General features: G+C 39.8%; 2 protein-coding genes across 7 annotated transcripts; both read right to left on the bottom strand.

Moving 5' to 3' along the window:
- Positions 1-23,489: 23,489 nt before the first annotated feature.
- ARL14EP (ARF like GTPase 14 effector protein) lies at positions 23,490-32,418 on the bottom strand. Of its 5 annotated transcripts, none has more exons than XM_087743639.1 (5): positions 32,198-32,414; positions 31,310-31,567; positions 27,690-28,196; positions 26,536-26,666; positions 23,490-25,056 (listed from the first exon to the last, which is right to left on the bottom strand). In XM_087743639.1, exons 3-5 carry the CDS (start codon positions 28,110-28,112, stop codon positions 24,828-24,830), a joined length of 783 nt encoding a protein of 260 aa, XP_087599765.1. In that variant the 5' UTR covers positions 28,113-28,196; positions 31,310-31,567; positions 32,198-32,414; the 3' UTR covers positions 23,490-24,827. The 5 variants fall into 5 exon arrangements, with proteins under 5 accessions (XP_087599765.1, XP_087599782.1, XP_087599802.1 ...); XM_087743656.1 differs by having other exon boundaries at positions 31,356-31,567; XM_087743676.1 differs by lacking the exon at positions 31,310-31,567 and having other exon boundaries at positions 32,316-32,418.
- Positions 32,419-65,641: 33,223 nt separating this feature from the next.
- On the bottom strand, positions 65,642-67,190 carry FSHB (follicle stimulating hormone subunit beta). Of its 2 annotated transcripts, XM_087746722.1 has the most exons (3): positions 67,079-67,190; positions 66,461-66,620; positions 65,642-65,878 (listed from the first exon to the last, which is right to left on the bottom strand). In XM_087746722.1, the coding sequence occupies exons 2-3, from the start codon at positions 66,617-66,619 to the stop codon at positions 65,642-65,644; spliced, it is 396 nt and encodes a 131-aa protein (XP_087602848.1). In that variant the 5' UTR covers position 66,620; positions 67,079-67,190. The 2 variants fall into 2 exon arrangements, with proteins under 2 accessions (XP_087602848.1, XP_009459686.2); XM_009461411.2 differs by lacking the exon at positions 67,079-67,190 and having other exon boundaries at positions 66,461-66,661.
- Positions 67,191-71,807: the final 4,617 nt, after the last annotated feature.

Below are 71,807 nucleotides of genomic sequence, written 5' to 3'. Positions count from 1 at the left end.
GCACCATGCAGGTTTCAATGCACCTTCTGTTCCCTCTCTGTTTATAGTTCTGCAAGTCAAAATATGCTGCTGGTTTCAATTTGTTTTTTTAAAAACCTCCACTCATCACTTTTTTCAGAGGAGATAGTGAAATACTAGACATTAAAAGGGAAAGATCCTGAATTTGTGGGCAAAACTAAGAATCAAAATCCAACCCACTAGATCGACCTTTAATATTCATAACATTTAGACTTATTTAACTATACTGCCTGGACCTGTATCAACACCCCCTCCCCAAATTAGCCCCTTTTCCTACCCTGTATCTTGCACTGTGAGCTTCTGCTACACTGCCTGTTGCAACTATTACTAGAGGGCACTAGAAAGTTGAAATAATGGGCACAGATTTTTTTTTTATTAGAACTGCTCTTATCTCTCATGACTTAAAAATTACCCTCTGTCCACTTTGTAGTTATTCTTTTAACCAAAGTTCATATTGAAATATTTCTAAACAAAAGAACAGCTTGTGGTAAGCAGATTTTTTTTGCCTCCTATTTTGATCGTAGGACTGTGGAAAAAATTTAACTTTAAAAAAAAAAAAACAGAAAAATTAATAAAGCCAAGGACATTTATAAAGTAAAATGCCTTTTCATTTGAAGCTCTCTCGACCTGCCCACTTACAGGAGTGGGGATCGCATGTGTGCATTGGGCTTTGGGGATCTGAGTTTTCCACCAAAAAGAGAATGAGAGATGATGCTTCTGAATTGTGCCTCAGATAACTAAATTAATTTTGTGTCAGAGATATCGCAAATGACACAGATAAAGATTTTACAAAAAGATTTCATGATATTTCCCTTTCTCATTACTGGTTGAATATTGGGAAACTTGGCCTAATTCAGAGCAGGAATAACAACTCCTACTCTTTCAAGTGGGCTTTAGTGGACAAAAGATGCCTTGCTCCTACTCCTCAGAGGTAAGGAAAGCAAGCAGGCTTTCATATCGCTGTAGCCTTTCCCCTACAGCAGGTTCAGAGCGCACGCTTAAATCTGCAAAAGGGAGGATGCCCAGCTTTCCCTTGCCTTTTCAAAATAAACGGACAAAACTTTTAGCTTGCTCATACCAAGCAGCCACCTTTTTGTGCGGCAGAAGATGGCTTTTGACTGACTGACACGGCAGGTGCCGCGGGAGCCAAGACAATCCTGCATTTCAGCTGATTGTTGTCACTACCAAAGCCTATTATCTAGGGTAATAAAGTTTAAGATTAAGGGGATTCTGCATGTTTGTGTTATTCTCCACAAAGCTTATCTTCTAATAGACCAGCTGCTTTATTACACTTCACCCACCCCTTCTCATTGTATAGAGAAGCCACATGTACAAATGGGAACGCACTGAGGCAGACTTTGGCTACCAGCTGGGAATATCGTATTGCCCTCAGCCTCCATCTGGGAGTATTAAGTTACCAGCAGTTGCCAGCTGGGAACGTCGCATCTTCCACCTTGCCCAGCAAAGCACATCGCGTTATTGTCAGGCTTCTGCCAAGACCGTAACCTGGTTGTGTTCCCACTCTTCTTCTTTATGACTTGGGTGCTCCACGTGCAACTGCTCGGGTTCTGCCGGCCCACGGTGACCGTGCCTGCTTTGTACTAGAGATGCAAGTATTCAGATGAAAAAGTCTCCTCATCTTGTTCTCTGGCATATGCCCTTGGAAAAAAATGTTAAACATCTGTAGCAGAAAGTACTCAAATGAAACTGCCAACCATTCATCACTCGGAGAATTTATGGATGTCTTTCCCTCAAGTCTTAAACCTTGCATTCACTGAAGGCCACAACATGGAGATATTATTGCCACATATCTTATACGAAACAGGGAATCAACTCACCGCAGGTTGGGGCAGGGGGGCATGGAGAGATGTGTCGTTCTCCCCCCCCCCCCCCCCTTTTTTTTTCTTCTCTAGATATATCCTAGATGCATTTCAGGAAATAGGATCTGCCAGTGTAACACCCTGCCTTCCTTACAGCCTATGTGGGAACATTAAGGCAGCATTAGCATTTCACTTTAGATCCAAAGATCCTGGAGTGTTTCAGAGGGACAGAAGCAGACTGGAGGAACAGGCCAACAGGAACCTTACAAAATTCAGCAAGGACAAAGGCAAAGTGCTGCACTTGGAGGGATTGCCCCCGTGATACAGTACTGGGGAGCAGCCACGCTGCAAAAAAGCGGTGGGTTATGGGAGGCAATGAGCTGAAGACGAGCCAGCAGTATGCCGTGGCACCAAAGGCATTGGGGCTGTATTAGAAAGAACACAGCCAGTAGATGAAGTGATTAGACCCCTGTCCTCTGCACTGGTTAGACCACATCTGTAATATTGGGCCCAGTTCTGGGGCATCCGATGTAAGGAAGATGAAGAAACTATGAGAACAATTTTATTTGGCTTCTGTATTACCATCCGATCCTGCAACAGAGTGTCCTTAACAGCCCCCCGACAGTGCAATGGGGGGAGTGCAATAGTATGTCAACCCCAAAGTCCCTGTCCTTCATTCAAGGCACTCAGTATCAGATCTTATGATACCTTATAGCTCCAAAATGAAGACTAGGGCTGACAGTTTTGGTCTTTGGGGATGGCATTACCTTTAATTAGCAGATAAGTCTACCCCTAACTTAGAAACGGAGTTGTCTTTGGGATTGACATAGCAAAGCCAGAATAAACTGTCTTGAGGTTTGAGAACAGCTTCAAATATCACTTATTTCCATCCCTGATTGAGACACGCTGTCTGCATATTGGCTCAAGAAAACAAGCACACTGAAGATCAATATACTTTAGGGAACAGGTGGGAGGAAGAGAAGAAGAGTAATGGTGAGATGATTCTCATATTTCTTTGAGGCATATTAATATTTCCTTGGCCACAAAATATAGTCACAGGTGTCCTAAACTCCAGAATAAGGTAGGTCTTTGTTGCAAGGTGCATAAGACTTGTATGAGCTGGGAGCCCTGCAGGTATCTTTAACAGGTACCAGACGTTTATGGGGAAAAGAGGAAGAAAGAGTGGCAGTTGGGAGCCAAAACAGTCTGCATGGATGGGAGAACTTGGGCTCTTCTGTTCTGGGAGGTCTGCAACAGTAACACACGCTAACAAACGCAGGCAATAACGTGCATCGCTCTGCAAACTCAGAGCCATAGATAAAAAGACCGGGTGAGAATTAACCAAATATCAACAAAAAAGCCAAAAGAATATCAGACAGGAGATTTTCCCTTCGGTAATTCGCTTTTGGGAAAGATCTAGCTGGTCTGACTAGAAACTGAGATCAGAGCACAGAGGGTACATACACTACAGTGACAATACCACAGTTCAGACTCCTGTAAGCTGCTTTATCATAAGGCAACAGCACTTAATTTAGCTCTTAATAAAAAGTGTCAGAAGATTAAGACCAAGCTGAAGATTTCTACTGCCATCCTGGGATTTAGAGGTTATGCTGAAATCATTAATACAACCACTATTTGAACTCTTTTGATCACCAAGTATTAAATTCATCCATAAGTACATAAATCCTAGGAAGCAGGAAAGCAGAGCTACCCAGCATCAACGGTCCTTTTTCACTTGCTTTTCTCATCATTGCCTGTGGTTGTAATGTATTTCAATCACCTCCTGAACTGCATAAAGAACCAACGCTACAGTCCCTCCCTGTAAAATGCCATCCTAAATTCTCTTAGAAGCTCTGTTTTCTTATTTCAGGCTCTCTCGGAGCACGCATTAAAATCCCAGGTGGCTCAGTTCCCTCCCCAGGGCTCCCGGCCACGCTTTGTGCCACCCCTGAGCGCAGAGAAGCAGGCTTGGCTTTGCCCCCTGCTCTTTGCCAGCAGGTATTTCTCGGGCATATTTAAAAGATGCTGATGAGTCTAGATACATTTGCACTATCCCCAGTTGTGATAGCCCAGCTGAGCCAACGCAGTGTGCTGAAAGGGGGTGAGACAAATTTCATGGGACAATACAGCAATGATCCTCCTCGTTCCTCTGGGGAATTCAGGTATGTTATACAAGCCTGCACTGAAAGCCTGCCCGTATGTTAGGGGAGGCTGCGAGATGGGACACTGCCATCCCTCCTGCCGATCATGGGCAGGAGCAGAGGCAGAGGTCTGGTTCAAACACAGAACAGGGCAGCACCGGCTCTACTCAGGTTTTTGGTGAATGTCAGTCCTTCTTTTTCATGCTGTTATCTTGCTAGTGTGTATGGCTTCGGATTTATCCCTGAAGATTTTATTCTGTATTTTATTACGATGTTGACTCCGCAGCTATGAATACTCGTCTGCTGGCAGAGCTGGCTTAAGAGAGGTGTTCTGGCTTGCACGTGCCACTGTAGTAGGTCTGGTTGTAGGGCAACCACCTTAGCCCTGTGCTGTGGTGATAACGAAGAAAGCCTTTTTTTTTTTTTCTTTTTAATAAAAAGAGTGATTGATATAAAAACCACCCTCTAAAGCCAGAAGACCTCAAACCATCTATTAAAACAAAGTCTACATTGGAAGTGGACAAGTAAGCGCAGCAGTCAGAGAACTCTAATAGCAATTTTTTTTGTTGTTGTTTTAGAAGTTCTTAACAAACATTTCTAAATCAGACAAAGGCTTATGCTAACGAGCCTGCTGACTTGACACTGCCTTTCCACAGCCGCAGCTTTTAAGACAATGGCCATGTTTTCTTCTAAAAGCAGCTCACTCATTAAAAGAAAGACCTCCAGAACACACGGATTCTCACAGAGAAACAATTCCTCTAATTGCATTTTCTATTCCACTTCAGGGAGTATTTGGATAAAACTGTCACTCCACAACATTATGCCATTGTTTCATATTCTTTCTTTTCACATCCTTTTCTACCCTTAAAATGAAGACTCGTATGAAACCTCTACTTACTATTGCAGAAAACTGTTGTTCTGGATTTTTTTTTAAGCGCTCCTCACCACAGCGCTGGCGGCTCAGGTTAGATTACAGCATCTCTTAGGAAGTGAAATGGTCTTAGTAACGCTTTTGACTTTCATTACTCAGCCAGATTGTGGAGTCTATCAGTTATACCCACATTGACACGCTGGTGAATTAATTGGCGCGTTTGACAAGGACAGCTATTACCCCGTGTTGTTCTGACAGCTGGGTTTGATATCAGAAATTTGTCAACCTTCCCCTTCACGTGAGCCGCTGGAGGAACAGTTGAGTAGATCAGGCGAGGACATTGCAAGATATTTTTTCTCTCTACAATCTCAACATCTGGCAATAACCTAAACCCTAAATAAAATCACGGACATTCATAACATCAATAAGCAAACAGCATGCCAGACCTGCGCTATAAAACAATGTCCTGTCTGGGCTGACGAAGTGTTCAAGGAGTCAGAAAACTAATTTATTATCAGAAAAGTTAGCACCTTTCAGTAATGACTTTCTATGTGTCCTTCAAGTGCCAGTTATTGGGTGGAAGTATTTTAACTTTATCTGAGTTTGGGGACTGGCGGTTACAAGACAGCTGATAACTTAAACTTCACCTCGCTTAAGCTCAGGGGCAAGATTTGAGTTACAGTTGGATGTAAATAGTTCTGGGCACAGAGCATCTTGCCGGGGAGCCATGCTGCTCGCTGGCTGCCGCTGCCCCATTTTGAGACCGTTTCTGATAGTTTCTCATTTTCTCTCTTTTCCATGGCTGCTCATGAGAGCTTTTGCCTTGCTTTTAAGACTAGATTAGAGAATTACTCACAATTTTAACAAAGAAAAGAACATGCGGGTGTGCTCTCCCCTGGAGCTGGCAGGGACTTGCTGGCCTCGCAGCCTTAGTCTTAGTGCTCCCTCCTCCAGAGGGAAACACCTCCGCTGGTCCCCAGCTCAGCGAGGGATCGTCCCTTTCTGGTGAAGAGCAAAAGCTGAACCTTGGCGTTGCCCCCTCCGCACCCCACCGATGGGCACAGTGAGGAGAAATGCCCTTGCAGCCAGCAGTCCCTCTCCGAGCCTGACAGGAGAGAGATGAAAATAGACCTGTTCTCGCAGCCTAAAGCAGCTTAAGAGCGAACCCTCGGACACGTAACTTCATTAGGTCTAGAATTTAGCATCGGTCATGCTCAAAAGTTAATTTGTAAACGATTAGCATATGTTAAAGCTATTAAAGCGTCAAGACTTACAGCAGCTCTGTAAAATGGAAAAAAAAAAGAGCCCAAAGGTTCCTAATTCCCCAGCTCAGCAAACAAGTACCAGCCACGTGGCAAATTGCAGATGTATCGGGGAGAGAACCAGGTGCTTCAGAGCAGTCCTTCAGTCACATAGGAAGTATTTTTTTTCTTGAAATAGAATGATTTTCTTTTTTTTTTAAGTAATAATCTGGAGAACAGGTTATCAGCATCCGTTACCCTGAGAATGCAGACATGGATGGGCTTTCAGCTGGGCTCTGAAAGGGACTAAATCCACGGGGAGACTGGTCTGTCTAGCTGGTGGCACTGTGAGAGAAGAGTCTAAGCCTGACAGCTGGCCTCTCCAGGCAGTGCTCCAGACTTCACTGGTCCCGCATTTTGGAAGACAACATGCTCAATGGAGAGGTGCCCAGAACTGCCTGAACTGGCCAGCAAAGGACGCTTGAGTCCCCATCTCAGCCCTTTCCTTCAAAGTGAGCAAAGTGTTTGTGTCCATGTAGATAATTGCTATAAATCCTTTCTCCTACAACTGCGGTTCCCTTCCTTGAGAAAACACGATGAAGAGGAGCTGCTCCCCTCCACCCATTAGCCAGTAATCCCTGGGTTAATTGTGGGTCTTGATAGGATTTCAGCACAAGCTAGGTACTGAAGCGCACAGCACTCTGAAGATTTCAGCAAACTCTGGCTATGCCAAGAGCATTTAGAAAGATTTATTGGGAGGCACTTAAACACCTAAGGCGTTAAAGCAGAGTGGCTAGGTGGCAACAGAGCGGGAGGACGGAGGTCTCGTTACTTCCTAGGCAGTTAGATGGTTAGGGGTTTTTTTGTACTTTCCCACCCTCCCCACACTAAGAAGCCTTAAATCTGTGTTTCTTGATATTAGACTTGCTGCTCAGAAGACCAAAAAGGACTTAACTTTTAAATATTGTCAAGACCATGGCATGGTGAAGCTATCTGGGGTAGTGTTTGGCTAAAAGCTTCAAAATATCAAATGACCATATTATCATTAGATCTAGAAATTACTGGTCTTTTAAAAAGATAATAATGCAGCCAGGTTTTTATTTATACCTTACTAGTTTTGATAATAAGTGGCATACAGTAAAGATTCAATCATCCAAAGCTTCGTGAAAAGATACATAGGAATTGCTATTACCGTGTTTATGACTCTGTTGAGGGGAAATAGCTGTAACCAGCTCATTTATTTTCTTTGACCAGGTCACATGTTGGTGGATGGCAAATTCATTTCATCTGATGCACAGACACATGGTTAACACCAAACTTCTTTCGCAGCTAGTCCAAGAAAAGTAAAGTTAAAAAAGTAAAGGTCCTGTTATAACACATTAAAAAAAACCTAGCAGAAGGCAATCTGGCAGGCTCAGTCCCACGGATTCTTGTAGGAAAAATTTGCCTCGTGAAAGTCAGTTGTTCCGCTTACGTGACTGAGGGCTGCTCGCGCGTGCAAGGGTTTCCAAGCTCACCTGCAGGGCTGCTTGCTTTCCCCTGGGACCAGCACTGTGACACACGCCTGCCTTGGCCTCGTACCGTAAATTATGGACCCTGGATGGTTTCCTGTTCTGCGTTTCATCCCAGAAAAACCTAAGATGGGGGAAGAATGCAAGGGAAGCAGCTTGCTTATTCCTTCTACATCTAGCTGCAAAGCTGGTAAGTGATAAATTGTTTGGAAAGAGCTGGAAATGTGCAACAGACAAAACATATCCCAATCTCTGCAAGTTTGGTGATAGCACCTCTGAAATAAATGGATGATTTAAAAAGATGATTCAATCAGTAAGCAGAAAAAGTTGCAAAAATTAAATGGTGTTTAATGGTGAACCATTTCCATTTTTGAGGCACTACATTAAATCATGCAGCTGTACATCAAACTAACTTTCAAGTCAAAGTGACCTTTGGTTAAAGTATATTGAAATAATCTTATTTTATGAAATATTTGTTGGGGGGGGGGGGACCCACGACATACATAGATTTTGCCATTTCAGATACTTGTCTTACTAAATTAAAAAATACAGCCTTGTAAGTGTTCATTAGCAGCAAAAGCAGCACAGGGATACATACAGTTAGTGTGATCACACCGAAGTGTTAACTTACCTGAGCCAGAACTGCAGTAGTAGATTTCTTTTAGAAAAAGGATGGTCAAGTAGACATAGGTGGTAAGATTACCTTTAAAATGTTTTACTGTAGACCTAAAATAGCTACCCAGCTTTAAAAAAAAAAAGAGGGGGGGGGGGGAAGAGAGAGAGAGAACATAATTTCAAAACCCTTAGCTTATTTTTAATTTATAGTCCTTGGAAAAAAAATAAGTGGATAGCCCAATCATTTATATGCCTGGGCAAAAGCAATACATCTATATAAAAGTACAGTGATATATTTCTGTTGCTAGTTTAATGTGCTGCTCTGTGCCCTGCGTGTTCTGATTCATTGGAGAGCAGCAATCATGTCGACAGGAGCTGTTCTTCAGTTCCCATCAGCGACAACTAAAGGCCAATTCAAGGTTGTGGTGGGGTCATGAATCTAACATAGTCACTGATAGAACAATTTCCCTTCCGCATGACACCGTCGGTGGGACACAGAGGGAATATACAGCAAGGACTGCTGCAGGTATGTCTTGTTATTCCCATCCCTCCTCTCCCCCTATCCCCCCTCCTTTTTTATTTTTAATTTTTGGCGATGGTCTGTGCTGCTAACAAGGAGCCTCTGGGGAATACAGAGTCAGTCAGTGGGAAATAAGAAGAGGGGAAACTTCTAAGCCCTTAAGAAACCAGCATACTCCTGGCCCCTGTGCAGGGCAACTCAGCCACATCAGCTCAGTTTGAAAGCTGGATCCACCCCAAGACAATACAAGCTGTACATCCCTGCCAGTCTTATAAACGAGAAAGATGCTGGACCAAACTCCACAGTGGTTTCACCTCTGGTCTGGCACCCTTTGAATTAAATAAAGAGGCATTTTTACCTGGACGTAAGCCCACCAGAGTCATCATCCTTCTGCGGTATGAAAATCGGACCTGAATTTTGCCTGACAATGCTATTCTTTTCACAGACTGAAGCCCGTAGTGATCCTTCCAGGAGACTTGGCACAAGCTTTGCACAAGTCCAAAAAAAAAAAAAAAAGCCAACTCCCGCTATTGTTTCTGCCATACACGTCCCAGGGAGAGCAGATTTTGGACCAGATGAGAAATATTTCATTCTCATGCCGCTATTAGTCATCGCGAGACTGTAGAGTTAATATGGTGTGGCTTAGCCCTGCAAATTCTAACCACTGGGCGTGGGGCTGATGTTGAGGAGCAACTGCATTGCAGCTGATAGAAATACGTAATGCAGTAAGCTTTACATTTTGAAAAATTACTTCCAGTACCTCAAGTCTGCAGACTGTACTGTTTTCTGCCTTCCCTATTAGCAGAAGCAGACCTGTAAAATGTGGGTTTGCAGATTTTGTTAGAAAGAAACCACATAGTACTACAGTTAATTTGCAATTGATGTTTAAATGATGCTAGAAAGAGCTGCAGACCACCAGTTCAAAATCTAAAATAATCAGCTACAGCAAGGTGCACGGTTATACTCGATGCTTTGTTTTTCCCGTGTCTCGAAGGCCAAAAGCCTAGGTCATATCTGCAGTGAATAGGGATAGGTCCAAGCTCTTCTTACGACCAAATTTTCCTCCCTTGTGCATGGTGCTCATTCACACCCAGAGCGAGGCCATGCTGCAGAGGTCTCTGAAAAGGCCATAAGTGAACTTGACCTCGCCGAGGCTCAAGTCCTTCTTCAGTGGGCTGAACGCAGAAGGGCTGGAAGAACGATGACCCTGCCTATTCACATGGATGCTGTTCGACACGGGCATGGGGGGCTCAGCCAGCCTGCAGGGCTAAGCCCGCTGGCTGGTTCAGTCTTCCCCTTCTGATACAAATGCACCAGGCGCAACTCAGCGAAGACGGGGGAGAGGGAGCTGCAGCAGTACCAGAAAGCAGGGGGAGCCCTGAGAGGAGCTCTCTTGAAGGATCTCCCCAGCTTTCTAGTGAATGTCCTTCAAAATAAGTTCTGCCCTCTCTTTAAAATAAGGGAGTTCCCTCCTCGTTTTAAGCAGCTTCAAAGCTAGATGAGCCCCAGTCTGCCGTTTCCCTTTGATACCCAAGACAATTTCAAGGATAGTTTACATGGCAACACCAACAGGGCCCATTTTAGGTATCAAAACAAAATTTAGGTCCTCTCCTCGTCTCCACTGCTATGGCCTTTAAGACTTTCCAGACCATCGGCATTTCACAGCTCAGCGTTAGGAAACTTAAATGCACATTGGCTTGCACGTGGGTATTGAGATCCTTAGCCAAGGAGCACGGGGGTTTCACGTGAGTCATGCGATGGACCCAGCACAGCCTCAAACCCCACTGAGGCCTCACTGCATCAAGTAGTGTTATAGGATGCTATTTTGGTGGCCTCCCAGAGTCAGCACCTGGGCTTGCAACTGTGGCCCTTGCATGATTAGCATCGTGAGTAGGACCTCAGTGGAGGCTGAAGTGAAGGACCTTGCTCTGAGCACTCTTAAATCGGCAGGCAAAGGTGCGGGGGGAGGTCACTTGCTCTTTTGCAATGGTTGGTTTCGTGGGTATCGCTAGTACATCTGCGCACACACACTGATATTAAACCACGAGATGGTAAATGAGATAAATTGTCCCTTTTTTCAGTGCCAATGATTCTTCAACAACATGCAAAGCAGCTTTGCCTCTGCCTGGAATTGGATGGGTCCAGGAAGCTCCAGACAGCCTTCTCAGTCCCAGAGACGGTTCTTCTCAGGCTGAGACGCATTGGCAAAGCAAAGCCTGAAAAGCGAGAGTGGGTCTGTGTGTATGCTGGGATATAAATATAAGGCGGTGGAGTCCAAAGTTGTCCCGCAGTTACCAGCTGCACGTACTAAAATCACAGTGTTTCTGGGAAACACTGAAACCAAATTAACAAAAAGCTCAAATCTAAAAATATAGCTGTAATTTACAATTCCCTTTAACAGAATTTTATTCCTACACTTGTATAATTGAAGCTATTTATAGGTAGTGTAAAAAAAGGGACTGGAAATTTGTATTTATGAATAATAAGGAAGAGCTGTAAATGGAAAGAAGAGAGGTTGTGCAGCACTCCTGCTGAAAGGCAGGCTTCCCCGACAGCGTCCCATCAAGGCTGTTAACTCTTACCCGCTAGCTCTTGACTCTGGCTCAGGCTCTGTCAGCTGTACGCAGCTGTGTTTAAGCATGGGATGGTTTTTTACTCTTGTTTATACTGTTGTAGTTGCTCCTAATCAAACTGGCTGCAGATAAGATCACAGCATGCATTTGAACTCGAAGGTGAAAGCACACGTCTTTATCCCCATGTTGACCAACTTCGATGTGTGTGTGGGCATCTGTCACACCACGGGTGAAGAAAATGGAGGGTCTAAAACCTCTTGTCCTCAGGCATTACAGCTACACTCAGTTTTTAGCCTTTCTTTGGGCAGAACCTTTTGCCATATTGATTTCATGTGCATTAAAAATTCTTCCCTGGAAATGAAAGACTTGGATCTGTCTCATTATTTTAGATCTGAGCTGGCAACTGAGTTAATATTACAATGACATACACACACAAATCACATTTCCTATGTTACAAATAACTGGAGAAAGCGAATATACCAACATTAATAATTTATCTTACGCGCTTAGCTCCTTTTTCTTTTTCTGGAACTTCCACAAGCAGATTGCAACTTCCTCCAATTTATTCATTATTCAAATTCAGTCAACAATTTAAAAGAAAATGTTTAGCTACCAGGTAGCTTGCATTTTGCTTCCATTTTCACTACTCAATATTTGTAACAAAGTGTTAGTCACGATCGCGTAATTAAATCACGTAATATAATTTCTGGTTCTCAACTAAATCAAAATGTAATCCCTCTGGGAAAAAATACTGCCCATGTGTCTATAAAAATCAAGTTTCTAGAAATAGTCTTGTCTGTGTCTGAATTTCATCTACATTCATTCAGACTAACAATTCAACTGCTCAGATGTTTAGCAAATGATCATTAAAACAGGCAAAGCAGCTTTATCTCCTTGCTTGTCTGTAAAGAAAGAAAACACATTTTCCTTTCCTTTAGCAATCTTTAATCTATTCTGCTCCACAGTTCTTCCCCTTCCCCCTGGTTCTGCAGGTGCCATTAACAAATAAAAGGCTACCAACAACAGATGTCTTTTAGCTAGCTTTTATTCTCTTCCTAGAAGCAGCCTTTGGGTTTCTGCAGCTCCATGGGCCACAGGTGGAAAACAAAATACTAAACTAAAGAAACCTTGCGTATCAGAAGCAGAACAATGAATCTTCTTTCACTCTTCCCCCAATTCTTGTTTTCTTTTTATTTTTCTTACCCAGGACAAGTTTTTCATCCCTTTTTAGTTACTTTTATTGTTAATTTCTAATCATATTCCTCATTTATTGGGGGCTAACAAGACATGAAACCTGCACATAGAAGCTTAAAAGGCACCAAAGAGACCTTTGCCACTTCTCTCTACCTGATTTTCAGTGAAGCGTTCAGGTGCTCCTCACACTTTCAGAAATCTCTGCCATCGTGGTAGGATGCAATTTCTTTCCATTACAACTGGAAAGACAGCGTCCCACCAGCCCTAAGTCCTTACGCGTACCGCAAATCCAAGCAGAAGACCAAATTCGATCAGACATCATCCCCTTGTGTGAACAGCGTAAGTTATTTCGTCAAGCCCCGTGGGCTGTGTGGTTCCTGTGAGGTGAGCCACCCAGGTGGCTCTTGATTACTGGCCTGAGTAGCTGTACCTTCAAATGAGACTGGAAATAAATATACAAAGACGAAAAAATCTGTTCTAGGAGACAGCATTACTAAAGCATACTTAGGAGGGGTTTCTCTCTGCTGCTCCTCTATAATGATAGCATAACTTTCAGCTGTCTGCCACAGCGATAACTGAACGTGATCAAATTGCGTATGAAACCTGTAGACTGCTCTGTTAGACACCGTAAGGATTAAACGTGCATGCCACCCAGGCAGCTGTTCCAGCACAAGCACTGCAAGTCCTACAACAGGAGATCTACCAAAAAGGCATTATTACTTATGGAATTAGCATAGCAAATGTGCAATACCAGGTGACAGCTGTATGTGAACTGCAGATCTTCCATTGCTAAAGCATAAACAGTTGCGCTTCATAAGAACAAGATAAGACTCTGCAGCCTTACTTAGCTGCCCTGTCAACAGGGCTTGTCCCCAGCGGACACCGGCTACCCTGGCCACCGCTGGCCGGAGCTGTTAGATACCTCCAAGGTCTGTCCCAAGTTCGACTGGGCACTTACAGCAGCTGCTGGATCCTAAGGCATATATGTGATTCAACCATGCAAGAAGACTTAATTCCGTGAAGGATTTCTGCCAACCCGGTCTGTGATGCCACTAAATGAATGTAAAGATTTGAACACCAGTTTAGATGCGTACAGCTCTTAGAAACGAGCAAAGGCTTTTCCAAAGCAGAGCTGAGTCACGGCAGGCGCCACGCTGCTGTTGAAAGGGCTGTGCGAAGGCCGGGCCTGCAGCAGGCACGCCAGCTCTCGGAGGGCAGGGATCGCTTCTTCGAAATCTATTCTGCCTTCTGAACTGCAGTGCTCTCTCTGCATTTTTGGAGGAGACAGAATAGATTTAGAAAGAGGCTGCTTATCGATTTATAGTCTTTATGCTGGACATAGCTTTTTATTAAAGAAAGCAGATACTCAATAGTGTTAACTAGTAATGGGAATTGACTTTTCACTAATTGCACAGAACCTGGCATTAATACACTTTAATAGAAAATAGGCCTGTGCACTCCCGATCAATCCAAAAGTTTTTCTTGACTATGCTGCAGACAAAGGACTTCAACACCACCACCACAGCTAAATAAGACATTTTATTTATTTATTTATTATTCCTCCAATTATCGAGATAAGGATATATCTCCAGGGAACGAGGGAAACACTTTAACTCGGCTGCTCGGCTGCTGTTTGTTTGCTCCATAGGGATCCTTATTTCCCAGTGTGCTATTCTGCCCCATTCGCCCAGTTTGTGCACGCAGGAGCTTTTTGTCTGCCTCAGGTACAGTGGGATGCAGGCAGAATAAATGTCCTGGAAGTAAGACTGACATTAGAAATAAACCGATTTCTTATCTAATGAATATTATAAATATTCATAAATAAATATTATTTTTTAGTACTATTATAGGCTTGTTTTAAATGCTAATGTTAATTTTATGTTAATGTTATAGAACAAATTCTCTGTGTGTCCAGCTTCACCTTCTGGTTTCTCGTCAGAGGAGCGCAGGGGGCTTAGCAGCAGTGCCCTGCTGAGCACCCTCTGCCTCCCCAGCCCTTTGCCTCCAGCCAGCCCTCCCTTGCGCTCCCCCTTCCCTTGAAAAGCTCCAGCTCCCACGGGAGCAGCCCCTGCCTGGTGATCTTGCTGCGTTTCTCTCTTTTTTGTCCAGAGACCGTGTAGCTGCCAAAGTAATTCTCTGTGACAAAAAGATTGTTGGTTGTTAATAACCCCTCAAGGTTATCATCTCAGGTGTGTAGCTCCCCAGGGCTCAGCGGCTGCTTGTTGAGGAGATACCATGAGTTGGTGGGGTACAGCAGAGGAAAGCTAGCGTGTTCAGTTACAAACATCGCATTTTTTCACCCAAGCGTTGTCACTAATTTTGAACATTTACGAAAATAAGTCTTGCTCCCATTATGCAGTTTACATTTAGTTTGCATTCCCTGTCAGCCACCTCCATAAAAAAGCTGAAGGCAGACAAAATGAGATGAAGCCTTAGTCACTGTCCCACAGAAACTCTCATAGAAAATGAGAATATACCCTCTCACAGCAAACAGCAGTTCAAAGTGGAGCAAATTGGAGTCCCGGCCCCTTTTAGGCACTATTACCAGTCAAATAAAGCAGCTAATAATAAAGGATTGCTGTTTTATTTCATGCACTTAAATAAAACAGATTGGCAAAACCTTACTAATGGTTTGTGACACTCGAGCATTATACCAGCCAGCTCCTGCAGACAGGCCCCTGCAGAACAGCAGATTTTTCACCAGCTTCAGCCTTCTAAAGGGTGCAAGTCCATGACTCTAGCTGAATAAAGTTTGAAGCACCCTCACCTTTATAACTACTCCTCCCATAGTTATCAGCTGCTTTTAGACCTCCCTTTAGCCTCCTCTGAGCCCAGCTGAAAAAAGCCCTGTTCCCTGGGGTGCTGGCAGTGACATGGGGGCTGACAAAGGGCAGTGCTAATTAATGCTTCCTGCTAGTTAATGATGTATGCTTGTCTCATGAGAAAATAGTTTTTAGCTCCCTGTAGTTCGGACAGCTTGACTTCTTCTGTTGCCGGCCTCCCATCAAACAGACCCTGAGATGAGGCGGGATACAGCAACGCTGTATTTCTCCCCATAGAGGTGAAAGCAGCTCTGAAAAACGAATCTTAAACTTTTGAAAACTTCTGAGTCGCCACAAGACTCCTTGTATGACAGAGCCAAACTGCGGCGGGAAACTCCCTCCAGAGAGGAGGGGATGCTCTGAAATCCCTCGCTAGGCTAGTGCCAATGGCTGTGGCTCTGTGACCCTTGGAGAGGACGGCAGGAGCAGCCCCCAGCCCAACTCTCCCTGGCCGTCGGGCCGTGCCGGGCCTCCGCGCTTGGGCAGGGGAGGACGCAGGAAGGCAGGAGGTCCCCTCTGGCAGGGCTTCAGGCTGAGCGTGTAGAGCTGCCATCGGAAAGGACAGTGAACGTGGTCTTGCAGGCAGCTAAAGGGCCCCCCTTGGGATGCAGTACAAACGGACTCGCTTAGCTCAGTTTTGGTCTGGGTCACAGGAATGAAAACCTGGAGCCACGCCACCGGCGCCGGTTTGTTTGGATTGCTGCAGGGCTGCAGCGGAGAGCTGGGCCCGGCCGTAGCAGCAGGAGGCTGCTGCACCTCGCCGGTGGGCTGAGCTTCCACCCAGGGGCTGAGGGCTCTGCCGCGCAGCTTGCCGGCCACACCGGGCCCCTTCTGCTGGGGAGCAGCCTTCCCGGGTCCTCATGGCTACCCTGGGACGCCGTGCTAAACGTGCTCAGTAACCTTCTGCTGGGACGCTGTACTAAACGTGCTCAATAACCACCCAGCAAAGCACTGAGAACTCTGTAATTATTTTTTTTTCTTCTATATTTTGTTGCTGATAGTTCATCAAAGAAATGAGAAAACAAACAACAGCTCAGTATTAAGAAAATAATAGTTTACCATGACTACTATTTAAAAGCACGTTATGATGCTGCCCGGAAAACACTACTAATATATTGTTAATATCCTGTCCTGAAGTGAATTTATGCCATTATTAATTAGGGATAAAGCCACCTATATTTGTCCCCTTTTCCTAATATGGTCGTTTATACACAAAGAACCACTCTACTCGTAGCGCCAGACATTTAGTTGCTTCTGGATACCTGCAGATATGCAGAGTAACTTGCCCCACAGCAATGTTTTATTTAGTAAGACAGGACTTGGAAGTGAAAGGGTAACCGTTTCTGATCATAACCTTGGCTTTGCACTTCTAGTAATTATCCTTTAATTGCATTACCCTATTTGAAATAGAGTTGTAATTGGAAAAAAACAATTTGACATTCCCTGATGCGTACTCTGACATGCATTATTTGCTTTTTATTCAAATATAAATGTTCTCTATAATACTATCAAAGAAAGTGGAAAAATAAAGCAAAATTGAAATGTCAGTAGCAATTTCTGACATGTGAGAAGCATCATCAGCTAGTGCTGGATGGTAGGCGAGGGTTTTCAATTCACTTTAAAAAAACCAGTGAAATTAGCAGAGTCAGAGGAAAGGAGAGATGTAAAGGGGGAAGGAGCTACAGCTCTCTTCCTCCAGGAGCGCTCTCTGTTGCACATGGTAATATCAAAACACCAAGCCAGCCCCCAGCTGTAACTGAGTGATGAATGGGCCTTTCAGATTACATTGAAGCAGAAGATGCAGAAGGATAATTTCCAACCTTCCAGTTAACTATCGAATAATTGTTAAGGCCAATAAAAGTCAATGAAACGCAGGTCCCCTTTCCTCGTACCCTACAGGACAGACATCCACTTCGGTAGAAAAGTGGTTTTACATCTTCCTTCTCAGGCAGATTCAGACAAATCCACTCTGATCAGCGGCGACTTACACCATGTCATTTGCACCTTGTATTTCTGAGAGGTGAGCTCCAACCAGTTTGGCTGGATCAACTGCATATACAGTCCCAGAGGCACTTACACATACAGACACAGCTTTACCGAGAGTTGGACGAAGTAAAAACTACCTGATGCGGTTCAGGATCTGAATTAGCCTTAGACCGTCTGGGGCACTATGCCCCCAAATTTAATTTAATTATTAAAAAAATTAAAAATCAAATAAATTACAGGTACAAAGTTAGTGGGTTAGGTTCTGCCATTCTGGAGGAAAAAGTACTACTTAAAAATAAGGAATCAGTATGCGCTCAGACAGTACATGAGGAACACCGTGGCTCAGCACGTTACCCCAGTTTGGGTCGGAGGTACCCGGTGGGGATGGGGGTGCGTGCATGCAGAGCTGGATGTGGCAGTTCACTCACACCGGAGGAGGAGAAACTGCAGACAGATTCAGCAGCGATTCCTATGGCGGTGCCAGCGGCCCTGCATTCTCGTTTGCTCCAAACCAGATCCAGCCCGATGTTTTACTTCAAAGCGTCGGCAGTTCACAGACAAGAAATTAACACAGGGGAGCCATACGGCAGAGGCAGTTCGCACAGACTAGGCTGGATAAATTGTGCCTTTCTGTTTTTTTGATAAAAGCAAAACCAAACCCAAAACACAATAGTAGGAAGAAAACCTTCTCCTGAGAAAAACAGAATTCGGGGTTTGCCTAGAGATATAACCAACTTTCATTAGTGTAAGTTAATGACTGTGCTTTCTACCCAGCTAGTTTATTATGACCACATCCAACACAAAGCATATAAAAAGTCATCTATTCTACCTCGCCGTGTTTGGCTGTCTTGTCCCCATCGCCAAGCCTGACTCTGAACTCCAATGGGAAGCCCAAATTTAAGTAAGTCCAGATCCAGGCATTTGGCACTTTTAACATTTCGTAAGGACTTCAGGCTTCTCTGGATCTGGTCTTTAGGGAACAATCCTGTAAAGGTTACCCAAACATTTTATTGTGGGACAGAAGGAGATTTTATTTTAGGTGTACACTGGTGGTTGCTCCGTAGCTGCCTTCTACAGTGGTTTCTTAAGATCACGAGATCTCGGGCACAGCCTCTACCCCTGTGTCAGCACAAAGGCATACACAACAGGTGAGGGCGAACGGTGTCTTTGTCTGACCAGTCCTGCCAGCTTCAGCACTTTATCACGACACATTACACTTGGGCAGAACCCATCTATTTGCTTGGCCTGCTTACCCACCTAAGTAATTTCACTGAAGTCAACAGGACTGTTAATACGACCTCACTACTGAGACAGAACAACTTGCTATTGCTAATGAAAAACATAGACAAACTGGCTTGATAGAACAGTGTAGCTGAGATTTGGGGCCCCCTCAGTAATGATCTGAGGAGCCTGTACAATTTAAGGAATCTGGCTTGAGGTTAGGCATACTACACAAGTGTATTTAGCAGAGTAACAACTCTGATTTTTTCTCTTTTCTTAGAGATTGAGCCGAAACTCCCAGGAAGCAGCACAAAGATAATAACTGAAAACTAAGCTGAAATATAATCACTCTAATTAATACGTATTGAGAAGAACTGGTTGTCAGGAGAAAGATTGCAGCAACATTGAAATCAGCTGGCAGGCTCCAGCCCATCTGATTGGAAACGGCCAAGGGAGTCACCTGCCAGAGCACTACTGTGTTATAAAACAGAAGGTAAAAAGGGAAGCTTAGAGGTTTGGTGGTGGGGATTTTTTTTTGTATTACACGTTTGCAATAGAAAATGAAGAGAAAACTCATTCTCTTGAATACGTCTGGATTATCAGGTACTCCTTGGAACCATGAACTACAATGAGAAATACTGAATTTAGGAAAGTTACTTTGCTACTGAAAGTTAGTAAAATCTGATCTTCTACCTTTAAGCAAAGTAGTTGTGTTACTGGAATAGCTCTGTAGTCATTACATATACATTGGAGAAGAAACAAACATTGTAATCTGTCTGGGCTGGGCTCTGGAGAACATACTTTGATGCCTAGTTCCAGTTTCTTAGATGATTTATGTGGCCTTAAGAACTGTGAGTTGAGTAGGCTCACAGTGATTTATCTTTGAGAAGTTTTTAAGTTCTGATGGTTCTGTTAAGTGGCTCACCTGGGATGCTTGGCTGGTGCTTGCTGGGACTGTTTTGGTTTGGTGTTTTTTTTGTAATATGTAAATTAATGTCTGCTTCATGGTATTAATTCAGGAACTAAAGTGAACAATTTAAAATAGGTAGAACTATCAATTAAAATGCAAGAACAAACGGAAGAATGACAAGGAGAAAATCAGAAGATGACAGAAGAGAATTGCTTTTATTTCTGGTTGCTGTCTTAGGCTCTGCATGGACTAAATCACTCTTTACTCTTAGGAGGTCATAGTAGATAGTGCTGTCACCTGTGGGCCAGATGGAGAACTGAGTTTATTGCACTCTAGTTGTTAATACAGCCCTAACTAGAGGCTAGAAGGGCAAGTCGTTTAGTGTGCTATACAGATTTAATTTGCTGGTGAATACATGTGAAGGGCTGCCAAAAGAAGCTGGGGGAAGACGAGAAGAATTAGGGCAATTTTCTCACTACTTAGTAGGAGACCCAGGGAAACTTTCCCATCCCCAGCTGCCCCTCTTGTCTTTCACCACCCTGGCCTACCACAGCTTACGCCAGGCTTCTTCTGCTTGCTACTGTAACTACTCTGGTAAAATGCTGTCAAGAGTATTTTATCTGTTTGTCTGGCAAACAGGACATGTGGGGTTCTTCAGCTGTGTGTTGCATGCTGGCGGTAGCACCAGTGTGGATGTCGGGAAGTCTCCTGCTTTCCTAATGAGTGCAGGACCCTGTTGTGAGTGGGTTTCTTGGCTACCTAATACTGAATTTCTAAGGGGATCCTCAGGTAGAAGCTTTAAACCAAGGTTTCAGAGTGAACACTGTAAATCGTAAATGTGTCTATAAAGAATTGTGTTGATCTCTACTTAAAGAACTAACAATTGGCAAGGTATTTGGGGGAAGGGGGTGGGTGAGAAGCTTTTATAAAGACCATAAAGAGAAAATCCATTTCTCTTAAAATTAAGTGCTAATCTTCTTGTACTTGAGTCCACTGTATTTCACCCTCACAGATGTGAGTAATGCATCTCTTGTCTTGGGCTTGATTCCTGAATCTGTCCCATAATGAAATCCCCTCTGCTCAGCTGACTGGGATGCATTGCTCCGAGGTGCACCAGAAGTTCATGGTCAGGTTTGCAGTAAGCTGATGCCCTCTGCTGGGTATGAGAAACTTTTAAAATGTAAATCTTTTATTTCAGAGCAGGATAATGAGTTTTGAACAAAACGCTGAAGAATGAACCTGGCAGTTTACTTGCAATCATTAATACCTTCCTACAATATTTTTTAACATGTGCTCAGAGAAGAAGTGTTAATTTGAAGTGTAATAATTGCAGTGAATGAATATAAGAATAGTTCTGGTTATGGCTTTCACATTGGTAAATATGAGATGCACCTTTTAATTAAAGATCTTTAAATACAAATATAATCCTTCTAATAAGCTGTTTCTATACTATTAGTAGGATTTAAAAGCATGTGTAACTTAAAGTTGGAGAGAACTGTTTAGCCTGTTTAAATAAAGTTGTCCTTAGTATGATATTGACTGGTTAGAAGTCAGTATAAAGGTGAATAAAACTTTAAGAATGTTTGCTGAAGAATTACTGGGAAAAATTATCTGGATCATGTGGGACAAGTTACTGTATGTCTGTACCTCCTATATTCCACTGAGAAATCAGTTGAAAAATGCTGAAACTCTGCATTTATTAAGACAAAAATATGACCACAAAGGTGACTCTAATTTTAGAGGAAAACAAAGTAATTGAAACTGGAAATTGTATGTTTATGCTTTTTCATGAGACCAGGAGAACTCAAAGGCTTTAATGCTCATTCCAGCAAGTTGTAGCTGTTTCTGTCACGTAACAAGTGACAGATGTCCCCCTGAACACTTAACCTCTGTGTAGCTATGTCACTGTGGGATTTCAGCGTGAGCTCTTGTGCAGTTGTCTATTGGTCTATTCTGGCTAATACAGGAACCACCTACACAAAAAGGCTAAAAAGAACATTAAACCAGGTCTAAAATCAGGAGAAAAAAAAAGTTTAGTCACCTTACCTCAGTTTTCTTTTTTTTTTTTCCCTCTAATTCTGAATTCTGGATTTATGCTTTTTGTGTAGGTCTGCCCACTTCTTGCTGTTTCTATTGTCTTGAACGGTCAGCCAAGAGATTCCAAAGTTAGAGTCTCCTTATGTTAGTTTCTAAGAGTTATGAACTTGGCTGATGAACAGAAAACCAAATTCATGCTGTGTCTAAGGTTATAATCTATCTCCCAAAGCCTTTTAGTAGCATACATGCTGAAAATGTTAATATAACACCTTCTCTGAGTTAATTACCTGACCGTACTATATTGTTATTTGAATACTTACAATTGTTATTTGAGTATTTAACAGAAAGCATCCCAGGGCACGTTTCATCAGTTTGAAACTTTCAAGTCTGCTAAGAGGGGGGAGGAAAAAAAAGGACATATCCTGTCTCAGATATGACCCCAAAGTTCTGTGGTAACTTTCACAAGGTCTACAGAAGAACTCTCACTGACTTTAGAAGATATTAAACTCGACCATGTTTTAAACTTGATGTGAATTTTGCTCTGGGTGAGAAAGAAACCAAAACAGTACTTAACACTGTACTTAAGAGATCACAAATCTGGAGCTTCTGTTCAATAAACTCAAATTGATCCATGGGATATGTATTATTCATAAACCAGATTCTTTGTCATTGATTTCTGTCTTTTGAATATGTAAACTTTGTCTTGGAATTGATTTTTGCAGTTAATATCAAAAGGCAAGTTTTAACGTGGTAACTGGGGTATATCTGCAGTTGGCTTTTCTGTTTAATGCATGCAGAGTTTAAAGTGGTTATTATACCTGGTTTATGCACTTTGGCTTTTATGGAAAGTAGTTGTTTCCTCTGGCTATATTAAAAGAACGTACTGCTTAACAGGCTTAGTTGTAGTGTAATTCTGAAAGACGGGGAACTACATATGCTATTGGGAACAATATGCAATCACTTTTAGATGGTGATAAAATAGTTTGTGTATTGTGATGATGGGATAAGTTCATGCGGAGTTTATAAAAACATACAGGAAAAAAAAATGGAGGAATTCATAGCTGTAAGCATTTTAAATCCAGCAAGATGGTGAAGTGTGACTTGCAACAATGTCTTTTAACAGAAAAACAGGTGAGGAGGGGCATGGAGGTGTATAAAAACATACTATTGAACTTCATAACATGCTACAACATAGGCATGTTGGGGAAATGCAGCTAAATGGAAATGCCCTAAATATATAAGCAGGACATGTGAACAACCAACACCAAAAAGCTCTGTTCTACTGCAAAAAAACTCAGTCTCCTGTAGTTTCTATAGCAATCAACAGTAGCCAGTACTTAGAATAGGTTTTTAGTCAAACAGCAGTCCTATGCACTTTGTTAGGAAACAACTTGAGTGCTCTGGGAAAGTACTCATTGCTAGTGAGTCTGTAAAATGAGAGACTATTTATGCTTTTCAGAGACTTGATGGAGATGGAGAAATACAGTTCTAATAATGGGATGCTCTAGGCAATTTATGCTACGGGTAGACTTGCATTTCACTTCAGTTACTGAATCCAAAGTCTAACTGTGGACTTACGTGATAAGTTATATTTATCAAACAGTTAGAAGCCTGTTAAGTTTATTAACAATGGGTACTGCTGTCTCTGGTCTAATTTAAAAAATAATAAATACATAAAAATTACAAGATTGGACCAGCTTTTTCTGCTCTTGCTTTTATGGAGCTATCTATTTATATTTTCATCTAATTCAAAAGGTTGCCTAAGAGATGAAACAGTTCCGAACATGGATCAAGCACACAAGATTAATTGCTGTGTCAGGATAAGCATGCTCTGTAGTCGTCAAAGTAAAACGTATTAAATGCCACCTGCATGTAAGGGAAAGCCATGGCTATCACTCATTTGTGGTACTGTGTGTAAAGAGCACGGTGCTCTCCCTAAATAAACTCACTGGATGATTCTTGTGACAAATGTGGCTGGAATCCAAGGCCAATGACAGAAGAACAGCAAATGCTCTGACTAAAAAAAGAAAGTCTGTTTAATTTTGTAGCAGATTAACAAAAATGTAGTATAAGTTGATGCTTATACTTTACTAGGACCAGCAGATGTCAGTACAACTCAAAGCATAACTTTGGATTTTAGCACTGCAACCTTCATGACACTTATCAGAAAAGAAAATACTCTGAACAAATTGCAAGATGATACAACTTTATCAAATAAGTCTTCAGAAATCAATAATTAACAGTATTCTTGAATAAATGTGACCCAATAAACATGCACATCTTCCAAGTCTATCACAGAAGTAGGAAATTTATCCAAAACACAACAAAAATACCATGGAATAACACTTGATGTTACTAAGATTTCAATTAGAAAATCTTATTTCCATAAATCTTGTTATATTGTAAATTTTTTATGTTCTGAGGATAGATATTGCATCAACCAAACATAATTTCAATTCAGCTGGGGTTTTTCTTGTAGCAGTCTGGATATTCTTAGTTTGGGAACAGACACTCAAATTCATTTCAGCTGCATGTAAACATTTACATTAAAAACAAGCATAAATAAAAAAAAAAGGGGAGAGGGTTGCTGAAGTACCAGTCCAATTACAGACTGATAACAAATACAGCAAAATTATTTCAACTGTGTTATACAGAAACCAACAAAACAGTATCATAAATAAATACTTTAACATATTTTTCAATGCCTTGACAGTTTAATAACACTTTAATAGTGAGGCCTGAATCCATAAGAATAACTTGATCTCAAATCCTGGTAACTTGGATGGGATCTGAACTCCTAAATGCCTTTGACTCTATTTAAGCAAACAGGATTGAATTTATCAGATGTAGATGGGATAATCTATAGAAGATAGAGCATTCACTATACATCCTGGAGAGAGCTTTATTAATACTGCATGTAAATTCACCCAGAACTTTTAGAGTGTTTCACAGAAAACAGATTCAAAACCATGAGATCCTGAACCAGAAAAGGAAAAATGAGGGATACATGGAGATGGTACACTATACAAAACAGTATATGAAATGGTGAGTGGTTCAGGATGTCACGTGAAAATTTAGCATCTTGTACTTAAATACAGTGAAAAACTGTTCAATGAGAACTTACTTGGATGACTAACAAGACTGAGTACCAGGTAGAATGAAGTATGAAAAGACAGTAGTATGATTAAGAATATTTCCATAATCATACTGAAAAAGAATGTAAAAGCACATTAATCATGTGGATCATGATAAATTCCAATGGCTTTCATTAAACCACTAAATGATGACTGTGCTGTGTTTAATCAAAGCATGGAGTACATACTCAGGATAAACAATGCGCATATGCACTAACCAACATGCTTATTTCTAATTATTTCTCCTCCTTCTATCTCAATTTGCTCATATAGCCACTTGCGGTCACAGCGACATTCAGCTCCACACTTGTTGGAGCCACATTTGGGGCAAGCATAGAAACATCCCAGGCAATCTTCATCAAGACAATCGCAGAGGTCCATCCCACTGTAAAGCAGAAGTCCCTGGCTATCGTAGACTTTACTCTTGGCTGGTATAACTTGCCTGTATAACGAAAAACAACAGTTATTTCCATGTTAAAAAATCCACCTATTCTGATGCCAAGCTGTTAATAGCTGTGGACAGATGTTTGCTTTCTTCAGGTGTTCATTTTAACACTATGTTAATTTAAAAGATATATGTTACTGTATTTGACAACACTTCTCAGTCCTAATTGTATTTCCACTATAGTGCTTTTGAAATAATTTCAAGAATGGGAAGTTTTTATTTCTTCAGTAGTACACTTATTCAACAACTTATGAATATTCTTAATTATATGAAGTAAACTTCAGATTACCTTTCAGATAATGTGAAATGCTCCCTTAATTTACTTTTTCCTTTGTAAGGTGTAGCTGTAATTCAAAGGAGGTCATGTAGAATCATTTAGGGTGCGCGCATCCTAATTTAAAAGTATTTTTTATGCTTTTATCATTACCCATCTCTGTAACAGTTCTGTTAAACTGCAGAATCACAGAAAATCCGTGTTTGGAAGGAACCTCTTGAAGTCACCTTGTCTGACCCCCTGTTCAAAGCCAGGTCAACTCCAATTAGGTTGCTTAGGGCTGCATCTAGTTGAGTTTTGAATAGCTCTGATGTCAGAGATGCCACAACACTTTTGATCCAGTGTTTTATTACATACATAGAAAAAGTTTTCCTAACATCTCGCCAAAATTTCCCTGTTTGCAACTTGTGCCAAACTGAGTAGAAGAAACAAATGGAGGGGAAAAGGATGTGTAGTTTGTGAACAGCACATCTAGTGTCTGTTTCTGTCTTGTAAAGTTAAACTTAGGTGGAGAGCAGGGGAAAGGTCTTAATGTGATCTTTCTTGCATGTTTTAATACGTATTGTATGACTAGTTAAAGCTGGGACTTCTATCACTCTCCTACTACGACAAGACTGAATTGGTCCAAACTTGTAGTGGAAAATGACAGACAAAATTCAGCTGCATATATCTTTCCTCTGTAGACAGTGTGATTTTATAATCAGTCATGTTACAAGGTTGTAATTTGTTATCTAGTATTGTCCAACCTGGACACGAACTTCCTTTTTTAAAAGGAAGGTAAGGTCCTAACTTGCAAACTTTTGTTTACAAAGTATAATTACTGAGTTTACTGAAAGATGACAACTCCAATATTTTAAGTGTAGTCTACTTGATCTTACTGTATTCAAATTTAGCCTATTATCAGATTTTTAGTTTATGCACAAATTAATAGCTTTATCTATGATAGCGTGGTATTGTCATGCCGTACCAAATACTTGTTTGTATTCTAATTACTTGAAATATGGACTGTATGCTAACACCTTATCTTCTGTTTATCTCGGTAATGAGAGTGAGCTTTAACATCCTCAAAACTAAAAAAGCAATCCATAAACATGCAAATATCCATATAGAAAATGTTATAGTGTTACAGGGACACTGACCATCAAGGCTATTTTATTTTGAAGTGAAAGTTAAAGATAATGTAAATACAGGAAACAGCTCACCTGTCTGAATTAAATGATACAATTTTTGTTTGCAGCCTTCTTTTTTCCCTTTTACTGGTCTCAGGAGTGAACTCAGTCTGTCGTCCTGGATTAGCAAACTGTAGAGACTTTAAAGCCTTAGCTGTACGTCCCTGAACAAAGACAGAAAATCTCATTTAATTACAAATACAAACCTAAATTCATAAGAAAATGTCCAGTCAAGCCAGGATATTGTAATAACTTAGGTAAATTGTTGAGCTGAACTCTAAGCACTGGATTTCCCAGGAGAAACAACTGAAGTCTTAAATTTTTTATACTGGAGAACTGTACCAGTCTCAAAATTCAACAATACAAGCTTTCTAGTAGCAGTTTTAATCAATGCTTTCAAATTTCACTCCCTATCAGTCTTCTAATCATACTGACATGTAATTGAAAAATACAGTTGGGCAACAGCCCATGGGCTGAAAGGGACAACAGCTCCTAGAAGGCAGTTCTGCTTTGCTACAGGGCATATATGGATGAGCTCTTGCTGATTTGGTTGCCCACGCTTCAACTGATTACCTGCATACATCTTGAACAATGCATCCAGCAATGTATAAGCTGTATTCCAAACTCAGCACTTAAAGCATTACCCTCCCACACCGGTTCATTACTGCCCCTGCACAAACGCCATGGCCTGCACAGCTCAGACACCACCACAAGAGTACACTTAATTCATTTCAATGCTTGTTCACTTGATAATGAACTGCTAGAGAAAGTGGATTTTTTTTTTTTTAAACTGAAGAGACTAAACTAGCAGTTTATCTCAACATCCTTAGAAGCAACCTTTGCAGTGTTCAGTTTTAAGCACACAAGCTTGTTTTTTGTAAGGCTTTAGTAACAGCTTAAAATACCAGCAGCAGCCTGGTATTTACATAAACTTACAAGTTTTAAGTCACCCTAGTACACACAATCATTTGAATTTAAAAGGCCATAATATTTAATTAGGGAAGAGGATTTCTTTAGGTCCTGCAAATAAAAGTTTAAATATAGCAACCTCCCACCCATTTAAAAGACTACACCCTTTCATATTTCTATTAAAAAAAAAAAAATTCTTTATGCAGGACTTGTATGAAGCCTAATCCCAATAGCTTGCAGAACTTAGGGGAGGTGGGAAAACTGATCCATATACATACGTCCGAATCAAGTTTTCTTCGTTGGCGATCTTCAGATTCAACATCCACGCTTCCGTTTATTATCTGCATACATTTGGGACAAAGCTTCCAACCAGGTACAAACTGTCTTCCAAACTTGGCACTTAGAAAAGTTGCATCATCTAAGTCAATTGCACGTAAGTTTTTCTTTGATAGTTTTCTGTGTATATTAAAGGGATCACAACATGATTTTTGTAAGTCTTCAAATCTTTCAATGTAAATTTTTGCATGGTGGAAGCAGATTGTATTGTTCTCTGAAAGAGTTATTCCAGTTCTAAGCTGAAGTAACAGTAGGTCAGATGAAGATATATCTTGCTTAGTCTTGAAGCCAGTGTGACGGGTATAATAGGTCTTATGGCATTCATTGGTAGCTTGAAGCTGAACTCCAACTGAACAAGGATCCATTTTACTTTACCAGAAGAACTTATTTCACTTATTTTGCCTAAAATGAGTTCTTTGAAGTCTTTAGTAGATTCTATGAAGATCACCCTAGAGAAAGCATTAAAATCAATCAGATTTGTGCTGCAAACCTTTAGCTGTAGGCTTGATAGACTAGGTTTAAGTTATTTAAAAAACATGTAAAGAAATTATAGCCTTCTAGTCTAGATAAGACTAAAAATACACTGAATTTAATTCTGGAATTAAACCATGCATCTTGTTCCTTTCAGAGGCATTTTTTTCCCCAGCTACAATAAGTATCAATTAAAAATGTTTAGTAGCATTACTTTCTCAAAAGCAACCTGGGTGCAAGGTACGAGGTGGATGAATTGTTCAGACAGCAGCCTGCTCTGGTCATCAGTTTCCTTGGGGCCACCCTCTCTTGGCACAGTCCCTGCTAGTCAACATCAGTTGTGAAGATGGCCCACAGGAAGAGACTGCTGTTGGCTAAACAATTCACCCATCCTGTTTCCAAGTAGTTTCTAGGAAAAAATGCTGCTGAAGGTAGGCTGCACAGGCTGTCTGATGTCAGTTAGCAACTTGCATCCAACAGCGCTTTCCTGCGTGTTCTTCCCATGTACACCAGGTGCAAGTCAACACACGGAGAATCACCCTGAGCCTTTTCAAGAAACAGCCTGTGGTATACACAAAGATCAGTGGTTCTAGATGTATGCAGTTGTGGTCATGCGGCCTTTGTGGGCAGCTCTGTCCAACTGAGTGCCAGGTCTCTTTGATGTAAATATTGGGCAGCTATTTAAAGTTAAACACAATTACCAAATACAAAGCTAGCTACTGCAGAGTGGTCTTGTTTGTTGCCAAAGTTTGTTGCAAATCCAATGCTGGCCCTAAAATATCAGAGTCGAGCCATCTTGCACTATTTTCTACTGCAACATAAAGGACAAATTTCTACCAAAAGAAAGGAATGAATTTGCTTTCAAAACCTCTGAGAACCTTAATTACAATGAATATAACCTGACTGGGATCTTAATGTTCACCTACCCACTACTCTGCAAAGACAAAATCAGACAAATTAAAAAGCACAGTGTACTGGTTTTGGCTGGAATAGAGTTAAATTTCTTCATGGTAACTTGTATGGGGCTACGTTTCGGATTTGTACTGAAAATAGTGTTGATACCATGCTGACGGTTTAGTTACTGCTGAACAGTGCTTACAGTGTCAAGTCCTTTTCTGCTCCTCAGACTGCCCCATTAGTGAGTAGGCTGGAGGTGCACAAAAAGTTGGGAGGGGACACAGCTGGGACAGCTGACCCCAACTTACCAAAGGGATATTCCATACCATATGACATCATGCTGAGCAATAAAACCAGGGGGGAGGTTGGCAGAGGGGGCTGCTGCTCAGGGACTGGCTGGGCATTGGTCAGTTGGTGGTGGGCAATTGTTTTCACTTGCATTGCTTGTTTTTCTTGGGTTTTATTTTCCTCGCTTTGTGTTTTTTTTTTTTCTCTTTACTATTTAAAAAAAAAAATATTAAACTGTTTTTATCTCAATCCACAAGTTTGTTTCTCACTTTTAGCCTTCCTATCCTCCCTCCCATCCCACTGCGGGGGAGTGAGCGAGCAGCTGTGTGGTGCTTAGCTGCTGGCTGGGGTTAAACCACGACACAGTTATTTGTGCTAACCACTGAACAGCGTAATATGGCTTTTTAATCAATAAAAGTAACAGCCAATTGTATAATGGAAAAAGTCTGGGATGCTACTCTCAATAAAATAGAAGCAAACAGTATCACACACAACCTAATGACATGAAATGTGTATGTTTATCCAATATATGGAAATATGAATGCCGCAGTGCAGAAGTTTAACAGAGAACAATGAGAAGTTAATAGACTTTTAAAAATTACTCTGAAAAGCCACTGCCTGGAGTAGTGCAGAAATCCTCGATTGTAATACTTCAGTTTTTCTGAAACAGATGTGTATATCTGAAGCAATTATGCAACACATTTCCATATATTAAACTGTATGCACAGTAATTTAAAGGTCTTGCATCAGACATGCTATTGTCTAGTCATTTAACTGATCCAAATATAAATGATATGTGGGCTATACTCAGGCCAGTAAACTTGTTTTAAAGTATAATTTTATATCTGATTCAAGATACAACTGAGTATAACTGAACAATTATTGTTAAACAAGTTTTCTCAGCCGATTATTAAGAATGCTTCAGCTTTCACATTTAAATTAAAGCAAGAATAAGAGAGTCCCAAATGTAGAGGCACAATGTTATAAACACCAGAGTCTGCAAAAAAGCGTGTATATGTCATTCTGAAATTAAAGCAAACTTGGTTCTGTTTTTTGCAAGTTATCTGAAAATAGAAAGACTTAAGTATTCTAATACTTAATACCGATTTCTCAGGTCAAAACCTAAATCCTGTATTTTAAGAACCAGTCCAGTCCTAAATTGCTAGGCTATCTGAACTCTTCTTCACTGACATTTCTGTATTCTAAGTTAACTAAGACCTCTCCTGAAGTTTTGACCCTGCGCAGCTCTTCAGATCTGCACTGACTAATACAAATAAGGAGTAAAGTTTAGATATCAATGAAGTTTTAAAGATTCTTATTCTCCATTCCTGCTGAGCACTGAGTGCTCTGTTAAGTTTTACTACATAAAAGTTCCAGTGCCTTTACCTGTTTATGTACTTTTACTGTGGTACTGACTCTTGAGGAGTTTTTTTTTTTCTCTTTTAAAGACCATCTGTCAAACTTTACCATCTTAGTAAACCAGCTATACTCAGAATTAATCTTTTTTTCGTTACCTGCACAAAGTTTGTCTTTCAAACTAAGGTAACTGGAATTGCTATGATCAAAGCTCACTGCAGCTGAGTTAACATTTTAACAGCAATTTAGCAAATACCGAATAACTCGATTCAAAGAAGTCTGTTGTAGGCTATGCACCAAGCTTGCTTCAAATGCTAAAATGTGTACTTTTGATTCCTGCTGAGAGAGGTGGGATGTGTGTGTAAATGAGGAAGCACATTAGGTCAATATAAGACTGATGACCTGAATTTTCAAAATTTGCAGATGCATTGGAAGTCAGAACTCTTGGAAGATGTTCTAATTAAAAAATAATTATTTTCTGTTTTATAGGAAATAAGTTATTACGCTCCTATCTTTGGCAGGCATCTGTTCTGACAGATGACTACGCTACCTGAAATGCCAATATATTAAACGGAGGGAAAGCACATCAAGTGTACCGCCACAGTTTGTTCAAACGATAGTGTGCTGGTGACATAAGTTACGTATCTCGTCCACTTGATTTGTAAGAATTCTTGGTAGAAGCTTCAGAGGCATTTCTTTCCTCCTCCCCTTGAAAGGAGCACGCAACTTTTTGCCTTTGATTTCTCTTTGGCAGAAACAGGAGAGAGCTTCAAAAACCATGTACTTAAATGGAAGCTTCTGTTCACACCTGTGAAATCATGAATTAAGGGTTTACTGCACCAAACACAACAACCTAAAGCAGAAGACAGCGATGAGGATCAGCACAGCGAAGCACTGGTGCGCAGTAAGCCTGCTGCACTACCAGAGACTCAGCAAGGGTTTTCTAGGTTCCTGCTGCAGGTGGAAACAAAGGATGGAGGAAACTACAGCTTAGGCTGGCAGCACTGGGTTTTAAGAAGTGGAAGGGAAAGAACAGCGCTGAAATCGCAGATGCGAGCCCATGTCCGAACACGTTACGCTGGTGTTCAGCAGCTGCACAGCACTGCGCGGCAGACCCTCACCCGAAGGGTGACAGCCCCCGCCAGGGCCGCCTGATGAGAACCGTGCCCGAGTCCCCAGGAAAGCCCGCCTGCTCTTGCGGAGGGCCCTAACCCTCCGGGGCCAGCCTGCCCGGCCGGCCGGGCGGCGATCAGCGGGCCCGCCGCAACCGAGAGCGGCTGGGAGCCACCGGGAAGGGCCCTCTGCAGCCCGGGCGCGGCCCTAGGCCGCGGACCGCTCCTCCCTAGCCGCTCGGCGCGGCCCGTCGCCTCGCACCGCCCCTCCCGCTGCCGGCTGCCCAGCCGCGACCCCCGCGGGCGGCAGGAGGCTACCCCGGTACCTTGCCGTGGACTTTCTTCCGCCGTTGCGGCGGGACGCCGGTGCCCGATTGCCGCGTTCCCCCAGCGACGGCGGCGCTGCCTGTAGCGGCCATTAACCGCCCCTCACCTCCGGCTCACCATAGAGCAGCGGAACCGCCGGGCGGCCCGGAGCGGCGCTTCCGGTTGGAGATGGGGAACGGCGACACCGGTCGCTACGGAGGAAGCGGCGGGGAGGGAGGCGGGTGTCACGTGGCCAAGGGCGCGCGACGTGAGGCGCCGCCGGGTCGGGCGCGCGGTGCGCGTGCGCCGCCCGCTGCCTGAGGCGAGGGGCGGGAGCGGGGGCTGCGGCGGCGTCGGGGTGTCGGGGTACCGGTACCCCGGTCCTCCGTGCGCCGGCGGGGCGGTTCATGGTGGCCCTGGGGTGGGTTAGGCGCAGCCTGGCGGCGGGGGGGGCTCATCTGCAGCGATGTCAGGGGCTGTTCCCCTTGTCGCGAAGGGCCGGGTGCGGTGCCCGGCGAGTGCAGCGCCGTACCGAGCGCAGCGCTTGCTGTGAGGGCGGGCCGCGGCCTGCCTGTGTGTGTGGGTTAGCGAAGGCGCTGGAAGCGGGTCGGGCTTCAAGCTGTGCAAACCCCTCTTCTTCCCCGACAAAAGGCGGTGAAACAAAAATTAAAGCAGCGACAGCTTTCAGTGCTACCAGGGTAGGGCAATCTCAGGGAGTCAATAATTATATTGTTTTTCCCAGGTTCCTGGAGACGATGTTACCTCCCCCCCCCCCCCCCGAAATCAGTGCTACTGAAACTGTTTTATTTTAAATAAAAATCTTGAAAGTCTGTTGCTTCATTTAGGAAAAAAAAAACACAATTACTTGGTCACTAGAATGTCTTTCATAAGTCTGTTACTTTTTTTTTTTTTAAAATTCGGTAGTGTTTTCAGGGCAATGGATCTTGCCAGGGAGGAGGTACGAAATTTTTACTATTATTTGTTTGTTCTACAGCTAGGTAGTGACACCACACCCTACTTATTCTTGGAGTTTTTTTGAAGGATAATGATAATAAATAGAACACAGGTGCCTAATAAGTATCTTAAGTTTATAATACTGATTTCACATTGTAATGAAGTTAGTGATACCTAAAAGAAAGCCTTAAATTACCACTTATGCCTATAGAATGTTTTTTTTGGTTTATCTATTTCTGTTCAGAATTTTAGAGTTTCCAAGAAAAAAGCGCTAGATGAGAGTATTTTTCTTCTATTTCTGTCGGGTTGCTCTCTTTCCAGACTGAATTCAACGCAGAATTTTTTAGAGGATGTGACTGTTCTTTCCAAACCTCTTCAAAGGCAGGATAGCCTTTTGAAACGTTGCCTTTCTCATAAATGAGATGTGACGTGGAGACTTCCTAGGCACTGAGCTGCCCTGCCTGTGTTGCTCCTGTCCTGTACAGTAATTGCGTATTGCTGAGTTATGACACAATGAGACAGAAAAGATCTGTGAGATCATCTGCTATATGTTTCTGCCCACTCAGAGCTATTGCCCAGAGTACATCGGTGTGTCACAGCCCAGTAACATTAGCAACAAATTAAGGCCACCCAGCTAGCCACACTAGAGGCTTAAGTCTCCCTCCCCAGTCATTTATAACTAAATAATTAGTAACTGGCTTTCCAGCAGATTTTCAGGGGATAGAAATAGTGAGAAAGCTGAATTATAGTCAGAGAAAACACAGAAGGGCATGGCATGAACCTAAAAATAATTTTAATGAGCCATAGAAACTAACATTAGTAACAGGATAATGAGCATCACCATACTCGTTACTTGGGGCTTGACACAGCTGATGGATGGTATGGTAACAGCTGACACTTCTTTCTAAACAAATAAATTTTGGGACTGAGCTAGGGTACTGATTAGTGCAATAGAAGACAGTCTAGATTCACCATAAATATTTGGGTGTAGATCTAGGTGGTTAAAGTTGCGATTCAAACAGTTTTTGGATCTGGTTTCATTGGAGGCATTCTTAAACTGAAGCTACGTCAGAATCTTGGATTTGGCAAATAGTAGCCAAGCCTAAAAGAAACTAAATTTGCCTTAAAGGGCAAAACAACTGGCTTGAAATAAGTAGCCAACTTAAGCTAAAAAAGTTAAAAATACACAACTTTCTTGAGGCCTAGCAGTAGTTTTTTATGGCTGTGCTATATTTTGTCATTAGAAAAAAAATCTTAGCATAATGAAGTACTGAAGCCAGCTGGGCACAAATGTTAGAAACAGCACGAAAAATCCAAAGCAGCAAAGTGGGGGGTTTTCTCTTGTAGTCTGTTATTCACAGTCGCCTTTGTCAGTACCGGTAAAGAGATCAGCGAAAGGGTATTTTCAGGTAGAAATAGGATTTTGAAATGTCTGTATCCCTTTAAAATGCAAGACTGTAAATCAGGATGTCTTTTAATCTAACTTTTTGCAAGAATGTTGAAGAATTCGTGGAGTAGTTGTCTGAAAATAATTAAAAGCCTGTGGAGGTAAGAAATAATTTTATGCTTGCTTTAGGAGATACTCGGGATTCTGAAGCACAGGAATATAAAGCTTTAATCCTAATGTGGCAGTAACAGCGTGTAGGCTGTGCCATTTTCTGTTTCTCCATCTGACCATTAAAGAAAGCCGTTATAAGTTCCATATATATTGCTTAAGTCATACATTGGCTCAATGATGACAGAGAGACTGCAAAGTGCTATCATTCAAGGAGGCTTCAATAAGGCTTCCTCTGCTGGCTTGTACTGCTTAGGATGAAAGGTGTGGAATTAATGAAGGGGAATAATTCATGAGAGGAGATATTTGAGATACAGGTTGTGACATCAATTGGTATTAAATAAATATAGGAAGAGCAGTGAGGCGTGTGTATTCACTTTTTCAGCGTTAGTGTCAATCTGTAAGGCTGATTGTGTAGGGCTAGATAAAGACTTCGGGTTATCCGGGTGTTAACTTGTTACAAGTCTGCCATCCTTGGATTTAGACTGGTTTTGGTTGATCACATTAGCCTTTATCTATGTAAATGGAATTGTGCCTTAAGGAGAGAGAAGTTTGGGGTTTAGAGTAAAAGGATTCTAGATATGGAAGATGAAAGGTAACAGGATCATGAGATAGACTAGATGTGGTAAAAATGTTCTCGTATATTCTGATAATACTGGGCTGGAATTTAAATTTGTTTCTTTGCCAGTGCAGGTTGACTCCATATGCCATTTTCATACATAAGTGCATCTGAAAACTGTCAAAGCTTGTGATGCAAAGGAATATGTACGTCAAGGTAATTTTTAGTGGATTTCATGTTGAAGAGTAGTAGAAGTCACACTCTTTGAATCCAGTTTTGGTCTGCTTGCTAAGATTCAGTGATTAGTGTGTGCCTCAGTTCACTTACATGTAAAATTGAATAAAGTAGTATTGACATATAACATAAAAATTGCTATGTCTTTCTATTGCCGACATTTTCCAGAATTTGAAGCAGTGATGGATTTGTTACTGACCTGCAAAACACTGGGATAGATTCAGAAGAAAGGCAATATTAACACTGTATTCAATACAGTACAAATTCCAGGTAGCTCAGCTCAATTTCAAAGATAATAAAGCAAAAATTTTTACATGAGAGGACTACCTGAGAAGGCACAAAAAGTAAGTATTTTGGTAATTTTTCTTCTAGGAGCCCTACCTGGATTTTAAGTTTTTTGTAACTTTACCTATCACATGAAGAGCATTGTTTTAAGATCTTACAGCTTATTGGTAGAAAACTTCCAGAAATTCAGTTTATCTATGTAATATCCAGGTAGACTGGCCTAGAAACCAGCAAAATGCTGGTAAGGGTCAGGGATTTGATTTAATTTCTTCTTCAATCTCAGCAAGTTTGAGGATGCTGTTAAATTGTTTTTTATTAAAGTGAAACAGATTAAGATATTCCACTAGTATCGCATGAAGTGTCTCAAATTCAAGTGTTACATGAAAATAAAATTTGCATATTATTATTTTGGCATATTTGATAAGAAAAAAAGCATCTAATTTAAGTTATATGTTTTTGTTACAACCAGAGATCCTATTTCTTTTCTTCAAAGTTTTTAGGCAGACATCTCTCTGTGTCTAGCTCCTAGCAAATGTGCTGGAACACTAAGTAGGCATAGATGTTATCTGCTTTGAGTTTTTCTATGATGTTCTTACGAAGTATTGTCACGTGCTCTTTGAGAAACATAAAGTCAGAGATAAAGAGAGTGATTGTAGCAGGGAAAGAGAAAGAAAAAAGCTGAAAGTTTTGGTAGGGAGCATTTAGGCATAAATGGAAAAAAGGAAACCTTTACTATCAAGGAGCACCCCAGTAAATTCAGCGTGAAGGGGCAAAATTCTGTGTGAGGTACAGTTCAGAACCTTTGAAGCTGCATAAGAACTAGGAAGACTCAAGGCAGAAAGGGGGCTGTATCAGTTGAAAGGGTTATTGTGAATTACTAGGCTCTTGATAATAAAAAATAAAGATTTGATGGGAGAAAACAGGTGACAAATTTAGGTTAAATCCTAAGATGTGTTTGGAAGCTGCCAGTTGTCTTACAGCTCATATATTCCCTTATGCTATGGGGATCCCCAGCTCGGGGTACTTCTTTCTTTTGTGACTGAACATTACAGTTTGGGAGTAAGTATTAGCCTGTTTAAATATTGCTTGTGGAATAAAACCATTAGTTTGTGGAAGGCTGAAAGCAAAGGACCTTAGAGAATTTAGTATGTTGCCATTAAATTTATGTTGTCCAACTGTTGTTTTTTTTTCTTTTGTGTTGCCATTTGTTAAGTTGTCTTGTCTTTACCTTTTACAAGGACCTACAGTTTCATTTGAATGACACCTAAATAAATACATTTTCTTACAAATAAGGGTAAGTGTAGATTTCATGCTTCTGCCCACACAAACTCAAATACAAGCATAAAGACATTCACTAAACCATAAACAGAGTTGTAAATCAGTAGCCCACATGAGTTTTTCCATGTAAAAAATGTGATGCCAAGTGCTGCATTTTATCTAAGAGTCATAAACTAATGACTTGTCACCAACAGAACTGTTTCTTTCACGCCAAATCTTAAAGTTGCCAAAAGTCTGGATATCACCGTAAAGCTAATGGTTTAAAAAAAAAAAATCTTAAAAAGTACCTTGGGATATTTTGTAACATGATAATAATTTTTATTTTGTATGATATAGGTATAAAAGCATGCATATACAGGCTTAAATCACTTTCTGGCCTGGTTGTGGTTTGTTTTTATTTTAATTTGACAGTGTTATAAAGATTATGGATTATTTTCAAAATTTACATTTAAATTTTGACTCACAAATGTTGAATATCTGGATTGACATCAGGCTGCATTTTTTGAGTCATACATTTTTATTCTGTCAGGCTGACAAAAGCCTAAAATCCCCTTAACGCTTTGATTCGCGCTGTGTCACAGTGAGAATCATCTGCTCTACTGGCATCTGACTTTGGGATGCCCCTTTGGGAATCTTTTGCCCTTTCCAGGCTGACTTCTTGATAGTCTTTATAAATTTATTGCCTGGAACATTCTGTCTGTCTGCTCAGTGAGATCTTTCTTTATTTTGTGTTGAGCAGGATTTTGGCTGCTACGTCAATCTGTTCCTCTTGTTTGAGCAACTTCACAGATGATGTAGCATCACCCTGTTGCTATTCTGTGTTCTTTGCTTCGGGGCTGAAGGGAACGTGCTTAGAAACATGGATGTGTGCTGTCCTTTGGAATTGGTGCAGCATCTCTCTGCCAGGTTTGTATCTCATTAGAAGGCCCCAGTAGATAGCATTTTGTTCTATCATTTGTGTCTCTGATGATGCTGATTTTCAGCAGGAGTTTTCTTTACCCATCTGTAAGGGCATTGAATTTATTTCTGATTCAGAAAGCAGGGATGTTAGTTTTTGCTGTTATTAAAAGCAATCTCATTCAGCCTTTTTCTAGTCTTCTAGAGAGCAACTAATATTTGCACAGACCCAAGATCAGTTAGTGCTTACTCACTGGTAACAGGTTAGGGTGTTCAAGGAATTTAGGATTTGACCTTTGCTAAGAAAAATGTCCCCTCTGTGCTTGGTTTGATGGAAAATGAAGGTTGTTAATCCGACAGTAGGCAAATCAAATACAAATGGGGAAACTACTGGTTTTGCATTGGTGTATGCTCAAGCATTTTTCTGTTTATCTGTTACTTCTTCCTAATGCGCTCTTGTGCCGAAGGAAACAAACAGCACAGATAATGAATACGTGCCTGTGAGTGGGCATTGTGTCTGAATATAAGTGTGGGTTTATGGGTATATGTCATTCCAGGAAGCCTCGTATGATCATTTCCTGTTCAATAGTAGGGCTTGATTCATGGTTATTCTGCATTTCTTTTATGCTGTCTGCCACAGAAAGCAGGCTCTAAGGCTGTCTTAATTGAACATTAAAGTTGAGGAGAAGAAACGGACAGATCAGCGTTCAGGTCTAGGAGTGTTGGTTGTATAGCTGCCACCAGCTATTGACAAGGGCTGTAGTTAAGTCCTCATTTTGGAAAACCTATCCAGCGCAGATTGCTAGCAGTGATTATTAGCCATATCCTGGAAACTCTTGTGTATGATACTGTCTGTAAATGGAGACATTTTCCTGTGATATTTTTATTGAAGGAAAAGTTTTACTCTGTTGACATGGCTATACTGGCATAAAAGTGTTTCTGCTACTATGGGCAGCTGATACATACTGTATTTTTAAAGGGTGTTTTCCAGGGCAAATCACACTTAACACTCATCAGTTTGTTACCTTATTGAGGAGGTCCTAAACAATATCACTTAGAGAAGTTGAATTAACTTGCTGAAATCCTGAGGCAGTTCAGTAGCAAAGTAAGAATAGCTCCTAGCAAGTCTCAGTGTAGACTTAGGTCCCTGAGGGCACCTCTGCAAGGTTTTATTGGTGCAGTTGTACTGGTATAATTCATACGGGAAATGTTTTTGTATAGCCTGCTGCTTTAGTGAGGCTCTGCTGCAAGAGTACCTTTGCTTGCTAAGCTTACTGTTCCTAACACATCAATTCTACCACAATTCTTCAGTTACGCTCATGGACCAGCGAGTCCTGAAATGCTTGTGACAAGGAACGTCAGAAACTGACTCTTACGTTTGACTATCCAGTGTGTTGCACAACTTCTTATCGAACATGAAGTCTTGGTATTAAAATAGTCAGTGCAGCTGGGTGTATGCATAAACCAAGCTTAGATTTTTTTTCAGTCCTCTTCTGTTACAGGCGTTGGGCTCTACACAAAATTCTGTAACTGTATTCTTCAGTTCTACAGCATTCTGCAACATGACTCACTGTATATCAAACTTTTCTATCAACTGTAGCTATGGGAATCGTCACGGTTCCTTGAAATCCTTATAGAAATGAGACAGTTATCCCATGAAACCTTTACTGAAATCAAGTTTATTTATATCCTTGCTGTTTTTACATGAGAGTGATTTTTTTTTTCTTAAAGCATAGGAGACAGTTATATTGTCCAGCAGTTTTATATCCTTGTGACAAATCGGTGACCTAAAAACACACTGTTTGCCCCCTGGATTTCATGCATCATTATGTATTTGGAGAGAAAATGCTGTCTGCAACTGATAGGTCTGTTAGCAGGTACCAGCAAATACTGCAAATAGAGTCTAAACATAGTGGTTTTTAACTTCCAAAACCTAATGTAAAACCATTACGTATTGTATTAGGCAGTGTTATTTAAAAATGTTCAAGCAATCAAATTTTGGATTTTTTTACCATCCGTCATTTTGAAAGGTAAAACAAGAAAGCTTCTGATAAATGATGGGAGAAAATTCATGTGTTTCCCATCCCCCAAAGACCCCACAATAAAACGCGTTCAACCTAAGACCACTTTGTTGATGTACTTTAGAGTGTCAAAGTCAAACCTATACTACTACTTATTATGCTGGAGCAAACCAATTTATGAGTCGATCAATCTACGGTGAATCAAGAGTGTTGTACAGTAGTTTATAAGTTACAGCAACAGTTTTCTTTATAGCTTTTACTGAATCCAAGTAACATACTTAAAAGAGGACACCTCAGCTTCCTGAGGCAATGAATATGAGTTAATACCAGCAGCTGTATTGACAAAACAAAGCTATTACCTAACTGAAAAGGGGTAACTATTCTAAAGACAATCTAAAGTTTCTTAGTTTTGACAGTGATTATAAGCTTCTATTTTTCAAATTAGAAATTTTCATCTTACGCCTTTATTGATAGCTAGAGAACAAGAAAGATGGTGATACCACACAACTTGCAGTTAAAATTTCTTTATGGACGGAGGAAGGAATGGCATTGTATACTTCATTGAGACTTCTTGTTTCTCTAGGTTTTTTAGTATCATTCCAATGCCAACATCGTAGCTGAGGGGAAGAGGAAGGTCCTGGTCATTAGGGCCTCTAAGGGAGTCACTACATGCCCACAAAGCACTGAGGGAAGGCTCTATGTGTGTATCTAACCCCCAGTTCCCCAGACCAGCTGGAGTCTGCTTTAGGTCCGCAGTGCAGGCTCAGTAGTGAGCTGCTTTGAGATTCCAGGATTCCAGAGTCTGTTTTTTCCACTGTATCTGAACACCTTCTCCTAGAATATCCTCAAATGGCTTGTAAAGGCAGCTCATACCACGAGCTGGGTTTACTTATTCATGTCTTAATATTCTTCTCTTTTCATTGCCAACTTCAAATGCTCTTTTTAAGTTTTTCCCGGGGTAAGTTGCATACTAGCTTCACAATAATGATCTGCTACCGTTCTATCTGTAACGGTTTTCTCCTGTCTGTCTTGGAGGTAGTCGCAGCATGTAGTGTTGCTGTTTGATTTCTGACAAAATTCTACTTTTCCCCAAGAATATTTCTGATATAAGCATTCCTTGTCGTCTTCTAAGAAATCTTCGTCACTATCATATCTCAAAGGTTTTGTTTCTTGTGTCAGTAACGTGAATTTACTATGATCTATAAACATACTTACTGTGAAAAAATAAATTATTCACCATTTAAATCAATTTATGTTTGGAGAGCCTACAGTTTTCCTGAACTTTAATAGTTAGTAAATTCTTTAGGGCTTTTTCTTCTATTTCTTACTTTGGAACAGCTTCGTGTCATTCTCAGACAATTGAATTGCTTTGTACCTTCTTCTTTATTCATGCTTTGATTGTTAGTACCAATTTTTTATTAAGTCAGTGTACTGTGTTAATGCTCTATTTATGTAGGATAGTCAGTGTTTCTGTGCGAATGAGGATAGACTATGCTCTTATCTCTTCTTCTCATCAGCAGCAAGATATTTAATCTCTTCTTTTTGATGGAAGAGACTTCTTTTAAATTCACTGAGATGTTGTGTAGTTATTGAGCCATCCAGCCTCCTCCCAATCTGGTTATGTTAGGAAGTATCACATGCTTTTGCATAATCAATAAAAACATGCTCAGTGGTGACAAAAATCCTAGGGAAATGATGATTTCATGATGTCATCGGGTTAATTCTGCTTCTGAAGTTTGCTTTCTGCAGTCCTGAAGTACAAAGAACTGTTCTGATACCATTGCATCAAGACTCCAGATTCTCATTCTTTAGCATGAACAAAAAGATTCCTTTTATCTGCTTGTCCAGCTGGTATCTAGTCAGCTATACATCATTGCAGGTTTCCCATAATAACACAATTGCTAATTGCTTTGAACAAATCCCCTGGTACTTTCCCAGTTTTTATTTTCAAAGGAGCAGGTGCTTTTTTCTTTTATGCAGTTAAGGTCTGGCTCTTATTTTCATCTCTCATGTATGGCATTTTAAATAGTTCTGATAAGGCAAAATCACATCTTTACTGTTTGGGCAGAGCTGCCATGCTGTCCTCTCCACAGAGCCACCCAACAGGTCTTTGTTGAACATTTGCTCCCAAATTATACTTCAGAAATTTTTGTTGTGTGCTGTTGGTTCAGGGTGTTAATTTTTCCAAGACCTCTGAAGAGCAGAGCTAAGAAAGGACAATAGCTGATAAATAATCTTAAAAGTTTGGTGATCAGGATACTCTCCCCATTCCCAACACTTATGGCCTCCTTTATATGTACGTGATAAACTGACTACCTGAATACAGAAGTTCACATGTTGTATACAGATAATAGAGGGTCTTGTCTACACTGCAGACCGAGAACGTTCTCCAGTGTGTGTGGTGTGGTCTCTGGTTGTCCAGACTGAGGAACCTGCTGGAATGTGTGACACTTCTTACCATGTCTGGGTTTGTCTGAAAGAGAAGAATGGGATGGTGGCCACCTATGCAGTCTGGATCTGGAAGCTGGGAAGTGCTTGCAGAGCCCACGGTTGTGCTTAAAGAAATGTGGTTAGGACTAAGTTACGTACATTAATTTTAGTTGCAAAGTATTCATAAATGTGTAGTGACACTAACGGTGAAGTATGCTAATGAAAAGACTTCTCAGGCCTGTGGAGGAGGGAGTTACAAGGCTGATATTTCAGTCATTTGCAATGAATATTCTCCTTTCTGTACATGCTTTGTTTTGTTTTGTTTTCCTGTCTTTATTATCCTCCAGCTATAGAGGACAAACATTTGGGCCATTTGTCATCTTGAATTCATGTCATTTTAAGTATATAAACATATCACTGGAACATTTCCTTATTTATTCACTTTAATGGACTGTGACTAAAATGTTATTTTCCTTTTGTGTAATTTCCTTTTCTTTTCTGTAATCTCTATGTTTATCGTGTTTTATATTGTTTTCTTTTTATTTTGAAGCTTATGCATATTATGTTCTATACATCCTCTTTATGTTACAGTACTATAACGAGTGGAAGAATTTTTAAGGTCTCTATGGCTCTTATTCTAAATGATAAGGATGCATTTACTTACTTTCTAATGCTTTCCATGGATTTTGAAATATTAGGAAGTCCTTGGAAAAGTCCTTAGCATATCAAAAGTCCTTAGCTTTGTATAAGTGTCCTATTGAAAATGTAAGTCATATGTAAAAGTGCAATTTTTAATTTTGGCAGCCAGGAGCTACGCTTATGGGCTACGATTTCTGTGTGTCATTTGCTGCATAAAAAAAAGAGCAAACCCAAGGGGAAAGCTGTTCTTTTATTGTTGCAAGCAAATGGATATTAGGAAACCTGTCCAGAAAATGGTTCAGCAAATAGGTTATGAGTGACATAGTTAGGCTGAGGAAATTTCTCCCTCAAAGGGCTACTTTGTTTTGTTAATATTTTATAGCATCTTGGAAATTCTCCACTGGAATTGTTATAATATTATTATGTATTGATCTGACTGGAGAGATGCTTTTAATCTGGATTTTAATCTGAATCTTCAAAATGCAGAGAGGCTTGAAAGACCTTAGTGTGCAGGTTTATCCTATCTCAGATTAGCGGCTTCTCAAGTAAGGGACATGCAATGGAACCATAGTTTTCTGTCTCAGGAGAATATCTTCTCGTAAATTAATGTTTTGTATATTTATCAGATGTCTGTGAATGTAAGTGCTTTTTCTTTTAGTAACCACAAGCTCTTTGCAGTGGTATAACGCAGTGAAGTACAGAGAAGCCTCTACTTTGTTCAGTGTTTGTTCCCATGAGGTAACTTGTACTCTACACAGTGTTTCATTCTTTTGGTGGCTCTTTGCTGAAGGAGGGGGAAGCTAATTTTGTGAAGTGAAATATGGTCACTGTGTACTGCGCTTGGATCAGGGTGAGTATTCTGGAGTTAGGTCAGACTTGTATTTAACAGTTTGTTTTCAGTGTGGTTTTGTGTCTTAGCACTGATTTTTTTTTTTTTTTTAAATAGTGGAAAGCATCAAAAAGTAATGGTGAGCACATAAAAAAGTAGAAGAAAGATTTTGTGTTCGTGGGTAGTGGATTATTTATGCCACCAAGTAGGATGGGTATTAATTATTTTTACTTGTCTTTACTTTCCAGATAGCACCATGACTAAGAAAAAGAGGTAATGTGCTATGTTATAGTCATTTGCATAGAAACACTGTGGGTACTATCCAATCCTTTTCAGGCTCTTGTCTCCCCAAGCACCAAATGATGTCTGAACTATCTTTTTTTAAACAGAAACATAAGCAGGCTGATGCCTGTACAGTGCAACCCTGTGGGAAAACTTTTTGAGCTTTGCAAAATGTTTAGCTCTGAGAAACGAAAGCAGATGTTAGAGCAGAAAGAATTTATGCCGAAACTTAGTAAGATGAACAGAAGGGGAAAAGGTAATGGAGGAAAACACAAAATGAGAGGAGGCTAGGCTGGACTGGGACAGAATAAATGGAGGAACATTGAAGACGGACTGAGAACTGAAGTTTGATATGAACTGAGAATGCAAGATAGTAAGACTCAAGGACTGGGGAAGAAAGACTGGAAGGAGAAAGATGTAAACAGCAAAAAAGGCAGAAACAAAATAAATGGTGGTAATGGAAGAGACCAGAGCTCTGAAGTTAGTGCAATTTTTTTCCCCTCCAGTTAATTTCACTTGATAAAGTTATAATGTATGAAAAATCTGGCTTTGATCCTTCTGCAGTCAAGGTACGCTGGTTTCTCGCAATAGCGGAAATAGCAGGAAAGTAATATGTTTTAACTTTAGGAAGCAAGTATGAGAAAATCCAGTGCAATGATTGCTTTCCCTTTAGTTTACAAAGTAGAAGTCATTTGTGGAGTAGCTGGTGCAAAATACTCTCCTGATCACCAACTGTGCGCTTTTTTCTGTGGTTTTGCACAATTTTATGAACACTGAGAGCCCAGAATATAGGTGTGTAAGAATTAAAACATTAGATAAGACCAGTGGTTGTATCAAACTCTAGAAATACTTATTTTGTCAAAAAACTGCTTCAAGAAAACACAAGGCAGCAAGTGGAAAACAGTTTGGAGATAACTAGCTTATAGAGACTGGGTTAAGAATAAGCTTACCAACTCTAGTTTGGCTCACATACTGAAGCAAACAAGTTTAAATTGGCATGTAATAATAATGCATGCCCAGAACTGGGGACGGGGAATCACACTACTGTTGTATTAGAGAAAACAGAGGATGAAGCTGTGGCCTTTATTGAGCTTTTCACAGTATTTTATGAAATTTGCAAATAAAATTATACAATACCTTATTCATACTGAAATGTTACAGAATCATAAGCTAAGAAATTAAATTTCACGAGTCTTGATCCACTCAGTTTTTACCTAAAAGTCAACATTTTGGCTATGAACAAATTAGGATGAGAAGACTCAAGAAGAAGGTACGTCCTACTAAAATATGGTAATTCAAACAGAAGGGAAAATTTTCTTGCTGTTCTCTCACTGTTCATTGTACTAACAGCCTACACCTCAAATGGTTTCAAAATGTTATGCAAATCATGCTTTTAGATAGGTCTCCCTACAAGTGTCTGTTTGCCCTTGAGTAGAACGCAGTAGCTCTTTGTAGGAGTGAAAAGCAATTGTTGGCAGCAGTTGGTATAAAAGAATAATTTCTCTGTGCAGGAATCTTTGATAGCAACTGTATTTGTTGACACTGGATTATGATGCAGTATGCCAAGCTTTTCTTTATCCCCTCCCTTCTGGTCTTCAGAAATGTCACTAAAATTCACAAAAGGAGAGGGCCAAAAATACAAGAGAAGCCAGCTCACATGCTCTTGAGGTGTGTTATACAAGACTCATTGCAGGGATGAAAGTGATGGAAACACTGACAACTTTTTGCTTCTAGGCTAACTTTGTCCGTAAAGAACAAATTAGAGGTGTGTCAGCAGTGGCACGTTGATGATCCATCAGTGTAAAATGTTATTTTGTGGTCTTCCAGAGCAACATGCTTAGTCTTGGCTATAAGCTGCTAAATCACCGCAATTACCTCTTTGCTGTGCGTGTTTGGCAAATCTTTTGCCATTCAGTTCTTGTCAGTGATGCTCTAAAATTCCATGCAATGTCACATGGCAAAACCAAAGTGCGAGCAGTTACTTATGTAGAAGATTTCTGATTTGAAGTTGACTGTTTAATTTTATACTAGGTGATGCTAGATTTTAAACTATGTTGAAAATTTGAGAAACAGTTTTCAGCATCATCAGACAATTCTGACTATCATTGCACTTTAGATATAGAGAGAAATTAATTGGGACTGCTACAGTCTTTATGAAATAAGTATATTTCAATGTTCTGCAGTAAAAAAAGAAAAACAGAAATCATGGAGTTGAATGGGGGTGGAAAAAAGAAGGATCAGGTTAAAAGTTTAATTTAAAAGTCCATTACATATATGCAGGAATCAAAGCAGCTAGGAGTGGATATTTATTCAATAGACAAATTAGTTTATTTCTAAATTCTGAGGAAACCAAGAAAAGCCTAAAGAGGGTTATTAGAGTGAATCTGCAATCAAATATTCAGTTCAAATTACTAAGCTGGGTGGGTGGGGTTTTCAAATACCAGGATCCACTCAGTTTGGATTGGCCTGCAATACTTAGACAAGATTTACCAGTTTTACCCCACTAATTGCATGTTGCCATACCCATGTAGTTACACTTTCCATTATGTTCCCAGTCAGTCATTTGCATGTCAAGTGCAGGAGAGAGATAATATCCTCTAATTTATGTTGTTAAAGGGAAAGAAACATCAGCACATCATCTTGTTTTGCTAGAATGTAATAATGTCGGCCCAATTCTCTTATCTTTCTTCTGTTGCAGTTATTTGCAATTATTGAAAAAAGGTTTCAAGGAGGGTGTAAGCAGCTGCCTACTGTCTGAAGGGTTAACCTTGGTTGCCACTGAAAAAAGGACTCCCACAAGTGTTAAGAGGGTACTTTTAATGAACAGACAGTTTGAATTCGATAATGATTTCTTTTATTGCCTTTCACAGATCTGAATAGGCTCATAGAGTCAAAGATTATAAATTCAGAAGGGGTCTTTGGAGTCATTCAATTCTATTTCCTATATTTGTTAAAAAAATAAAAAAATAATTCCTGGGTCAAACACAAAATTTCTTGTTGAGCTGGAATGTGTCTGTTATAAACAGGGAATGAGATTATAATGTATCTGGCTATATTTCTGCTAGCTGTAGTCCTTCCTTGCTCATACACAGAACATGTTTTATTTTGTGTCACTTTGTTACTTTTGAAGAAATGGCATATTCTTTAGAGCCAATGAAGTTTTAGCATAGATTTTAGCTGTATCCGTAAAGCCTCTGTAAAGTAAGTGGATTTGTTCATTTTACAAATACATGCGTTGATCATATGTATTAAACTAGAGTGAGCAACCATTGCTGCTCTTTGTTCCCAATCCCGTTCTTAGTGCAAATTCATGTTGCATTCCACAAGTGTTGTCAGTTACGTGAAATCTGTTAGCTCTGGTGGCAGGGACTTGTGCTTTGTGGAGAAGAAGATGTGAGTTCTTTCCGAGTTGCTAACTGCATGATCCATGGCTCCAGGCCAAAACAGCACAGACAACAGTTTTTCTTTGCAAGAAGGGTTCTCCTATGCATGTTAGTTAAAATAAGGGATGTTATTGTCCCATCTTTCCTGGGGCAACAGACTGTTGACTCATCGATGCATAATTTATGGAACAATATCTGTTTCTTTCACTATTGGTGCAACATCAACTGTACAATGAAGCAGAAAGGAAAAAACATGGTTTGGGAAGGAAAAGTTCTCTGTGTGACAAGCAGCATGGATAATTTCAAAGGGAATAAGTAATATCAGTCCATTTACGTTTCATCTTTAGAGGTACTTTCAATCACAATGTTGTGCCATTATTAAAATCACCCTTTCTATACTTTTATATATAACAGTATTCTGAGCAGTAATATTTGTATTAGTAATGTAATGCAGACAAAACAAAAATCCTAGTCAATAGTCTACATCTGAAATATCAATTTTTTTCTGATTGCCATTGCCCAATTTTAAAAGTTAAGAATCAAGCTGTAGTGTCACAAGTAGAAATTTACAGTGTGTAAAACACTGAAGAGTCAAGCTCAGCCTTCTGTTGGATATTGCGCTGTGGCACAGACAGTAAAAGTGTGTTTTTTGTCAGACATAAAAAAATATGCAGTAAATACCAGACCAGGGCCAGATCTTATAAGTAGAAATATATCATTTGTACCTTTTTCCACATGAACTGCACTTTAATAATGTGTTGATGCTAGCCCTAAATCCTAATCTACAGTTAATTTTTTTGATCATTGGCACTTTTCATTGGTTCTTTACAATGCAAATAAAATTAAACTTAGATTAAATCTAAAGAGACATTTATGGCTCTCTGTGCTATCAAACAGAAAAAAAAATCCAGACTTTTACAGATACATTGTAGTGTAAGCATCTTGTGATTCATCAATTTTTAATGTTAATTTCAGTTTATGTATCAATTTTATGAAGGACTGGCTAAGCCACGGCGGCCCAGGCCAGAATTCCAGTAGTCAGATGTAATTTGAAATATTTTTCAAACTTAGTTATTCTAAATTTGTAGCAACATAAATGTGATATGAATATGGCCATGAGAATTTAAGCTTGCTCCTTTGCAAAATAATGAAATTCTTCTTGTGAGACACCTAATGCATAAAATCTAGTAATTCATTATGAACCTACAGAAAATACACCATATCAATATGAAGTGTGATAAGCGACCCTTATAGTCACAAAGAAGAAATATTCTGAGCAGTTTTTTACTTCAGTCCAACATCAGTATTTTTTTGATACTCAGAAAGGCACACTCTAAAAGATCAGCTATTCTGTTAGAATCAGCATTTCAATTGCTACGATGATAGCTTGATCCTGAAATGAGGATCTGCCCCTAATGAAGTTACTGGGATCTTCTGTAACAGCTAAGCAGTGTAAATACACTAGGGGATGCTGCAGTTACATAGCTTTTCTTTAAAGTTTTCTTGCTGATGATTGTACAAGCATATCTGCTGCCCTGAGAAGCATAAAAATAAAAGCACTCCCATTAGAGTAGCAGGCGGGAGGGCTGGTAATCAACTGAGTGCCTTGTTAAAGAGAGAACTGAAAAGTCTTCCTCAGCTAAGGCTTGATCCAGAGCCCATTGAAGTCAGCAGGTGGCTTTGAATTAGGTCTGGCCTGCAGTGTTTCCGATTAAACTAACAATAAAGCAGAAGCTGCCGCGGGTATTTGTTTTAATAGATTCTCCCATCACTTGATCTGTGGGAAAGAGATAGATTACATTAGTTAGGGTTTTTAGCGCTTTTTTTATTGGGAGGTATGAGACTTTCCTGGCACTGGGAGTTTAGTGCATGCTGTACTGCTGATTCCCTGACTCTGTGTACCATTGAACAGGAAAATGACTGAACAAGTGACAGCTTTGATACAAATCTATTTTATCTGAAAATAGTGCAGATAGAATTAGATAAATGGGCAAGAGACTTGGAATAATTCTAGCTGCCTAGATTATCTTGCTCAGCCTCTGAGATGTTACAGTTCATAGGATCTTTCTTCTGCTGTAGAATTCTCTCAGCCTCTGCATGCATCCTTCAAGACTGCTGTCCTGCCAAAGCCTCCGAGAAGACACTGTCTTAATCTTGGTGTGATGCTGGCTTGTCTGCAATAGGCCCCTGAAATCTCATAATGCCATGTTTTTACTGCAGAGGTAGTATGCATCATCTGCACTGGCAGTAATTTAAGAGGAATTTCTTTGACTCTCAGGAGAACACCAAATTACACTGCAGGTTTTTTCTTTAGCTAACTGGATACTTTTATTAATTGCACAGAGAGGCTGAGTCTCCATTTCGGTGCTATGCTAATTTTCACTACGCTTAAATGTCAACCTGCACCCCTTATGGGCCAGTCAGTTTGAGTGAAAAACATTGCTTCAGCTAGAGAATTGTGTTGTGTAGGAACTGAGTGAGCATCAGCGCTCAGGATGTAATTGAACTGGTTCTGCAGTGACAGTGAGCTTATAATATCCCATAGACTGCTCACATGCCGTTTGTTTCTATGTAAAATCATCTATGAAGTGAGTACTCTGTGTTTTCTAAAAGGAAAAATTGTAGTTTTTACTGTTCTGCGTTTTTGTTCCCTTTATATGTTTTCTCATGTTACTTTCAAGAGCAGAGATTGGGATGTCAGTTTTCTGCATGCTGGCTGTTTACAAATGACTTGGCGAGTACTGAATCTTCCCTGAAAATATGCAGTCGAGAGAGTGAGTGTGTGCCAGTGTGTAGTGTAATGCCATCTTGTGGAACTGTTGTTATATTACTGTAGATTAAAATGAGTAACAAATTCTGTGGGTTTGGTGAGTGCTTTCCCTTTACCTCTGAGGGAGACTTGCACATTTGTCTTGTCATAAGAGACAATAAACCACCAAGCTCTAAAGCATTATCAAGCGTAAATAATTCATGGCTTTAAAATATCGCAAAGGTACTTATAGACAGGTTGTCAGGGAGACAATTTAATATTCTTGATCAACATGTTAAGTATCTGCTTTCATACACCACAATATTTTTCTTATTGGCGTCATAGCAAAGGAGAATTTTAAGGGAAGATAGGAAGAAGAACCAGAAAGTGCCTTTTTGGATGTGCCAACTCTTTAACTTGACGGAAAGTATAGAGGTGCTTGTCTGAAAAATTAACGACTAGATGATGGAAGCTGTCACTATAGCTTGATTGGAGGCCTCTAAATACTTGATGAGAGATGATGGGTAGGAAGGATCAATCATAAAGAGCCTTGAAAGTGATGGCAAATAGCTTATGGTTAATGCAATAGAGAAGGGGCAGTCAGTAGAAGGCTGCAAAGAGCAATTATATAGTTAGATGGGCAAGCAAGGCTGATTTGTGCAGCAGCATTCTTCATAAATCTATTATCTATAAAAAGTCCAAAAGTTTATTACTTTTCCCTGCATTTTACTATTTTAGATTAACACAATCACTGACAAATAAATATTCTTTATCTTCACTCTTTCCTTCTGTCAAATGTGTCACTGTGGCACACGTGGGGTAAGGCATATTCTTGGGAAGTTCTGCAGCTAAAACACGAGACACCTATATGACATAGATGTTTGCAGAAGCTATTTATAGTATAGATCAAACAGCAATGCTTTATTCTCCATTGACTTTCTGTTGCATTCTTAGTACACAATAACTATCACTCGAGTGAAAGTAGGTAAACAGGTAAATATTGTTTCTATGAATATGAAATGCCCTCTCAGCCGAGGTGGTACGGTATGCCTGGTATCTCTGTTGTTCCGTGTATGCTACTCTGCCATTATTTAATGCTATCTAAGAGAACAGTTTTTAAGAATCAAGTCTGTGTGTATATTTGATTTGGTTTGTTTGGGGTGTTTTGGGGGTTTTTTGGTGTGTTCCCTCCCTCCCCCCCCAATGTGCTTCAGCTATGCTCAGCTAGTTTTAGCATCTTTTTAAATAAGTTTAAGTAATTGAATATTACTTCTGGCAATTCAAGGAGTCTGAATTTCTAGTTTTTATGTGGGAATGATCATACGTGGGAAACTTTATATCCATGCTTAGTGGTACCCGAAAAATTCTTTGTAAGAGTTGACATTCTTCAGTTGAAAAAGAATTATGCTACTTAATTTATGTGACCCATCACAACTGCTAAGACTGAATAGGATTTCAAATACTGAGTTTTTACCACTTTTCTTGGAAATATTCTGAAACAGCCTGTGGGGTAAAATCACCAGATAAATCAGTCTAGTTTGCTCATTAGCATTCTATGAGCTGAGAAAGAGGTTACATCAGTTTATTAATAGCCGAATTATTTGTACTGTTCCAGACACTTCTATAGGGTTATTTTCTGAATACTGTATCTGTAAGGGTTGATTCAGAGAGTAGTAAGACTCCTAGAAAAGACGTATGGGAGTTGAAACGAAAATTCCCTTCACTCCAGACTCATGCGAACTTTCAGTATTTCTCAGTCTTTGACAGGATGAGAAAGATCAGTGGAAGATTCTAGGGTAAGGTCCTTATCAGCTGAAATGAAAGGAAACTAAATCCTTATGACTAGTGCTGGGGTGCATTTTAAAGTCAGAGAATACTATTGTAGTATCATATTAAAGGAGAATCTTGCCATCTCCACTTAAAGAGTATTTCCCTGGAAACGGAAGGGTCATTTGCTTATAGGCAGGATTTGGGTTTTTTTTGGAAATCAGAATATCTAGTACTACAGCTATTTCAGAATGTTATAGTTATTGTAGTTATTGAAGCTTTTTTTTCTGGTGGGAGTGAAAAAAGGATTATGGCCAAATTTTCAGAAACAACTTTAGGCTTTGCTCCAGTCCTTGTTTTACTGACTTTCCATTCAGGAAAACGGACTGCTTCTGCTTTCAAAGGGGCTTTCATAGATATTATATTTCACTTTAAAATAATTACTAATAAATAATCAAGCTATGAAAAATTTAGAATTAGATCAAAATGTAGATTTCAACACTACTAAAATGTGATGAGATTGCTCTCTGATGCCTCATGTTAGGCCTGTGCCTGGACTTATGTTTTCATTTTTGAAGCTTGAGATACACTTGATTAAAAAAAAAAATGGCCTCAAGATACAATTTGGATTTAATCCAATATAAGAGCTATGTAGAAAAGCACTGTTTAAAAGGTTTTTCTTCTATGTTCTTTCTTTACCCCCACTTTTGAGTATGCCCTTTCTTGATTTTAAATAAGTGAAGAGTATGCAGTGGATTGTCAAAACTGGTGTCCATGCATTGTGTTTAGGCATCTGCTGCTGAATATATGCTTTACTTTGCTCTGTTGAATGCAAAGTCAATCTTTATTAAGTTTTTAATTATGTAGCTTTAGTTTCTGAGAAACCTTGTAATTGAAGCGTGAAACCCTCAGACGGTGCATGCTATTCAAACTGAAACCTTACCAGTGCTGACGGAATGAGAAAAAAAACTCTTCCTCTGTTCTATAGTTTGTGTCAGCCCCCTATTAATAGATCTTAGGATGCGATTTTACATGTCTGCAAGAATATATGGTTGGGTCATAATTTCTTTGTTAATCACTAGAACTCAGAGATTCCCTTTCTGCTGTACTGTGGCTTTGCCAGTTTTTCTCCTTTTAAAATTTATCTGCTTTATCTTTCTTAAGGGTTACACTTAACAATTGTATGTTTTGTGTATCTATGTTTTGTGTTTTCTGGAAAGGACATACAATATCGCTTATGTGGAAAGCTAGATATCCTTTTCAGGTTCCAGGGCAACTAAACCATCTAAACAGATGTCTGTGATAGAAATTTGACAGCACTTGTATGACCTGGAAAAACTATATGTAGAGTCCTGCAGATGATGCTTCAGGAATAAATCCTCACTTGGTTGCTCCTAAGTCTTGTGCTTCGTTTTCAAACCTTTGAAGATATTTGGTATCAAGGCATTCCCCCATGATAAGTAACTGGCTCCATTTCATCTCTTCTCAACTTCCTGGGAGGGACATAGCCCAGGGATGTTATTAAATTACACCAGAGTTGCACAGACCTCAGGATACTTATATCATAAAGATAATGGGAAGCCACCCATAAGTGAGTTTTGAACCTCAGCACAAGACCTTTGATTTGCATGAATTCATTGCTGCTGTTAATGCTATACAGGCAAATGAGAAGGGTGTTTATGTTGAAAAGCCTGTTTGTGATTTAGAGTTTGTCTCATTTCCATAAAAGAATTATGCATTTAGAAAGGGCTGTTCAAATGCAGGAAGTCTTACAAGTTAGGTGGAATTTCAGAGCCTAACTTCAGGCAGCTGTTACACAGACTCATAGCTTATTCTGGTGAGCTACCTGAGGACACGTTAGTGTACTAAAGAGTAAATTAGATTTAGGAAACCTGACTTGTGGAGATTTTAATTTAGATAACTAAAGCTAGGTTCCTGAAAGTATTGCTTGCAATGAATTCCAATGTGATTTGTTTTGGAAACTCAAGTGTTCACCAAGAAAATTTGTCTGGCCTTGGTTTCCCAATGAATTTTACTTTAGTGCAGGTGCCACATAAAGGTCATTCTCATTCAGGCAAAGCAAAACATTACTTGAAATCAAAACATTGAGCTCAATAAATGCCAAAGGGTCTCTGAGCTGAAGAGGTGAAAGGGGAAATTATCTTTTGTTCTACATTGAAAGCAGACTTTGAGAGTTTCATGACTCATATGTGCATTTCTTCTTGTCACAATATCAATTTCATGCTCTTATTTTATGTGATTCTTGTCAAACAGCAGTAAAATAGACTAAGCGTTGTGCTCAGCAGCAGAGGTGGAAAGCCAGCTAAATAAACATTTAAGAATACCACTGATAGCTTATTTATAGACTTTATCGTACCTTTGTCTGATCTGGAGGGAGTTACCCATATAACATAGTTTTTTTCCAAAAAGAACCAGAGTTATAAGTCCTTCAGAAGGTTTTTATGCTATCTTCTTCAGTGCAGAATATGAGCATTGCATAGTTATGCAGTGCTCTAACTAGCTTTTGCCATATATCCTTCAGCTGAGGGCTTTTTAAAGACACACACACTGTGCGTTTAAGTAAAAGGCAGTATCGAAAACATCCACTTAGCATCTTAAGCAGAAGATGACTGATGATGGTTTTCAGTATCTAATGTCACTGCCATTTATCAATTATTGAAAATTTGACTTTCAACCTTATGTGTGGCATTGTGTATGCCTAAAAGTAAGAATGCGTCCAGTTAGTATTAGAGCGAAACTACTGAATAACTAGATATATGCATACTGAAACATTTAATCTGCAAACTTGAATAAGGTGAGCATAACGCTATACAGACAATTTGGAAAAGTAGGCATGATTTTAGGTGCTTATTATGAGAAAAGAATGAGAACAGAGTTACTGACATGATAAAGTTACTAGAATTGCTCTTCAAAAGACTTTCTATAGAGTAGATGTGAATTGTTAGCAATGTCATGATCGAAAATATGCAAGAATGCCTCTGTCTCTCTGCTACTGTCAGTAGCCAGAAAATGTGGTAAAGAAAGGAAGAGGAAAGCAGCTTTTTTATTAAAACTTCTGAATACAAATGTAAAATACCCAAATAAGTAGTTTTTTCCTTTTTACCTAAGAGCCTTTAAAAGAGTTACACAAACTGAAATCCTGAGCATCAATTAAGAGAGTGAATGGGCAGTAAGATTTGTCTGGCTGGCAAGCCTTGATGCATTAGGTGAATGCCAAAGAAAGACTGTTCTTCTCTCGGAGTTTTGCTAAACAGTAGGGAAAATTTCTGAAGCATTGTGGGGTTCAAGCCTAATGAGACCTAGATGGGATCGACAGTTGACTTCATGAGAGTGACTGTACACATCCCTGTGTTTAACAAACAGATGATGTTTAGCATTTTTAATTTGACTTCTGAGTAAGTGTGAACAGCAGAATCTGATGCTTCATAAATATTCAGCTGTATTATTGGCTCATGTCTGTTAGGTTACGTGATAAAAGCCTGTCTGCACGCCCAGAAAGGAGCATTGAGAGAAAATGGTGGGTGGGGGTGCTAAAGCAGTGCTCTGCTCAGCTACTGGCAGGCCTATGCAGGAGAGCTGTCAGCCCATCACAGGGTCGTCTCTGTAAGGCCTGAGGAGCAGAGAGGCACAAAGGCATGGCGGGAACCCCAGTTAAGGGCTCGGGGGGAAGGAACCCCCCTGTCTGGGCCCTCCCCAGGGCTGCCTCCTCAGCCTGAGTTTCCAGGTGTGAAACCCCATCAAGATTAGTCAGCACTGGAGCACCTTTCAGACTGGGAGAGGTTGCTGCCTGGGGATATGTGATGCATTATGGGATGCAGGGGAAGAGCATTTTGGGATTGCACAGGACTTACTATGGAATGTTTAGCGGCGGAATCAAAGGTAGGGAAAGGGATGGATTTAGGTGATTTGGGGAGCAACAAGTGCGGGAAAAGGTAAGGGAATGAAAAGGGCTAGTCTGGTGTAAATAGCTTGCTGGTTAGCATGCCTGTCTGGCCATGCCTTGCACCTGATTGGCACGGTCTGTCCTATCTTCCTATAAATTCCTTTCTAATTCTTTTCCTGGGTGAGAGACTCTCTGTTCTGCGTGCATGTGTGTACGTGGGTCTGAGTGCCAGCAGCTGGAGTCAGACCGTGGGTCGGAGGGCCTGCATGTCTGTGTGCCAGCAGCTGGGGAGATCAGAGGGAGTGGACTTGAGTGCCAACAACTGGAGTGGGATCTTGGGTCATAGGGGCCTGCGTGTCCATGCTGCCAGCACCTGTCGTGAGTGAGGGTCCGCGTTCCAGCAGCTGGGCTGGCACCACAGGCCAGAGGGCCTGGGTGCCAGGGACTAGAGAGATTGGAGTGAGCGAAATCAAGTGCCAGCCACTGTGGTGGCTGATCTGTGCGGCCAGCATTATATATATGTAGCGTATATATGTGCTCTATGTGCATACGCCTACTTGGGAATATGTATTCACCTCGCTGCCACAGGTTAGATCTCGTGGTACAGAGCTGCAGAAGCCTCATCTCTCTTGGGCTATTGGATCCAACACAATATATTTTCTCCCGTAACAATGTCCATACCTGTTGAGTCAGAGATGCAGTAGTTGTCATCAGAACCAGTCATTAAACTGCGTAACAGTTGATAAATAATGAAAAGTCTCTTTGTGAGGGCATGGTCCGTTTCTATTTAATTCAGCAAATTTACAGTTTCCTTTATCTCTTGTTTTCTTTTGGGAAGAAGCTTGTGCTGTACATGGCTATCCATCTGTATAACTCTACTGACGTGAAATTTAAGATGAGTTTGAAATATCTGTTCCTTGAATACCCTTCTTTCAGACATCTTAGGCTTTCCCTGTAGAAGGAAAAATGGCAAACCAGGTTGCAAGGGAGGGAACGCTGGACTAGAGAGTATTATGCAATTAATTCCTTCTGGTAACGTTTTTGATTCTGTAATTGATTTCTTGCTACATTGTTTTGCAGTGATTGAGGGTCTTTTGTTTTGTGACACAGTGATACTACTCGATTTGTTTTAACTGTGAGATCTCCAGTGCTTTTAGTTTCTTTGTTTTCACTGATGTCCAGGTTCACAGTAAGAAGTCCTAGTCACAGACAGAGCAGCAATATTTATTGCCATGTCGTTACTCACACAATAGTTGGAATGTATTGGGAAAATACGTCCCTTACTGTGTCCCCTCATTGATACGAGGAAGAAATGTGACTAAGGCATCTTGCTTTGTAGTGGTATTGGGTTGCATTATCCATTGCAAACAAAACAGTTACCAACATCTACGTGTAAATAATTCACAAATTGAAAGAGGAACTAAATTGCATGGATTTCTCACTAGGAATCAGCCGACTTAAGCAGGAAATCCTTTGCCTGGCACAGACATGTTCACTGGGAGAACGCGACATATTTCAAGCAGCAGAATCTGTTTATGACACAAAGTTCCTGATGTGTGAAAGATCTTGTTTCAGTGCTTTCTGAACAGATATTTGCATAATGCTTTTGGAGCCATATAACATAATAAGGATTTATTTAGTGATGTCATACCAAGACTGAAGGGATTTCCCAGTTCAGTTATCTGTTTTCAAAACCTGGCAGGTCTACATTAGGCTCTTTTCATCTAGTAGTAGAGTTACAATTTGACACTTATCCCTTGTTCTTCCTTTTGTCATGGGCAATAAGCTTTTATTTTATTTTCAGATCAAGTGCGAGGATACATTTTTAATAAACTGGTGTAGTATAGTAATATTATTAATTGTATAATGCTTCAAACTGTGTTTTTTTTATGCAGCTTTGCTAGAGTAAGAAGTTGGGAGGTTCTGAAATCTCCCTTATCAATTGCCATGTGCTTGGGCACGTCACTTTTCCCATTTTGATGTCAATGGGGCTGTGTACGTCAAAAGCAAATCTGCTTGTTTCCTTCATATGGCATACTGAGTTATCAAGAAAGAGAAGATCCTTTTTTGTGCTATTAATATTACCTAGTTTGAGATGTGGCAAATAACCTGAAATAATATGACAGAAATTAACACAAGAGTGACATTAAAAGGAAATTTTCTAATTTGAGATCTGACACTATTCCAGTCTTCAAAGTGTTAGTGAATATTTAATGGATCAGACATCTACTGAAAGGACGTAGACTGAATTATTTAAGGGCATCACAAACCCTTGAGTATTTAACCCCTGAAGCATTGTAATTCATAACGGAGGCTTAGTTATTCTGATGTAATGTTGTTCATTCCCAGGCTTGCTCTCATGCTATTTTATTTTTGATTATTAAAGCAATATTGGTCTACACAGTAGAAGCAAAACTAAACAGATATTCCTATATTGGAATACTCTGTAATACCACTAGCTATGCTAATATTCTTAAAATATTCTAAAATGTTACAGTGTTGAATAGATGAAAATAAGTATTCTTAGAGTGGTTATCATGAGTCTGTAAGACCATTCCAGACAACACACTTTCCATTAACTACAGTGCTTGTTCTTAGAGGGGATGTTTGGGGCTTGTGTTGGGGTGAACTGAATCTTTGTCAAACTGCTGCACCTTCATTATCTCTAATGAATTTATTAGCCGGATATGGGAATTTGACAAGATAGTTTCTACACTGCTTAGAGAAATGCTTAATAAAATGTACATGCTGAATAACAAATACTAAGTAACTAGATTGCGCATAGACAGGAATGGATTTAGTTATGCTTTTACATTGTCCCTGAACTAAGCATCACGGTGTAAAGTGGTTTCAAGTTCCAGACATAATAATCCAAGTATATGAACACATCCAGATACTCATAGATCAGGATCTACTTGACTTACGGCTAGATTGTGTAAACAAAGCCGATATGGTAAAGTTTATATCTGTTCACACTGATGGTGTAAATTAGTCTCCCATCTAAAGCATTAGCTCACATGTGATTTAGAATTCTCTTGAAGATTCAGATATTTATTCTAAAAGGAGAAGTCATATAGGAAAGAAATTTAACTGATTGGGCCAGATCCATTGCTTGGCAGAGCTGTCCTTGGTACTGTTTGGAAGTGGGGGCAGAATTAATTTTAAGCTGTCTTTATTATTTCTCAGTCATTGGGCTAGCTGAAGTGCGTACCCTACTTTTGTATTATATAAAATCATGCCGTTGGTGATTCTAAACACCTGTTCGAAAAGGCAAGTATTACCAGGGCATAGACCTGATCCACAATCCTTTGCCTCACTGTGACATAAATTTTGACAGTGTCTGAACCAAAAGTTTTCCTTCGAACTTCTTAACATTTTTCTTCATTATCATATTATTTTGACTGGGAATTTCCACAGCATTCACAAAAGCATCAAAACTTGCCAATACTGTATAATGAGAGGAGATAATGAAAGCTAAGATAATTTTGTGATGAAACTTTAAATGTAAACACATGAAGCAAGAGGGAAATTGGATTCCTTAAGTCGTTAAAAGGTTTTTCTAAAAGCCATTGGGTAATGTTTCATTACGTTCTATGTCTTGAGTGTTGGTATCTTAAGAACGACATATTGTATAGGGGTGAGATTAATATTCTGACTGAATAATATCTCTGTCTATAGCATTATTCAATGTATGTAAGTATAGGCAAATGTAATCCAGAGATATTAGATCTAGAATTTACCTTCCTTCCTCATATAGGATAACATCATACTATACAAGTAATACATCTGAACTCCCCCCCAGTAGTTGAATAAAGAGATCGTCAGTGTGAGGTGAGACTTTACCTCTTGACTCTTAGAGTTGCTATGTGAAAGAAAACTAATGGTTAATGACTGTAAAGCATAGCTAGTTAATTCGTTCGCTTCCCCACCTACACACAATGAAACACTGACATTTGATTTCTTGCAAGTATGTCCTTTCTCTAACCCTGCTCCTGTCTTGTTTTCTGTATTTCCCAGAGACTGCAGCCTTGTGGACTGCTGTAATGTCTATCAGTATAAGTCACGTTGAAAGACCAAGGCTTTGATAGCTAATGTTAATAACATAAATTGAAGAGAAACATGAGATGCACAGAAAAATTTTATAGATCCCATTCCTCAAGTAGAGGGGAGCCATTAATCTCAAGGCTGCCATCTCCAAATGAAATTTTCAGATTAGCTAGTTAACTCTTTTTTTGTAGTTTTTTTGTAGTTTCAACCAAGATGTTAGTTGTATTTTTTTAATGAAAATGAAGTGTGCAGCTGAATATTGCATACTGACAAAGCAAAATGTACTTGCTGAGGTGGGAAGGTGAAGGAGAGTAGAATGTAGTAACACCATGCTCAACTGTCTTTCCCCTTCCCATTCAAATAGCCCAAGTTAAGTGCAGCCTCAACTTGACATGTACAAGCCAGAGTCCTGATGTTCCTGTTTTTTCCACCTATTATTTGTAATTACCTCTGTCTCAGGCTAGATTTGTCTGAGGATTTGTGGATGGCTAATAAATTCTTATTATTTTCTGTATATCAATATGGTAAAAAATATTGTGAGCGCAGTTATATGCCAAAATTATAAGGCAAGTATCAACCTGTTTTAAGCTAGAGGGAATGATTTACAGAACTTAGGGAGTAATAGCTGAGCATTGACAACAGTGGGTTGATGCTAATATGTTGATGCTTTATTAATGGCTTCAAGGTGAGTAACATGTATTTCTTTGCCTCTCTGTAAAATCAGGGTGTGCTTTCTACCTAAAAAGGCAGTTGGGATTAAATGGTCATTTCAATTAGTAGGACTATGAATACTGCTGCTGCACTTCATGTTCCCATCTTGATGTCTGGAAAGCTTCAAGTACAGCTGGCACAGACACTCATAAGATCAAGGTCAAACTGTCTGCATAATAAATGATAGACAGTATTAATTCACCCACAGATGTGGCGGCAGGATGAATAATCTTCATGCAGTTTATCTATACACTGGGTATTTGAAAGACTTAATTAATTACAACACAATGAATCCTGCATTAAGTGTCCCTCTTGAAGGTCTTTAAGGGACAGTTCAACACTATGTATTGCCGCTATGCTGTATGCATTCACCGGGGGGTTATAAATTATAGTTTTCCAGGTTTCCTGCTTTCAGGGTGATGCAAAAAAAGAGATAATTTTACTTAACTGGGAGTAAATGAATAGATAGTTCAGTCCGTTTTAGCTTTTACTACCTCTAAAGTTAGTTTCTGTAGGCTGGTGGCTAAAGTCTGACATATAAGGTCTTTTTGCACAGCCTGCCTTTAAAAATGGAATTAATATGCAGCTTTTGAAAAGTTTGCTGTTGGCAGAATAGTTCTGTTAAAGTTAAAAAGCATTTTACCTATTGATCTCAATGGAAAGGGTTAGGCCCATGGTAGGAATTTTTGAAAATCTACATCTGAATCTGTTAGCAATGTTTCTAAAAGTTTATGCACCAATTTAGTATTTTGAGTAGCACGTCATACTAAGACTTTCACCTTTTGACAGAGTTGCCATTTATTCTTTATGATAGAGCTAGGTAAACAGCATATAAATTACTTCTTAAATATTTTTCTAAAATAATAATTCGAAGCAGATTTGGAACTCAAACTACACTAATATTCATGACTTGCAAGTACCTTCACTAAAATGTTGGAAAAATATTGATGTAAAAGTACGTTTAATGAAGTGGTTATGGGGCATTGAATGGAAAGTGAACTTTGAGAAGATGAAGTCTGTCTTACAAACTGTCAAAGATAGTCTAAGATACCTTGAAGTCAAGCCAGTCTTTTGTAAGAATTTCTGAATTTCTGTCAGTGAAACTACTGGCAGTGAAATATTTGCAGTCTGTAGAACAACAAATAATTGTTGACATGGTTTGGAATGGATTTAAGTTGGAGGCATACATTCAAAGCTCGCTGATGTTAACAGCAAGACTTCATGTAGGACTTGCATGTTTCCTGAGCCTTTTGTGCGATTGCTTATGATTAGACAAAGAAGATAAATTCAGTAAATTATTTGTTTGCTGTTCCCCTATTGATATTTTGAAAAACACAAAGCTTTTGATGCATGACATACCCATCTTTTCAAAAAGCCAGCTTTATGGAAGAGTTTTGGGTAGAACTCATATCTAGGTACTGAACAGGTTGTGAGAAAGTGTTTGAAAGAGGTATTCCCAAAGGCTGTAATTTGCTTGGCAGGGGTTAGTGCTTATATGGAGGGCACCTTTTTCACTGAACCTTTGAGTCTCTAGGAGTTGCTATTTACCTCAGCATTGGTACCTAAGATTTGTGAGAGATGCGAAGTGAGAGTCTGGAAGCTTGCAGTGCTGCGTGATTAGGATTTTTTTTGCCAGCATTCTGAGATTAACCTCAATACTCTTTTGACTGCATTAGTTACAGTTTTAATTCCAAGGTTCTGAATAGATTCATTTGCAAAATGAAAATGAGTGGTTGCATTTGTCTGATGGATGAAATGAGAGCTATATAATTTTTGGTTTTACATGCAAGCTAATTTGTGACAGAGATGTGGACACAGCTCTGGAGAGGTTCTAATCCCTATAGTTTAAATACAATATTACTGATAATCTTTATTCTCATCCACAGTTCTGTTGTGTTACAACTACATAATATTTCAACATCTTATTACTGGGTCAGGCTAAAATATACCAGGCTTTTATTTGATGTGATTTGGCCATATAAAATCATAGAATGCTTTGGGATGGAAGGGACCTTTAAAGGTCATCTAGTCCATCCCCCCTGCAATTGGCAGGGACATCAACAACTAGATCAGGTTGCTCAGAGCCCCATCCAGCCTGTCCTTGAATGTTTCCAAGTATGGGGCATCTACCACCTCTCTGGACAACCCGTTCCAGTGTTTCGCTACCCTCATTGTAAAAAGTTTCTTCCTTATATCTAGTCTGAATCTACCCTCTTTTAGTTTAAAACCATTACCCCTCGTCCTATCGCTATTGGGCCTGCTAAAAAGTCTGTCCCCATCTTTCTTATAAGCCCCCTTTAAGTATTGAAAGGGCGCAATAAGGTCTCCCCGCAGCCTTCTTGTCTCCAGGCTAAAGAGCCCCAGCTCTTTCAGCCTTTCCTCATAGCAGAGGTGTTCCAGCCCTCTGATCATTTTTGTGGCCCTCCTCTGGACCCGCTCCAACAGGTCCATGTCTTTATAGTGCTGAGGACCCCAGAGCTGGACACAGTACTGCAGGTCTATAATGCAAATATGGCTCAGATGAGTGTATTAGTTATATGAAAAAAAATTATGTGTGTGGGGGGAAGTGTGATTTAAAGCATAGTGAAGTAGGCAGGTGGACTTATAAGGTTTTTAATTGGCTTATTAAGACACATAACAGAAGTGCAACAAAATTATTTTTATTGTTCCAAAATGCACAGCAGACAATACAGGTGTTTACAGATCTATTTTGAAGACGTATCTTTTTCCATACTTTTTTACTACAAGCTACTCTGTTTTGCAATTTTAATTCAAAATTCCCTCATCCAGAATGGAATAATTCCTGAAATTAATAATATGCTTAGTTTTAACCAACGTCAACTCATGTTTAAAACTGAAATGAGTGAGAGGCAATTTGATTTACCTATTACTTTACCACTTTTAAAACTTCAGTAGACCAAAGAAAATGTCCATGCAGATAAATCTTATAAATAAAGTTAAGAGATCTAATATCTTTCAGTAAAAAAAGCTAAAAATGAAATAAGTTAAAATATCTATTGTAAGAGACATCCAGAGTAACCGACAAATTCCCTTTAAATAAACATGTCTGTAAGGGTCTCAAAAGCAGACATGTCAGGCACCCTCAAGAGGTCGTCTACTTCATTCCCTTGCCTCATGGCAAATTAACTTTATCTCTGTCATTCCCAACAGGTTCAATGTGTTCTTGAAGACCTGTAGTGGTCACTACTCCACAGACCCCACTCTCTCTCCCTTCCTTCCTGAACCCCCTAACAATTTATTTCAGCGTCTGGCTGTCTGAACCTTTCCAAAGATTTGCTAGTGGCTACTCTGAATCTTTCATTAGTTGTTCTGTTCACTATGAACATGGAGAACTGACTGTTCCTTTTCTCTTTGTAACAGTCTTCAAGCATGTAAAAGGTTCCACTAATTTCCCCCCCTCTAAGTGTTACCTCCCGTAAGCAAAACAACCACATTTATTTAAATCTTTTTCTCCTAAGATATTTTTTAGGCCTCTCTCCATTTTTATTACTCTTCTGTGGATTTTCTCCGTTTTTTCGATGCCTTGAAGTTCTGTGTCCAAAGCTGGAAATAACAACTCCGCTGAGACTCTTGTCATGTTGAGCAGAATGGTGGAAGTAGGTTGTGTCTTGTAGTCTCTACTCCTTACATTCCCACTTTTCTGCAGTGGTGTCATACTGTTGACTCATACTTAGCTCATATAACCGCCAAGTCTTTGGTGCCGAACTGCTGCTGAACCAGTTGCTCTCCATTCTGTGTTTGTGTAGGTGATTGTTTCTGATGAAGAGCGGTATCTTTTCATTTTCCTGATAGGGTTTCATTCTGTCGGTTTCAGATAATTTTCCCAATAACGTGCGATAATTTTCCATTCTGATTCAGCCGGTCCTCCAGCTTGCTTCCCAACCATCCCAACTTCATATTGGCCATTGCAGAATTAGGTTGCTGCAGAACTCTATATAAACTTCCATTCTCAGAGGGACTACTGTGAGCTACTTTCAAGGCATGTTATCACACCATGTTTGCACTACTGGGATCAGGTGCCTCTAGATTCATCCCTAAATAATTTGTGAGACGCCTATGTTAAATAGTGTTTAAAAAATTCTCATTCTTACATTTTGTTGCAGAATGAGAGGAAATCCAGTGTTTCTGAGATGCAGCAAAATTTTCAGAATTGTTTAACTAACTTAGGATATGTTTACTCAGGTGAAAGTAGATGGCTGATGATTCTTTTTTCAAGTTAGCCAGGCATAAACTAGAGTTCATGCTATTTGCGTTATTGTGTCACTGAGCCTGAGCTAACAAGCCTTACTGAGAAAGCACAAGAGTTCAGGTGACATTCAACATTTGAACATAGATTTTGGCTTGTAAATAAACATGCTGTTATTATTTACAGAGCATAATGACTATATGAAATATTTTGCCAAAAAAAAAAAAAGTCAGGATCTCGGCTCAGAGAGGTTTACAGTCCAGCTAATAGAAAGTGAGGGCATAGCTGTTGGTTGTAAGAAAACCAGTGCTGCAAGGCTTTTTAAAATAGGTGCGTTCTGAGGAGAAATGGAAAGCAGGTGATAATAAAGACTTGGAAATTGGGAACGTTTTGAAAGCATAGGATAGCATAGAATAATCTAAGTGAACTAGGCAGTGGAAATACAGGACTATAAAGAATGAAGGTGTAATAGAGAAGAAGAGGAGGTAAGGGCAGAAGGAATCGGAAGCAGTGTTCTATAGACATATGAAAATGATTTTAAGGAAACTGATGGGATAAGTAGGGAAGGCCTGAAGAGAAGTTTAGTCAGTAGCTCTCCATTTTGGCCTTAAAAATCTTTGTTTCAATCTTGGCAGTTTCTAAATAGCCTTGCCTATTATCTTCCACTTAAGCCCGATCAGTACCTTTATTTAGAAGTGAACATGTAAAGCCAAGCTGCCATCTCAAGTACCCTTCATTGGTTACTTCCATTCTGACTGAAAGAACAGTAGGATGGCCCCAGCCCTCGCACGGTGCAGTCAGTGCTGTCAGTGTCGCAGGTCTCACAATGGCACTCAGTAGCTACTGGGTACGAATAAAAAGATTCGGGATGGTCACCACAGCCTGGGATCTTCACTGTTTCATACACAACCTCTTTGAAAGTACATGTTTGCTGAACAGATGATACTGGTGGATATTTATATACTGGATCCTGAAAATTACAAGAAGGAAATACTTGTTTTGAAATTTGTTATGAGGCAGAATTCCAAATTTTTCAAAATAAAGGACCTGATGTGAAAACTAATTAAACCAATGGGGAAAATCCCACTGAGATCAAAGGGTTTGCATCAGACTCTTATAATTTAACCTAGATCCTTAGATTTCTCCTTTCAGGAGGACTGATATGGCAAATTTGTGTCATACCATCACCAGACAATCTTTCAGGTCAATTACTTGATTCTTCAAATTATTTGGAAAAGTAGAGGAGTCTACAAAGGCTGCTTTATTGTATCCATTTGCAACCACAAATTGAACACAAGGCAGAGATCCAGATTGTATTACTTTCAACTCTAGTTATACAATATAAACATGTGTGCAGCCAGTTAAAGAAGACCTGAATTTTACTGGCATCTTTTCACCCTTCGCTTTGTAGTTCAGACTGGCTGTGTATCTACTTTCCTGTCAAATAGCACAGAAGTTACTCAACCTGTTGTTTCACAAGGCTCATCCTGCCTATGTGTTCATTAAGGACTGGAGAAATGAGTTATTTAGAAATTAAACTTAAGATTCTCACCCTCGTGAAGCAGTATCCTGAGCACCACGTGGCATTCACTGTAATACAGAATTCACATTCTTCTCTTTCCACTGCTATGGTAATGTTGGTAAGCTGACAGCTATTGCAACAAATTGCTTTCCAGCAAAATAACAGCACATAACAATTAACTGTCTTCATCCTGTGTATAAAGCAAAAAATGTATCTATACCAGAGAAACATGTATAGTTATTTTCAACAGGAAATATTTATAGAAATAGAGAGAAGTTGAGCCTTCACATTATCCTCAAGTGGTTCTATAATAGCAAGCTTTCAGAAACATCAGTGAGAACATAGGATAAAGCCATGAAATAAATCTATCTGTATGTTTATTGTTAACGGAGTTTGATTTTCCAAAGCGACTGAAGTGGCATGTCAGCAATCTCTGCAGAATAATAATAGCAGAGTACCATACCACTTTCAATGAAATATTTTTATCTAAGTTTCCATACAGAGAATGTGTCCTGTCTTTAAGGAGAAAGAAAAAGAAGCAAGGGAGAGAAAGAGCAAAGGATAATGTATTCTTCAGAAGCAATTAATTACATACAGTGTTTGCAATTTGAAAAAAGATTTCTAGATCAGGATCTGATGAAAACTTACCTGTATTCTACTTGCCTTCCTGGTAGTAGCTGTAGTGAAAAGAAAGCCCCGTGCTCACCTTTTATACTAAATTGGTGTAATTTATACCTTGAGGATTTGCAGCGTATTAATGCAGCAAGCATTCGTTTGGTACTTGGTGAAAGTGGATTAATGTTCAGCCAGACAGTGAGATCAAGCCTTGTTAAGACAAAAAAAGAAAAGCAAAACACACTCAGGAAGTGATGGTGAAGGTTACTGTCACAATGTCTTTTTAGAAGTTTCCCTGGATTTGATTCAGTGGCATTTAGAAATAGCTGAACCATGCCACAATTTGAATGAAGGCTGAGAAGCCTATTTTTGGAAAAGAAAAGTTCAAGTCTTTTAACTGTGTTTTATGTCAGCCCTCAAACTGATAGGCTTGGGGTGCAAGTTTGTCCTTTGGTAATTCATAGCAGAGATATTGCTAGAGCGCTTCTTGGCTAATGAACATGTTCCTGAGTTTTTCAGGGTATCAATCTTAATTGCTTTTCTCTGAATTAGGTCTTACCCAGTGAGCTGCATATATACTTGTTTATTGATCTGTGGTCCAAGAAAGCTAGTATTGAGAGTTTTGTTAAACCGTAACTCGACTTTTCTTTACCATTTAAAATACCACTGTGGCTTTTCAAAATTCAGATTTCTATCCCAGTATGTGCAATCCTGGTTCCTGTCTGTCACACGGTCACATTTTTTTAAACTTATGTAAGGGATGTCTGTATTGTGGAAAGGGACTATAAAGATGTCACAGTGAGGGTCCAGATCTGTGTCTTCTGTTAGTGATCTCAGATCAAGTATTGTCATGTTACAGGGAAAATGCTAATATTTTTAACAGATAACCATGCAAACTCAGCTTGAATGCATTCCCTAGTTCATCATGATAATAAAAGATTCTATGAATAGTGTTCCCCTGCTCACTGCCCTTTTCCTGCATTCACAAGTTAGCGGTGTGCCTCTTCACCAGAATAATGACAGAGAAATAACTTTGTTGAGCTTCACATATCACTTCTGGGGAAAATGACTCACAGTAGCACTGTATTTACTATCATCTGCCCAGAACAGCCAGTCTTGCTTTGTTATGACTGTTCTATTATGGTCAGTCTGACTTTTACAGAAATCCATCCACAAAAGAAAACTAGGCAAGGACATACAGCATTTTATCATGAAAAGAAATTCTCTCTGTCCTGCAGACAGGATTCTTTCCAAAATGGCTTTTACAAATGAGCTCTTTAAGTGTCTCAGACCTTCCTGTGGTCCTGCAGACTGGCCATCTGTTCCAGTTTCCATCCAGTCTGCAATACCTTAATTTGTTAATGAATTTCCTATCACACCAAATTAGAAAGTGATCTACAACTTTGCCCTGGACATATCCTGTAATAATAATTTTGTTTGAATGAGAATACAGCTCAATTAAATGTATAAAGAAGTCAAGAAAGCAGACATCTTCCTCTTTACTAATATAAACTCTGTGATTGTTTGATAATTGTCTTTTGTGTCTTTTACTGTCAACATGATCTGTCTTGTCAGAGAAGATTCTCACGTGCTGTAAATCATTAATGCCAGAGATGCCAGACAAAAGCTGATTACAATTAGTTATATCCCTACTGAGGATCTTGCCTTTTCTAAGTCAAATTAAATAAAACCAAATAAACTTCATTTGCAGGAGAATACAGAAAATATCTAATCTCTCAGTTGCAATGATCTGTTTCATGGTTTGAGGAAGTCATATACATTCACTAAAACCATAATTTCACAAGCAGAGAGTGCAAGTTTAGCCCCTACCATGCTGTTTCTTCCCTCCCCTAGTTCCTTGTTCTGGCCCACTCAGCCTCCTCACTTGTGGCAACACAAATTAGGGAAATCATTCTGATTAAAAGCAAAAAACCCAACCCAGCTGTCTTTTACAGCATTGTTGTTAATCCATATCAATTTGTTCCACAATGAAATGAACAGCTGTAGCAGCGTAATTGATGGGATTGATTGGGGAGTGGGAATGAGGGGGGAGGTTGACAGGAAACGCTTCACAGAGTGTTCTCACTGGAGAGCTCATGAAGCCACATTGTAAACACAATGCAAACTTTTTAACAGGAGGATTTCGTCCTGTACTGACTTCAAGGGCATTTGTTTCTGGAATCATTAGTTCTAGGTTGGTTCTCCAGCTATCAGCTCTGCTAAATTCATTGTGTGAATATATGAATATGCATTTTTAGGGTAATAGGAAATTACAAACTGGAATCAACTAACCACCAGCCTATCCTCTGAGGAGTGGTAATTTGGTGAGTTGTTACTTGGTTGACTTTGATTTTGTTCCCACACCTTTTGTTAGAAAGATACGCTAAGGAATTACTTCTCATGATGGGCAAGATGTTGTGTAAGTATATGTCTTTCTAAGATTATTAGTTCATACCTCTGGGAAATGTTTGTATGCTAACTATATCATACTCCTTCAAGTTTATATTCCTATTAGATTAAAAAAAGGTTATGGTAATTGTGAAGGGAATAGCAAATGTTATTTATCCAGAAAGCTATAATTTTCATATATATGTGAACATTATACATAGGTTCTGCGTTACTGAATTTTGTATCTATTTGAGAAATAGAAATGTTTTCCATGTTAAATGGTTTATATTTCAATTTAGGGAATAATGTCAGAGGGAAGAACGCTTCCTCTTCACATGCTACAGCAACTTTCAAGCGTTAAGTAGTGGTTTTATCTATCTAGTTCTTAAGCAGTATTGCCCATCCTAGATTTAGCAGTTGTCATTATGCTTCCAGGCTGAATGCTAGGTGTTGCCCAGAATGTCACAGTGGAATTATTGAAGCCATACTCCTGGAATTCTGTGGTGGTTTATGTATACAGCCTAGGAAATTAAAAGATATTGTGGCATGTCTCTACAGAAAGGTTCAGACAGACCTGTGTGTGCTCTGCTCCCACCTGGAGCTAGCTACGCAATTCACAGACTTGGAGTGTCTTTGCAAATGGCCTGTTTGGATTGGGGCAAAGCAATTTCTTGTTCTCTCTCCACCTTTCTAGGGTTAGCTTACTAGTGGGTCTATTGTGCAGAATCCAAGCTCTAGCAAGCCCTATGAGAGGGCTCAAGTTGCTGCAGAATCCTCTAATTGCATTATGATTGGGAATGGAAGAGTTGGATTGGAACAGCTAGTGCTTAATGTTCAAGACCTCTGTCAATGGAGATTGCTGTATTCCTATTGAAGTGAGTGGGGAAATCTGGCAAATGCTGTAACGGAAGATCTGGTCTTCAACATGGACAGGGAGTTAGTTCATTGGAGTATAGGTAGTCCTGTAGATGAAGACCCTCCAACTTTTGCACAAGTCATAGCGGGCATCGGATTCATATGGCTGTGTTAATGCCTTCATGGCATCTCAGGGAAATAAAAGGCTTCTCTATATTGCTATTTTTTTGTATTCTATGACTAGTTCCCTTGGACTGTTTACTGTTGTAACCTAGCAAGCCATTGTTACCACTGCTGCCACAAGAGAGCGCTTTCCTGATCACTTCAACTAGAAGTGCTGTGACACATTCTGCTGTTGTTTCCCTTCTAAGCAGTAAATGCTCTTCTTCTGTTTGGGGTTTGGGGTTTTTTGTTGGGTTTTTTTTTTGGTTGTGTGGTGGTTTGTTTTTTTTTGTTGTTTTGTTTTTTTCTCAAAAGCATCTCATACAGAACTGGAAACTTTGTGTTTCTTATGTCTTAAGATAGTGACATTTCATTCTTCAAGAAGGGTAGTGGTTAGACTAGCAATTCTGTTACTGCAAGTTGTAAATCTGCCTTGCTTAAAAGAAGGTAGTTTAGATCTTTCAGAGAACTTCAGCATCTATCAAAGTGCTATTGGAAAACTTGGTTGTATGTGTGCAACTCATCCACCACGAGTAATAAATCTGACTCTGTCCTGATAGAAGATGTATTGAACCTTCTAGTGGAAAAAACACAATGTCTGATATAAAAGACAGGTCTTTATCTGTAAATTATTCCAGCTGAAGACTGGCTTTAGCTTCTAATATATTCTTTTAAAAGTGTCAAGGGATGTGGTTTTAGGTTTGTTAGATTCATGGTTGTGGTTGCATGTTTTAGGTCTTGTTAAATAGATATGTTACTGGGGATAATAGTTTCTGCATCTGAAAGCTGTTTCTCATTGAAAGTATGTCTCAAGGCATGTTTAAGGTGTTTAAATCTATGGCTTAACTACATTTCTGTGGGTTAGAACAGAATGAAGAGTTGGTTGTCTTCAGTTTGGAGTTGTGTGCTTCAGTGCCATTGTGCTGAGTATAATATGTGCTTGTGTCAAATTTCTGCATGCAGCCTGTCTTGACTGAGTACCCTTCCTCTCCCCTTTTTTGTGTTTGTCCAAATGTTTTTCTCCACCGGTCCAAGTTTCACCTGAGGTATTTAAAGCAAAAGACCTTATTGCTGCTACCCAGTGATTGACTAAATTAATATCCTTGAAGTACACAGATTGCAAATTGCTCCTGAATCTCTGCTTCAGGACTCCCTGTGTGGGGTTGGTATTTCACAGCACAGCAGCACAGGCCTGTGTTAAGTAAATTGACCCAAGTGTTGTCTTTCCCTTTTATTGTTGTTGATTTTGTTTTTTACTACTGCTGGGAGATAACTTTTGTCATTACGTTACCCCTCTGTATGCCTTTAGGGTTTACTGTTATTCTTATTAAAGTCACTGGAGAGACCCTCATTGGCT

This window comes from Nipponia nippon, unplaced genomic scaffold, assembly GCF_047370975.1.
Source record: "Nipponia nippon isolate SJK-2023a ecotype South Korea unplaced genomic scaffold, ASM4737097v1 scaffold_10, whole genome shotgun sequence".
In the NCBI taxonomy this organism is placed as follows: domain Eukaryota; kingdom Metazoa; phylum Chordata; class Aves; order Pelecaniformes; family Threskiornithidae; genus Nipponia; species Nipponia nippon.
Note: the sequence above shows the minus strand (reverse complement) of the source record. Positions and strands in the feature narration are given on the sequence as shown.

Excerpts from the sequence above, each read along its gene's own strand:
- ARL14EP (XM_087743676.1), bottom strand. The coding sequence starts at position 28,112 with ATGGATCCTTGTTCAGTTGGAGTTCAGCTTCAAGCTACCAATGAATGC. Across the intron at positions 26,667-27,689 it reads GAAGAAAACTTGATTCGGAC|GGACGTACAGCTAAGGCTTT; the intron begins GTATGTATATGG and ends GTCTTTGTTCAG. Across the intron at positions 25,057-26,535 it reads GTATCATTTAATTCAGACAG|GCAAGTTATACCAGCCAAGA; the intron begins GTGAGCTGTTTC and ends TTCGTTATACAG.
- FSHB (XM_009461411.2), bottom strand. The coding sequence starts at position 66,661 with ATGTTTCTCTGGTATAGATACATTTTTTGCTTTATACACAGGATGAAG. Across the intron at positions 65,879-66,460 it reads CAGGATACTGCTTCACGAGG|GATCCAGTATATAAATATCC; the intron begins GTGAGAATCTTA and ends TGTAATTTTCAG.